This window comes from Astyanax mexicanus, chromosome 6 (assembly GCF_023375975.1).
Source record: "Astyanax mexicanus isolate ESR-SI-001 chromosome 6, AstMex3_surface, whole genome shotgun sequence".
Taxonomy (NCBI): Eukaryota; Metazoa; Chordata; class Actinopteri; order Characiformes; family Acestrorhamphidae; genus Astyanax; species Astyanax mexicanus.
In genome coordinates, this window is record NC_064413.1 from 15,046,304 (window position 1) to 15,107,251 (window position 60,948).

The 60,948-nt window shown below is 39.0% G+C and overlaps 1 protein-coding gene across 1 annotated transcript; it reads right to left on the reverse strand.

The window, feature by feature from the left end:
• Positions 1-18,202: 18,202 nt before the first annotated feature.
• On the reverse strand, positions 18,203-59,768 carry LOC103030695 (secretagogin). Its single transcript, XM_007256827.4, has 11 exons — positions 59,575-59,768; positions 59,368-59,438; positions 50,810-50,902; positions 40,375-40,464; positions 40,197-40,253; positions 36,442-36,519; positions 30,773-30,828; positions 28,701-28,746; positions 28,539-28,598; positions 21,466-21,534; positions 18,203-21,204 (listed from the first exon to the last, which is right to left on the reverse strand). Exons 1-11 carry the CDS (start codon positions 59,642-59,644, stop codon positions 21,076-21,078), a joined length of 819 nt encoding a protein of 272 aa, XP_007256889.3. The 5' UTR covers positions 59,645-59,768; the 3' UTR covers positions 18,203-21,075.
• Positions 59,769-60,948: the final 1,180 nt, after the last annotated feature.

Sequence of the window (60,948 nt, forward strand, 5' to 3'; positions counted from 1 at the left end):
AAAACTTATTTTAAGTTGTTTTTTAATGTTGTCAGAGTAAACATATTAATGCAAATATAGAGGAACATTACCCTCACAGTGAAATAGTGTTTGTACATTTTATACAGTCTTCTTTTATGCGAGGGTGTAATTTTTGGAATTCCAATTAGTTTGAAATCTTTTTTTGTATATAGTACATTTTTATGGACCAAAATCTCAGTATTCTGATAAGATTTAGGTATAATAATAAATGGTAGTACTACTGCAACACCAGTATTCAGCAGAATGTAGCCCTGTTTTGTCGTGTGAAGGGTGTAATTTGCGACTCACAAAGAGACAGCACTGTCATGAAGATGATGTGCCGGATGCCTTCATGTATTGAGTAGAAGACACTCAGCATAGATAACCTGATTCCCTCAATCAGAGACAACTAAAGACGCAAACAGAAAAAAGCATATTTAATATGTTTAAAAGTAAAACTAATTAATAAAGATAATAGCTGACAACATAATAGCTTCATAATAATATTGCTGCATTACTTCGAATGAGTGGTCTTCAACTAAATACACTGAATCCAGTTTCTCGTCTTGAATTTTGTAATTAGTGTTAATGACCCCAGTTCAGTTAACTACTAGTGCTTACCTGGAACTGGAAATTAGATTAATAGTCCCGAGCTTAAGATGTTATGGAAAAGAAAAGGAAAAAAGATAAGCTGAGACCAGATACATCTCAGCATAACAAGATACGTAACTCTTTTGGGACAATTTAGGACTGTGGAGAGGCCAGTCCAGTACCAACACTTTCTTCTTCTGTTGTTTAACTCAGAATGTAGCTATCAGCTCAATGTTATTTAACAGCCAAACTCAGCAGGAAGCATTGGAGGGTGTTAGAGGGTGTACTAACTGTGTTCTAATATGAATTATTAGCGCAGGTTCACTCATGCAGCTTTGTCATGAAGCTGCCAGCACTCAGAGGGTGGGTAGATGGCGCTCTCTCCCCACACTCTCCTCACATAGGGTGATGTCTGCAGCACAGGGCATCTTGAGCTGATGCACTGGAACCGAGCAGCTGCGCTTTCCTCTGAGCACGCTGGCTGCTCGGCAATGCTGCATCAGCAGCAGATAACTTCAAGCCACTTTTGGACTGGACAGGGACATGGTTAACACAAGTCTACTGTTTTAGGTTTAAATTGAGATTCTAACTATATTACAAAGGTCAATCACCTGTTGATATCATATGTTGGAAATCACATCACAGTTTTTTTTTTTTTACCTCATTACTAGCACTCCATAAACTTTCTTGTTAATTATTTTAGCTTCATCATTGTGTCTATAGAATTTAAATTATTTACTGCGTAACCTTGTTACAGTAACTCATCTGTACCAGTACAATCTCATTGTAGTCTGTCCGCTGGACGTCCCCAGCATCATAGATGAGCATCGTCAGTTGTAATACACCCACCAGGATGGACAGTGTTAAGCATATGGCAGCCTTACTCATGTACAGCCGCAAACTTTCCAGTGGAACTGCAGTAGGAGCCAAAGGCTGCAGCCGCTCCATCGAAATATCCATCACTTGACTCTGCTGTGTGTAAATTAGGCAGGTCAGTACATTATACAGCAGACATTTATCAAAGCAGATTTACAAGAGTTTTTAAATCAGGAAATTCAGAGAGATCAAGAAATGACCTTACAGCATTAATATTAAGTTCCTGTTTCCATTCTGTAAAGATGTAAGTCGCCCTAAAAGGGTTTCTTTGGGTTTTATGTGCAACTATATGATAAGGACCCCCGAGTATGGTGTGTAACAGAAGACGTGAGCCAAACTTCCAAGTGCACAGTGATTATTTTCAAGAATTCACACAAAAAAGCATAAACAAAAACTGATACAAACAAAAGAAAACGGAAAGTATATACAAATATTTACAAGAGGGTAGCTGCGAGGCCAAACCTCCCCACTATTTCACTTTGTCACTCTCTACACAAACTACACGCTGCTACAAGCGGCTAGAAGACGAGGTATATAGACAAATGACAAAGCTTCGGTTCGCCTGAGAGAGTCCCAGCCGGCATTTACACATTATGCCCCGACCCGATCATACCAACAAAGCCCTTAATGGGAGGCCATCCATTAAACATAAAACAGACAAAAACAATTACACAAAAATAGTATTATTCAACATATTAACAGATCATTACAAAACAGGTAAGGGATCACTATTTTTTACACAAACATTAATTAGTTACTTTTCTTTTACAGGCAAACAAGAACCCCCAGACCCTCTGCCTCCCTACAAGTGGATCTGTCCTACCAGAAGAAGAAGCCCTGGTTCTCTTTGCCTCCCTTTTGCCTCTCTGACCCTTTACACAGCAGGGCTAAGAGGTAAGTACGTACAATAATGGTGATTGCTACCTTGCCACATCACACATTCCTAGTACACTATGGTATGTCACAGCTTTGGGAACAAGCAGATGATGAAGTTTTACTGTTACAGTACCTATCTTGACACCCAAAAAGAATCGCATTCAACACACAAATAATTTACACTTAACCACACACACACACATATGTTTTCATCATGTTTTTGGACTGTGGCGGAAACCCACACAGACATGGGAAGATCATGGAAACTCCACACAGATAGGGACTTGAACCGAGGACCCCAGTGCAGGGAGGCAAACAAATCCAAGATGGCTGCACTGCACATCAACAGTAGTAAAAGCAGTATTATCATACATATATACAGTTTATGTTTACTTGTTTCAGTAGTGTTTGGATGTGCTAAATATTTCATAATAACTTCGTAAGTGACCTTTTCCAATTGATTACTGTATATCTTTACAGTTAATTTACACAACACTTTATACACTTTCTGTAGAGCAATATAGAGATTTAAATATGTTTAACTGTAGATCTGCAACTGGTTATATTGTCAGGTAAGGTTGCAACATAGCAAGCTAACTGTCTTAGTAATAAACAAACAAATAAATATATGCAATATAACAACACACAAAACACATCTAGGCTTGTGTGTAAAGTGATCCTGACTGTTTTTTTGTATGTGATAGGCACCACAAAAATAAAAGTCTATGTGCGGCAAATTAGATAAAGTAGGAACTTACCAGGATCAGTGTTCGGTTTTAAACCAAGGCTGAGGTGTGTGTGTGTAGTTTTCTGTAAGTATTTGTATGTGTGTCTGAAGTGTTTTCCTGGAGCAGAGAATCTGTTATCTCGAGTTATATCAGTGTGAGGCACTTGGAAAAATAACTCTCCGATATTCTAATGTTTTGATGTTTAAGAGACAGTAGAACACTGGGCTGGTGCTCTTCTGTAGGTCAAACAGTGATCTTGGTTTAGGGGCTTTTAGGTGCTTTTTATGTACATTGACATGTCAAAAGTCATAGGACACAAGACTAGTCCTATGACTTTTGACATGTCAGAGTATTTTGCTATTTGTTGTTTAATGATCTTTCAAAAAAGAATATGAATCCCATCAAAAAATAGTTAATAAACACCTTGAAACAAAACAAAACCAAAAAAACACCAATACACTACAACACACTTATTGTTGCTTAACTTTTTGGTCCAGCACATTTTAAATCACTATATGATATTAAAGAAGATTTTAACCAAACCTACTTAACCTAAATGCCTCTGCCATCTCTAATCTTCAGCAGACTTCCGCTGTTAGGTTATAAATTCTCTAGCTGTCACTTTGTCTTTCAGTATGCATTTTCAGTTATCATAATTCCTCCACACATGTATATTGTTTTTGAATGCATTTTTCAAGGAAGGAATATAATTTGTAGCAGAATATAGTTTCAGATGTTTTGATAAAAAGAAATCGTACATTTTTTTTAAGAACCACTTTATTTTTCTCATATTTGTGGTTTGTGTTTTGATTTTATCACAAAGTGTCATCTCAAATGTGTAATAGGGGTGTATACACTTTCAAACATAACATTATGGCCATCTCCTTGTTTCTACACACATTATCCGCTAATCATATAGGAACGCTTTGTAGTTCTATCACTACAGACTGTAGTCTTTCTTTTTTTCTGTATCTACATACTTGATTATACTTTTTTATTATCCTTGCTCTTCAATGGTCAGGACCTTACAGAAACACCACAGAGCAGATATTATTTGGGTGTTGGGTCATTCTTAACATTGCAGTGACACTGCATTTAATCACTGTCCACTCTATCAGACACGCCCACCTAGATAGTCTTAGATATATAGATAGAAGTAAGGAGGTGGTCTTAACAAACTACAAAAAGTGTGTATGTTTGGAAATATAAATATCTTGTACTGTATATGCTGTGTCTTCAGTTGTCAGTCTCTCTCCAGTCTTGTCTCTAATAACAAGAGCTCCCTAAGCACTTTCATTAGCTCTTAAGCACTCAAGGAGACTCACGCTGAAAGCCAAACAGGCTGTTAGCTTATCAGCATAAATGAATTAGTCGCCCTTTGGGACGGTGGGATTAGCACATCACTTGATTCATGGAAACTCGCACAATATTGGACAGGATGTGACTATGCAACACTATTCACAATCTGGTACACCCAGTCTGTTCGTATATGTGCTGTTAGGTCTGAAGCAGATTTATCTAGCTCGAGCTACAATGAAGACTGAATAGCAGGTTACAAAAGACAGCAGGGAGAAAAAACACAGCATCTTGTATAAATTAGTGGTGTCATTCGATGTAAAATACATTTAAAACATTTTTTTGATTAATCATTATATTCTGTGTTCAATATGCTTATAGGCCATTCCACTGAATGGGTGACATTTGCTTGTTGTAAATTTTAACTTATTTTATTGTACCAAATTAAACTTATTTAACTATTGTACTGGTCTAACTCAGGCAGCTTTACTTAATTTATTAAAAGGTTTCTAAGCTGAAGATGCTTACAAATTCATGTGACTCTAATTCCTTGATTTTTTTTATCAAGAAAGTCTTTTTTTTTTTTTTTTAAAGAAATGGTTGACTGCATGTTCAAATAATTGATATTGATATTTATGATGAAATAATCACTCTTGTTATTGGCACTCATTCCTGTTACTGGAACTCATTCCTGTTACTGGACCTCACTCCTGTTACTGGAACTCGCTCATGTTACTTTTTATGGTTTGAGGAATGAAAGTAACAGGAGTGAGTTTTTAGCATAGAATTAGCAAAAACATGAAAAATAGCTTAATGGCACCTATGCTAATAGCATGAGGACACTAAGCACATTTCAGTAATTGTTCACAATTTTTATAAAAAACAAATACACAAATAAGATCTAAGAATTAATTTAGGTAACAGGAGTGAGTGTTAAGATTGACCTCCTCAGTCATAGTTTTAATAAGATCAAATATACAGAAAAACAAATGAGGGAACTTAATTATAGTCGCCCTATGATCTTCAGAAGAACTAACTGATGTAACTTCCTATTGTGGATGTGACTGGCTCAACAACAGCGTCCCGGACCACGCCGTTCAGCTGGAGCGGCTAACATGCTATCGGGCGGACCGCGCGCTAGCTGACGGAGGTAAGAGCCGCGGCGGCGGGCTCTGTGTTTACATCAGCGATGCTTGGTGTCGGAACGTTGTTGTGGTCTGTAAACACTGCTCACCGGTAGTGGAACTGATGATTATCAAATGCCGTCCGTTCTATCTACCGAGAGATTTCTCTTCCGTGCTGATCGCTGCTGTTTACATCCCTCTGACCTCCAACAACAGCGTGAGGAGTGAAGCACTGAATGAACTGTACCAGTACATCAGTGAACAGCAGACAGCGCACCCAGATGCTTTTCTCATTCTGGCTGGAGATTTCAACCATGCAGACCCAAAGAGTGTGTTTTCTGGACTTTTTAAACACATAGACTTTCCAACCAGGGGAAACAACATATTGGACCAGGTCTTTACTACACACAGAGGAGCCTACAGAGCCTCCCCCCTCCCCCACCTGGGAGCCTCTGATCACCTCACCATTATGCTAATGCCAGCTTACAGACCACTGGTTAAAGTCACCAAACCAGTTCTTAAGCAGGTACGAGTATGGCCAGAGGGTTCCTCAGAGGCACTTCAGGACTGTTTCAGCACAACAGACTGGAATATGTTCAGAGAGGCTGCCACCCACAACAACTCCACAGACATTCAGGAGTACACAGAAACTGTCTCTGCCTACATCACCAAGTGCACTGATGATGTAACCGACCTCAAGACAGTCACTGTTCGAGCGAATCAGAAACCATGGCTGACAGGAGAGGTCCACAAGCTCCTGAAGGCTAGAAATGCAGCCTTCAGAACAGGTGACCAGGCAGGCCTGAGGTCAGCCAGGGCCAACCTGTCCCGCGGGATCAGGAAAGCTAAGAGGCTGTACTCAAAGAAGATTTCCCAACACTTCAGTGACAGCAGAGACACACAGAACCTGTGGCAGGGTATCCAGTCTATCACAGGCTATAAACCACATCCACAGACCTGCGACAGCTACACATCTCTGCTGAACGACCTGAATGGGTTCTTCGCAAGGTTCGAGCCACTCAACAACACACCCGCCCAGAAATCCATCCTTCCTCCTGGTGACCAGGTGCTGACGCTGTCCCCAGACAGTGTGGGGAGAGCATTCAGCAGGATCAATGCTCGGAAAGCTCCTGGGCCTGACAACATTCCTGGCCGTGTGCTGAGAGACTGTGCCTGGGAACTCGCAGAGGTTTATACTGACATTTATAACACCTCTCTGAGTCAGGCGGTGGTTCCCACATGCTTCAAAGCCACCACCATCATCCCTGTCCCAAAGAAGGCATCGCCATCCTGTTTCAATGACTATCGTCCAGTTGCACTCACCCCCATCCTCATGAAGTGCTTCCAACGACTAGTCATGCATCACATCAAGTCTTTGCTCCCCCCCTCCCTGGACCCCTACCCGTTTGCTTATCGGTCAAATCGCTCGACCGATGATGCCATCTCCACTGTTCTCCACTCAGCCCTCACACACCTAGACAAGAAGAACACCTACGTCAGAATGCTGTTTGTTGACTTCAGCTCAGCATTCAACACAATCGTCCCCCAACAGCTCATACACAAACTGGACAGTCTGGGGCTGAGCACTTCACTGTGCAACTGGCTGTTAGACTTCCTGACTGGAAGACCACAGGCAGTGCGGGTTGGCAGCAGCACATCCAGCATCACCACACTGAACACAGGGGCTCCCCAAGGATGTGTGCTGAGCCCCCTTCTGTTCACTCTGCTGACCCACGATTGCACACCAGCACACACCTCCAACCTCTTCGTCAAGTTTGCGGATGACACGACGGTGGTGGGTCTCATCAGCAACAACGATGAGTCACACTACAGGAGCGAGGTGAGCCGCCTGGCCTCCTGGTGCAAACACAACAATCTCTCTCTGAACACAGAGAAGACCAAGGAGATTGTTGTGGACTTCAGGAGAACTCACACACTGCACACCCCTCTGTTCATCAACGGAACTGCTGTGGAGAGGGTGAGCAGCACCAAGTTCCTGGGTGTGCACGTCACAGAGGACCTCTCCTGGAGCACCAACTCAGCGTCACTGGCCAGGAAGGCAAATCAGCATCTCTACTTTCTCCACAAGCTGAGAAGAGCTGGAGCCCCCACCCCAATCATGACCACCTTCTACAGAGGGGCCATCGAGAGCATACTGACCAGCTGTTTCACCGTGTGGTACGGGGCCTGCACAGCATCCTGCTGCAGGACCCTCCAGCGCATCGTGAGAGTAGCTGAGAAGATTGTTGGCACCTCTCTCCCCTCCCTTCAGGACTTGTACAGCTCCCGCCTCACACGGAAAGCCCTCCGTCTGGCAGGAGATCCCTCTCACCCACTACACAGCTCCCACTCTTTTATATTATAATTATATATCTATTTTTACTTATTTACTTATATTTATATATCTATTCCTCCCCCACACCACTGCACCTTGTTTTTGTCTCATGTATGTCTATTTGTGTCCCTGCTGTATTGTACACATAGTGTCTCCCATTCTCCTTTATTATATCTATTATCTGTACTTGCTGTAAAATTGGGAAGAAGAGTAACGTAATTTCAATTCTCTGTATGTCCTGTACATATGCAGTATTGACAATAAAACGACTTGACTTGACTTGACTTGACTTGTAGAATGTTTTAGATGTACAATGTGTTACGGTAACAGGACTGAGTGAAACCCAGGGACACAAATAAAATATGTATTTTAACTTAAATATTATGGATTTATTATGAAAAAACTATTTTAAAAGCATAGATGTGATTTAAACTCTCAAAAGGATTTTAATAATTATATTTCATGGTAAAGTTTATAGAGTGGGGACCAATGCTATTTTTTCACTGTTCTATGTAGTTTTTATTTATGTACTTAATAACATATATTACTTTTACAATTGGCTTGTAAGCGCTTCGTCATTGGTAGGTTACCTGTATGTGACGGAGTAATACATGATGTAGAGCTTCGGTTACAGTGCATTACCAGCTGATAATGGCACTCATAAAGCGCTTCTCCGCCAATCACATTGCAGGGTCAAAAATAATTTTGGTATAATTTTTACTAAACTACCTGTGCACTTTTGAACTTCTCAGTGCCTCATTTTAAACGTCAATGCCCTCAGAATTGGACATTGATGTGTGGAGCTACTTTGAGCTTGTTAATGGTGTACAATGGTGTCTTCAGTAGTACTCGTTTTCATGTTTCACTACACCCAAAGTCCATTTCACACGAATTTTTCCTTTCAGAAACCATGTGATAGTGTAGTGTGGTGTAGTTTCAATGATTTTTACATTTGAATTGTTTAACTTGCATGGCAGAACCTTTAATAGAGGAATTGATCCACATCTACCACAGCACAGCATGCAGCTCAAACAGCAACACTTAAACAGTAACTTCTACTGATAAACGTGATTTTAACAAATAAAAGGGTGGATTACTAAAATGCAATCTACCATCTGACTCAGCTGTTACAATGCTGTGTATACATTGCTAAATAAAACCCCTCTGTGAAAATTGTGAATTTTGGATAAAAGCTTGTGCCAAACTTAAAAAAAAAAAAAAAAAGTTTCTAGATTAATTGCACATGTTACTGTTTTAATGTTGACAACACAAATACATACTTACAAATACATACAGTACAAATGCACTTGCAATACGAGTTGTTCAGGTTGTGAATGTTTCCAATAAAATGTCCAGTGGGTGTAAATTCCTGAATGGTAAAGACCACTGTGAGATATGATAAACGAAGGCCTTATTTCTGTGATAGCAGAGACTGGCACCAATCTCCCCACTATGTAGTGCCAGCACATGTCCACAAGATGTCCCTCATGTTGCACAGCATCCAGTGTGTAAAATCCCCAGTATCTCAGCTGTAGCCTTATTCACTTAGATCACCTCCAAACACAATTGCAAGCAGTGGCAAGTGCATATTTTCCTTTTTTGCCATTCAATAGGGCAACCCAAGTGATGCTTTTCAACCATGGGGACACAAAACATAGATTATTGTGTAGGTATTTATAGTGTTTTTTTTAACAGGTCTAGATTTGTAATACATAAAACTGTTATCTTATTGGTATCTACTTATTAAAATCGAGGGAAGCTTGATGGGTAAAAGTACACTGTAATAAATACATTTTTAATCTACTGCTACTACTGGGATAATGAAGTGCAGTGAAGTGTTCTGCCGTTTGTGGACAAGGGCTCTCACTGTGGCTTTAAAAATGCCTTTATAACCCTTTCCAGACTGATATATCTCATAGTTTATTTCTCATTTGTTCTTTGGGTATTGGCATGATGTTTAGCTTTTTAGCATCTTTTGTTCTACTACATTTTGTCAGGCCACTCATATTTAAGTGATTTCTTGATTGTAAACAGGTGTGGAAGGCCTGGGTGTAGCTAGAGAGATTAAACTCAGGTGTGACAAACCCCAGTTAAGTTACTTTTTTTTTTTTTTTTTTTTTTTTTTTTTTTTTTTATACACAGATTCATGTAGTTTTTTTTTTCTTCTCCCTTAATAATAAAAAGTGTTTACATGTGTTGCATTTGTTTGATGATCTGAAACATTTTAGAGTGAAGAACATGCAAAAAAAGAAGAAATAGTGAGGGGGGGGGGGGCAAAACTTTTTCACACCACTGTAGTAACTGTATTATTTCAGCTTCAATTCTTCTTTTTTTTTGTTTTTTTTGCTAATTTATACCGTTCTTTCAGAAGTACATTTGTGAGGTCAGACAATGTTTGGCCTTAAGGTTTTGTATCAGGTTGAAGTTGACTCTGCGTAGGTCAGTCAAGTACTTGTCCATCAGATTGCCAGAGAGGGATGCATGGTTTGTCACTCAACTGCTCTAGTCCAGTGATGCTGTGCTTTACACCACTGTATATACACTTTGCATTGCACTTGATGACATAACACTTGGATGGAGTTACTTTGCCTTAAAAAAACTCATTCCATGGAGCTCTCTGCGCATAAAGTTTGGTGCTCTGTAGCGAGTGACTGGAGAAAGTTGGCGACCTCTGCGCACTATGCATACGTTAAAACTGTTATTGAGGTTCCCACACACTTCCACTTTGTTATAATAGCACTGAAAGTTGACTGTGAAATATTTAGTAGTGAGGAAATTTCACGACTGGACTTGTTGCACAGGTGGAATCCTATCACTGTATCACGCTAGAGTTCCTGAGAGCGACCCAATCTTTCACTAATGTTTGTAAGAGCAGTCTGCATGCCTAGGCTCTTGGTTTTTGGATGGGAAAACCATTGGATGGGTGAGCAAATACTTTTTTGGCTATATCGTGTATATTGGTGCTTTATAATGCCTTCTGGGCCACTATTACTAAACTGTCTCAAACTGTAATTAAAAAAGACTTTATTTTAAAGTAAAACGAGCGCTGGATGTAAATCTACACAGATTTCTTTCCTGAATACTGTTTATTTGGGTGATTTAAGCACATTTGTTTATTTACAGTAAGCTTAGATTACTGAATTTCCAGCACGAAGGGTGGAGCATTAGCATTAGCGGCTAACTGCTCCAACAGTGCTAGCCGGTGTTAGCAGCAGGCTACAGGCCGATAATGCTCCCCTCTGAAATAGGATGTGAAAATTGGATGTGGGGCTGTATAGGGTTCTCCTACAGGTGAGAACACATAATGGAGTGCCTTGGTAGGATCTCCTCTAATGAAAAAGTGCTTGACAATTGAATTAAATATGATGTGGTACCCTATAGTTACCTCACAAAGTAATACATTGTATTTAAAGACAAATTAAACCTGCATCTGTTCCATGGATTTAGGTTTTCAGTTTTAGTCACACCCCCTAAAATGTGTAGGCTCAGGTTTTGCAGGTGCACTTCTGTTTTTTTTTTCCTGCCTTTCAAAAAGCCCAACATTGCCCAAACCATTGCAACTGATTGACCTTTCTAGCACAACTTCTGTGTGAGGTTGGATGGTCTTTAGCACCAGATTTAAGGAGACATTTTTTGGATCATATAAATAACTACAAGGATGGTCGAGTTACAGAGATATTAATAAATGCACTTGTGTGTTTAACTACTATTTTTCTTTGTAAAGGTGAAACTGGGTGATTTATTAGCAGATCACCATCAATTTAAAATAGGATACACGTACAGTATATGGACAGATGTCACAATTCCACTAGATATTGCAGTAAAGGTCTGCAGTGGGTTCACAGATGTAATTCGTCTCGTGCAGCAGAATTGGGTTTACCCCTCCATCCAGCAGACATATTGGAAAGCAAATTGCAAATTGCAAAACAATCTGTTGTTCCAATTCCCTCCAAAGTTTGTGAAGATGCCTGCTGATTCAATAATTCAATTTGGGTTTTTTTTCTGCACAGAGTGGATAAGTTATGCTGCTGTTTCTTTTCTTTTTTCCTCCTCAGCTGAACATGCCCACCTACAACACGCACTCACCTGCTGCCTTTTCCAATTAATCTGTACGTCCATCCATTATAGTCTGTGGTCGGTTTCTATGGATACGAGACCTTGAAGCTCTGAGTCATTCTTCTTTCCTCTTTTTGCTCTGGACCTTCACTTAAACTTCTATTAAAAGAACAACTCAGATCGAACATGATATTACTGTAGCTGCGTACAGGGTAATTGTGAATATGTAACATCATTGACCAAAGGAAACTTATATGTGGATCTCACCCACCTACAGTCCCTGGCATTCTCACTTTTACTAATGCTCAGTACCAAGATCACACCAAGTCGATAGGCATCGGGTATCCAGAAGGCCTTGTTTTATAGTGTGTGTGCAGTTTGATATGATGCCTGGATTCTGGTCTGAGAAACCCAACAGCAGCTCCAGCAGCTTGTATTGTTTAATATTTAATTTGATCATTAGTGACCAGTTTAACTGGGAATGAAACCGATGACAGGTTTATATTTGCACAGTACTGTAAACAGCTGTTGAATGGTTAGTGACAGTTGTTCGTTTAGTTAGTTGTTCTGTTGCTTCACAGTAGTGGATATAGTCAGTGATGATTTATAGAGCTTGCTGATGCATCAATATTAATGAACCTGAAAAAAAAATGTGAATAGGTTTTCTCATGCATACAAATACCTGTATTACAAAGGAAACAGCTGGGACGTGACTACACAAACACTTGTGTGTTTTCCTGACTGTTTTTCTGCGCTACACAATCCAGCCCCCTAACCCCATAACCTCAGGATCACTTTTATTCTTCACATACCTTATTTTTTGCACTATAAGGCGCACCTAAAATCCTTAAATTTTCCCCAAAAATCAACAGTGCACCTTTTAATTCAGCATGCCTTTTGTATGAATTTACCAGTCAGGTTGTAACGAGCAGTAAAGCCACTCTGCCAAATTGCAGCGTTATTCAGGAGTTTTAGTTTAATTCTCCAGCGCCAGGGCTGGAGTAGCATTAGCATTAGCCGCTTACCACGCTCGCTATTTCTCTGTTCAGAGGAGAGTATTATCGGCCTGTATCCTGCTCCTAACCCCGGCTAACACTGCTGGAGCGGTTAGCGACTAATGCTAATGATTCAGCCTTAGTACTGGAAAAAAATTAGGAATCTAAGCTCATTGTGAGTAAACAAAAGCGCTTTACTCACCCAAATAAACAGCTTGCAGGAGAAAAATCTGTGTAGATTTTAGTGCTGGGCGATTATGGCCTAAAAAAATTGGAATTATAGAATTTCGATTATTATATTTTTTTCCCCCTACTAAAATCAAACTACAGATGACAAAGAAATGGTTCAAAACTAGGTTTACGTGTAAAAAAAAAAAAAAAAAAAGGTGGTGTTTGGTCGCTGTGGGTTGAGTCGACTCACTGAGTGAATCAGTGATCCAAAACACTGTTTAAAAGCCCATGCGTTGGTCTGTGAGGCGCCGTTAACCAGGGTAGGATGGTTAAACACTTCAGAAATTAGTAGAGATTTCAGATTTTTTAAATTAAAAAAATTAAATGTCTGTATGTAAAATTGCGATTATTCAATTTTGAAAATTAAAACTGTAATTTGAATTCATTGAATTAATTTGTAAAAAATCACCCAGCACTAGTAGATTTACATCCAGTGGTCCAGTTTTTTACAGTTTTGTTTACCGTATTTTTCAGACTATAAGGCGCACCGTATTATAAGACGCACTATCAAAGAACGCCTATTTTCTGCTATTTTTCCATACATAGGGCGCATCGCATTATAAGGCGCGTTAAGTGACACTAGAAAGGGTGCCTATATCAAAGTGAACAGGGGTGGCGCCATGTTTCCCTTCCCCCACCGGGGGTGGTCGCTTGCCGGTGGAGCGTCTCAGTATACAAATCTAGCTCTTTCAAAGTCAAACGAGTGCTGGATATTAATCTACACAGATTCCTCTCCTGAAAACTGTTTATTTGGGTGAGTAACGTGCTTCAGTTTATTTACAGTAAGCTTAGATTTCCAGATGTCCACTAAGGCTTGCTGCACCAGCGTTAGCATAGCTATCCGCTAGCACGCTAGCTAGTCACCTAAACTAGTAAAGTTAACCCAAACTTAAACGACAGCGTTACACTGAGTAATCCTGCGTGTTCTGGTAAGACAGTGAGATATTAGCTAGCGATTCGTCCCCCGTAGCTTGTTTTAACACGGTAAACAAGCAGATTACAGGCTGATAAAACTCACCTCTGAGAGAGTTAGCGCTTAGCATCTAGCTAATGCTAGCCAGGCAAAGCAGCACAGACTTACAGGCCGATAACTCACCTCTGAACGGTGAACGCTTAGCGATTAGCATCTAACTCTAATAATACTGCTCCAGCAGTATTAAAAGTGCTAAATTTAGAAAATACTGATCTCTGAACAGTGAAAAAGCTAGCTAGCTAAGAGGTTAGCATCTAGCTAATGCTATTGCTGCTTCAGCCTCGGAGCGGCACGGCTCTGCACGGAGTGTGTGTTTACTGCTCCTTACACCTGACGGGTAAAATTTAGATAATACTGATCTCTGAACAGTGAATAAGCTAGCTAATGCTATTTGCTGCTCCAGCCTCGGAGCTGCACGGTTCTGGACTCTGTATAGCACTGAAACTCTGTATAACGCTGCACGGAGTGTGTGTTTACTGCTCCTTACAACCTGACGAGTAAAATTTAGATAATACTGATCTCAGTGAATAAGCTAGCTAGCTTAGCGGTTAGCATCTAGCTAATGCTATTGCTGCTCAGCCTCGGAGCTGCACGGCTCTGGACTCTGTATAGCACTGAAACTCTCTATAACGCTGCACGGGGTGTGTGTTTACTGCTCCTTACAACCTGACGAGTAAAATCCATACAAAAGGCGCACCGTATTATAAGACGCACTGTCAATTTTTGTGAAAATTAAAAGTTTTTAAGTGCGCCTTATAGTCCGAAAAATACGGTAGCTGGTTTGTGTTCTTAGGCAGTTGCTTTGATGATGCTAAATGGTTGCTAGCCTGCTGCTATGGTGTTGCTAGGTAGTTGCTAGATGGTTGCTATTTATTTATTTTAAGTTGCTCTGGCAATAGAACTAGATTCTTGGTAGTGTTGAGATTTTCTGCTCAATCCCAACCCGATGCCCAATCCGAACTTGGCCGGGTCAGACCAAGATTTTCCACTACTTTCCTCGGGCCCTGTGGGATCAAGAAAATGCTCTGTAATAGACCTACGCTTTTTTACTGCTATTTTTTATTTTAATAAAGCTATGACGTGACAATCGCAATATAGAAATAATAGGCCTAGGCTTCTTCTTTGTTTTGCTGTCCTTTTATAAAATTCTGAACAGATTTCGGATTTTAAAGCTCTACCTCTTAAATCCTAAATCAAGTTTGGATAGAATGTACACAGGCTCAGTTAGAATCGGGTTCACTTTTTGGGCTTGATCCAAGCTCTACTGCTTGCTATGGAAAGAGGTTGGTTTCTACGATGTTGCTATGGTGTTCCAAGTGATTGCTGAGTTTTTCCAGCTGTGTATCAAGTGGTTGCTAGGTGATGTTAAAAATAAACAGGAGTGAATGGGAGCGATGAGGGCTGAAAATCATCAAACGGATGAGTGCAGGTCTGTATGATTGCACACTAATTCTGTGGCTTGGGAGTGAGCACTAATCAATACAAGTGAATCGAAGAAACGGAGGATGTAAAAACTACAAAAAGATGAGTGCTGGTCAGTATGGCTGTGGGCTAGAGCTTGGGGGCCTGGCCTGAATTAGTACATGAATATAAAGAGAGTAAATTTGGATGAAAACAAAATGACAAATGAGTGTGGGCCTGCCCTGAGATAGTATTGTATTTATTTGCACTATAAGGTGGTGCACCTAAAATCCTTTAATTTTCCCCAAAACGACAATGTACCTTATATTCTGGTGCACCTTATATATGAATTCTGCCAGTCAGGTTGTAAGGAGCAGTAAAGCTACTCCACTGAAATGCAATGCTATAAAAAACTTTCGGCGAACTAGGTGTTGCAGCATTAGCATTAGCCGCTAACCTCAGTGCTAGCTCTTGCATCATTCAGAGGCGAGTATATTGGACTGTAGTCTGCTTGTTTACTGTGTTAAAAACAAGATACGTGGGACGACCCACTAGCTGATAGCGCCCAGGATTACCAGAACGCACTCTATTGGCCGGCATTTTTGTCCCTCTTAGACAAAATATTGGAAATCTAACCTTACTGTAAGTAAATGAAAGCGCTTTACTTACCCATACGGTTACCAACCGTCCCTTGAAATCCGTATTCGTCCCGTATTTGGGCAGTAAAATACGCGTTACGTATTGAATTGATCCGGGACGCGATTTGTCCCGTATTTTTGAGGTGAGTTATTAAGGCGGGTGGTTTGTTTCAGAAACACCGCTGCGGCGCTGCCCCTCCTCCGCTGGAGAACAGCCACTCCTTCTAAACAGAGTCTGTGACTCTCATTGGTCATGACACAGAGACTCACAGCCAATCAGAAGTGCAGCCTCTGTTCAGGCGTGGCTGTTTTCTGAGCGGAGGGGGGAGCGGAGCCCTGTTTTCCTGTTTTTTAAAACATCTCATAATCTCTCCTTCTCATCTGAGTTTAATAGAGTTATTTCTCATCATATCTACACCTGGTTTGGTAAACTGGTAAATCAGGTGAGCTTCTGACGGAACTGAACATAATATACACATGCTGGCTGAGGAGCATCCAGGAGAAATCTGGAATCTCTACACTTTGTTCTTCAGCTCGGATCACAAGATACAACATACTTAGTTAAAAATGTGAATTCCTTGTCATGTTTTACTGTATTTATGTTTATTTGCATCTGTCTAAATCATATGTGGTGCTTTTTCCCGGTAAAACACTCATATTTCTGAGATAAATGGATTAGTGTAATTTACTTTGGTGCCTAAAACGTTAGCACAGTACTGTATATTATACATGTGGTTTGAATTAATCTAATGCTAAAAGTGTCTGCCAAAACATATTTTTTCAACAAACATAGCATACTGTTTCATGGTTTGGAGTTATATTAAAAAAATTATAGACTAATATATATATATATATATATATATATATATATATATATATATATATATATATATATATATATATATATATATAAAATCATAGTGACCCCCCCCCCACCCCTTTGTCCCGTCCCTTATTTCATTTTCTAAAAGTTGGCAACCCTACTTACCCAAATGAACAATTTTAAGGAAAGAAATCTGTGTAGATTAACATCCAGCGCTTCTTTGACTTTGAAAGATTTTTTTTAAAGAAATACAGTTTGTTACTTAGGCACTTCCCCCAGCTTTCCCATTTGAAGGAAAACATGGTGACACCTTTGCTCCCTTCGGCTTCCTTATAAGTGTTGCTTAAAGAACGTAATAATCTGGTGCGCCTTATGTATGAAAATATACCAGAAAATAGGCGTCCATTGATGGTACACCTTATAATCCGATGCACTTTATAATCCGAAATTATGTTCATGTACGTTCACTTGTGCTCCTCATTCATTCTTAATAGAATTTTTAAAAATTGCTACGTTTATGTGGCAACCATGTGTCCAGACAAAATGCTGTACACAAGCTCAGATCACACAATCAGACCAAACATTCTGCAGACAAGTTGCACTGCAAATATTCAGAATGCAGAAAAATACTAATTAAAAAAAACAGTATACTTCCACATTGCCAAGGAAACCATAACAACTAATTTCTCAATGGCTGATATATGGTTATTTGTTAAAAAGGCTTGTTTTCATTCATCCTGCAGACATTTGGTCGCTACAAAGAGCTTTAAACACACACACACACACACACACACACAGAACATGGTCAAGCTTTGTGATCTGTTTGCTTTGGGGCAGGTGCTTCTCTCTGTGAGCACTAAAGGCCACATGAACATACTGTAAACATCCTCACAGTAACAAAACCCACCTTTTGTCAGTCTGACAGGTGGTGCAGAGTGGCTTACTCACACACACACACACACACACCAGCCCTCCCCATTAGGGCCATGGATATATCCTATCAGCAATGCGTGGTTTCCCCATCTCACTTAGCTAATATGCACTAATATGCTGTGGTTTCCAGGCACTGGAATAAAGATAACGCATAATTAGTGGAAAGGCCTGTCTGGAAGGGTGTGTTTTCCTCCATCACTGGTTTGACCTGAGGCTTCATAAACACCGGGAATTTGCTGGGTTCAGCCCTTTAAGTTAAGTTAATCTTTCACCTACAGAAAACAAAATACATGAAATCTTGCTTGGTTTAGTCAAACAAATAGACAAACGTGTTACCTTATTTATTAGTTATCGTTATATCAAAATCATGCCAGACAGTGTTCCATGCAGCAGAAAGATAGGTTCATACAGTCAGACCCATAATTACTGGGATTGTATCACAGTTTATGTCCATTGAAGAAGTCAATAATTCATTGAGAGCTTTAATGAATAGCCTAGACCTGTACAGGTTTCACACTTGGGATTAACTCCAAAACATCTATCTTCTTTATTTTTCATGAAATTACCAAGGATCGAGCCACAGCTGGCCAAAATCTGCTTAGCAGTGAACATTTCAAATACTTTTAAACCTATGCAGATACTATGTTGTTGTTGTTAAACCCCTTACTTTAAAGCTTACACTCTACACTTTATTCACACCTTGATTGATTGATTTTTAATAAATTGATAAATTCACTGCAGTGTGATGGACAGACCGAAATTACAAAAAATGTGTCACTGTCCAAATAGTTATGGACCGGACTATATGTTCATCTTACATATTAAATATATAAAACATTAAAAATATTAAAAACAATTCACTGTTAAGTTTGGCAAATTCATTACAGGATAGTTCAATTTAGGAAATTCAATATGGGCTCATCCACACAGTAAAGGAACAGTTTATTATGACAGTAGTTAAAAAGTCATACTTATACAGTTTCCCCTCTTTACACATCTTTAGATGATCAGTAAAGACTTGTAAAGTTTTACACTGAGTTATGAGGCTAATGCAGCTAATAAGAAATATAAGCTTACACCAAATAGTCTTAGATCCCCCTCGAGACACCAACACAGCTCTGACCCATAACGGCATAAACTGCACGATACATCCACGTTAGTGTAACAGTAGCTCTTCTGTGGGATTAAATTAGATGGGCTTGCCTCGCTTCCCACACACATGAATAGTTTCTCAACCTCTTAGGCTAGAGGTATACTTGCTTTTTGGCTGTTTTGGTTTGCATATTTCATAGAGATATACATTGTGGCATGCCTGAAGTTTGTGAAAGAGCTCAGTTTGTGACACTCCACATGTTTTGTGAAAATGTTTTGTGGATAGGTGACACTAATATTGACCTATTTCTGCAATGCATGTAAGGCAATGCATATCTTTTGTAAGCAGGTCAGGCCATGGTGTAGCAAGCATTTAGGGGTGAATTCCCAAGTTTATCAAAAAACTACAGGATAATGTGAGAATGTCTGTATGTCAGCTGAAATTCTGTAGAAGTTGGATGATGCAACAGGACGGTAACCCAAACAATACAACATGAGAAATACTAAATCTGCCTTTTGGAGTGGCAAAGTCAGAGCCAAGATCTCTGGTGCTATGGACTGGCTTGAACAGAGTCATACAGCTGAGGCTTCCAAGGAATATGACCGAGTTATAGCAGTTTTTGTCAGGAAGAATAGACAAACATTCCTACTGCATGATGTGCAGGTCTGATCCACAGCTACAGGAACAGCCTGGTTGAGGTTATTGTTGGAAGGGGCAGGGCCAGGCGGGTGGGTGTGGTTGTATTGATATTGATTCCAAGGGTTCACTTACTTTTCCCACTACTATTGTAAGTGTTGAATAAGTGTGTTCAATGAACCCCTGCAAGCTCATAATTTATTTTTTGTTATTATTGTGGGTACATTATGTGTCAATACCCTTGACTTGGACGAAGAGCTGAAAACATTTTAAACAATTTATGCCGAAAACTGTTAAAATCTTAAAGTATTCACATACTTTTTCATGCCACTGTATATCTCACCCCATTCTAACCAGATTATTAATGCTAATTAATTCCCTCATTAGTATTAGCATCCATCTCCTGTGTTTTTATCTATAAAAATGTGTAGATTTTTATATGCATTTTGCAGTATGCTAGTTGGTATATGCTAAACCTTTTAGCTACATTAGCCTTAAACCCTATAGTTTCTCAGGGGACTTCTGTAAAAAAATTCACACTTCTTCTTATTGATAAAACTCTTGCATCCAGACTGCAATTAAAACAAAAGAAAAAAAGCAGCATTTTTTTTTGGAAATGCAATGTCATGTGATATCAGGTTTTGCACATAGAGCATTATTGTGGCACTCTAAAAGACACTGGAGCAAAGAAGAGACACTGCCTCCTATTTTCACTTTTCATCAACAATTTGAAAATACAGTTTACAACTAAAGTGTGGGAGTCCGTATGGAAATGCGTCTGTGAGATGTGTCTATTTCCACTCGCCGTTGTGTTTACGTGGATCTCTGTGGAAACATGGACCCAAAGTGTAATAAAGAGTAAACGATGCGTGGCAGTGGACAAATAGCTATTTTGTTAAATGCGAGGTGATGAAACTCAGAGATGTGAGTCCGTACGGGACTAAAATTACCGGACAATGACAGAATTCAGTATTCAGAAGGTAATTCAGCCTGTAAGTTTCTCAGAGGAAGTCTAAGAAAAACACGTACATGGTTGTTCTGGGTGGGAATAAAATGACAGAGGACCCTCCCGTAAAAGAGAAAATTACCCAAGACCCCCTGAGAAACTAATCCCATCCGGATAGGGCTGTAGCTCCAGTGTAAACTTAAAAAAGACTCCTTTAGTCATTAAACATGTCTCAACTGCTTTAGGGTTAAACTGTGAATTGCATGTTTCTTGCTAAACTATTGCTTTGAGCATAATCAGTCCAAAAATCTAAACTATGTAAAGTAAATCTGCTCAGTCTTGTAATAAACACTAGATTTGAGCTAAACCCTGAAAAGATACAGCCTAGTTTTACCTCAAGCTACAATACAATCAAATAATGTTTATTATTCATGTATTTATTTACATACAGTCTTTTACTTTTCATATCTTATGTTTTTGTACCATTAACATGTTCATACATTCTGCAAGAATCAATAAGTGGATTATGGCTTGAGCTTCATCCCTAGACAGAGGGCCAGTTCATTCTTCTGGATCTTTCCATCCTTGTTGATGTCGCAATGGCGCAACAGCACCTTACGGAACTGATCCAGTTCTGATCCACTGATGCTCGGCTGAGAGAGAGAGAGAGAAAAAATATATAGGAAGGAGTTAAATTTAAAAACGAAAGCAAATTCTGGTGAGCGTCTCAGTAGAACAGCTGCACTGCTGTTTATTATTCACACACAGAGCACATTAGCATTAGCACCACTGGATTAGTGTAAATATATCCGGCAACCTTGCCAGGCTTATCTGATGTTCAAATTCACTCTTTTAATGATTAACTCACTGTTTGGGTTGCAAAAGGTCAAACCTGTAAGGCAGTGTCCACTCACCCTGACCAGCTCCATCATATCTTTAACAAAGCCGTCCACCTCTGGTCCCTCCAGAGCTCCAGTCTTACTCTGGAAGAGAAATCACCTCTTTATATGACTATATGATAAATGATTATGTGTACATATGTGTGAAGCATTACAATTTAACAATGATAAGTCACATTTATCACTAGTGATTACAATATAATGGTGTCATTTTTTTGTATTGTTGTATTATTATGGGCAGACTGCTGTCCCAGTCCTGCTCCACAGACAGACTCCGAAAGCCTTTTGTTCCTCAGGCCATAAGACTTTTCAACTCATCTCAGCACAGCAAACTAAAGACTCTGTGACACTTTTTCACCCTGGCAACTCTGGCCACACCATGGACACACCCTCGGCTATAACACTATTTTTTATAGTTCTACCCTATTTTGCACTAGTAGTTCATTCACTAGTTCATCCATCTACTGTTTACGTATCTTTTGCACTGCTGAATTTAAATCCTTATATAACTGTTTATTTGCACTTTCTGTATGGCTGACATCAGTTATCCTCACTTTATGCACATCAACTGGTGTTCACGGTCTATTGTTCAACTGCACTACCTCCATTCTACATTACACACACACTAAAGACTGTATTTTTACATTGTACATTCTATTTTTTTATTTGATTGTATTTATATGTATCTTTATCTTTATATTTTATATATTTTATTTTGTAACTTTGTGTATTCAATTTGTAACTTTGTGTATTATACCTGCTGCTGGATGTCTAGAATTTCCCCTCGGGGATCAATAAAGTATCTATCTATCTATCTTATGATAATGTGTTATGTATGTTTATGTGGGACTAACATATCTACAAACAGACCTAAAGAAGTTAAAAGTGCAGAATCAAACCAGTCAATACAAAATAAGTATTTGTAAATGCATTATACATTGTAAGCATTCTTAAGTAAGGGTTGTTTAATTTGTAAGAATAATGGAACCTATTAGCACAATAACATAAAAATGAAGCAATTTACAAGAGGTTTTCCTCGTAAATCAGGAACATTTATAAACAGCTACTCACTGTAGCTGTGCCTATAAAATTAAAAACTTGCAGCCCATTAGTAAAAGTCCTAGCTGCAAAAACTTCAGAAGAATATAGCGTTGTTGATACTGGAGAGCTGCCCTTCACCTCCAAACACTGTAGTTATTGTTAACTGTTAATGCGCATGCGTGTTCCACGAGGGGGGGTCGTTCTGTGAGAGAGCGAGGTAATGGCGGTTGTGTGAATATGGAGAAGTAAAGTTTGGAGTTCGTTTAAAACGCGTGTTGTCTTTGTTCACTAACATTGGTAGCAGAGGATGGCGGCACACAGCTACAAAGTGCCGTCTCCGTTTGATGAAAACAAGTCGGATTATGAAAGTTGGAAGAATGAAATCAAGATCTGGAAGCTAGTTACTGAGCTGGACCAGAGGAAACAGGCGCTAGCAGTAACCCTGTCTCTCACTGGAAAAGCGAGGACTATAGCACTGGAAATATCCGCGGAGGATTTGAACAAAGACAATGGATTAACAACGCTTTTGCAGAAATTGGACACGGTGTACTTGAAAGAGGAGAAAGACCGTCAGTACGATGCTTATACGGAGTTCGACAACATCAGAAGAGATAGCAACGTTACCATGATGGATTACATTGTTGAATTTGAACGGGTATACAACAAAATGAGTAAGTTGAAAATGAAACTACCCGATGCTGTTCTCGCATTTAAATTACTTGATACTGCTGGACTTACAGTTAAAGACAAACAATTAGCGCTTACCGCTTGCTCTGATGTAACATTCAGTAGCATGAAATCAGCCTTGAAAAGGATATTTGGCGATAATTCACCGCCAGCTGGTGCTAGTGCATCAGTTGATCCTGACTGTGCGTACTTCACAAGATTTACTGGAAAAAAGGACAAGTCAAGCTCTCAAAGTCAAACTCCTGTGCCACCTGGGTCAAACCCATTAGACAAATATGGAAGAAGATCCCGTTGTGCTATCTGTCAGAGTACTTACCACTGGGCAAAGGACTGTCCTCACAAAACTGAACAGGCAAGATTAACAGAAAGTGTTGAGAGCCACACAGAAGATATTGATGAGTGTCACATAACTTTGTTCTCAAAAGAAACATTGTCTGAAGCAGAGATATTCATGGTAGAGGCTTTAGGATCAGCTGTAATTGACACTGCCTGCACCAGAACAGTTTGTGGAGAAAAATGGTTTGACAACTATGTTAATGGACTGAAGCAGAGCGAGCTGGAGACCCAAACCAGTGCCAAAGCGTTCCGATTTGGAGATGGTAGACTTGTTCGTTCCACAAAACGTGTGACAATTCCAGCTGTGATCGGTCAGACTAAATGCTATATAGAAACAGAAGTTGTGCCAGTCGACATTCCCTTGCTTTTGAGCAAAACATCACTAAAAAGAGCAGGTGCTGTCCTGGACATTGAGAATGATAAAGCCACAATGTTCAGGCAGCCAGTGAAACTTGAGCTGACCTCCTCAGGTCACTATTGTGTTAACATAAAAGCAAACGATAATTCAGCAGAGAATGATATCCAGAGTAACAAAGAAGTTCTGACTGTAACTGAAAATATGACAAGACAAGAAAAACAGAAAGTTCTGTTAAAACTACACAGACAATTTGGACATGCATCCGTAGAAAAGCTAAAAAAATTGCTGGACTGCGCAGGCAACCATGATGATGACTGCCTTACAATTCTCAAAAACATTGTAAGCAAATGTGACACATGCATACGATACAGCAAGTCAAAGCCAAAGCCTGCAGTGGGCTTACCCATGGCCTCAACCTACAATGAGACAGTGGCTGTGGACTTGCATGAGTTGGAACCAGGGGTATGGTATCTCCATGTCATTGATCACTTCACACGTTTCAGTGCAGGGAGTATTGTGACAACCAAGAAACCTAAAGACATCGTGAAGCATCTCATCCACTGTTGGATAAGCGTGCATGGACCCCCATATAGACTGTTTAGCGACAACGGTGGTGAATTTAACAATGAAGACATGAGAGATATGGCTGAAAAATTTAACATTGAGCTAAAAACCACGGCAGCATATAGCCCATGGAGCAATGGCCTCTTGGAAAGACATAATCACACCCTGACCGACATACTGTTGAAAGTGAAAAAGGAAAATGAATGCAGCTGGTCAGTGGCTCTAGATTGGGCCTTGATGGCAAAGAACTCATTACACAATGTGCATGGCTACAGTCCATACCAACTGGTGTTTGGACAAAATCCCAACATGCCATCAGTTTTAACTGATAAGCCACCAGCACTTGAAAGCCCTACGATGAATGCCTGGATGGCTCAGCATATTACAACTTTGCATGCGGCACGCCGAGCATTCACAGAAGCGGAGTGCTCTGAAAGAATCAAACGAGCCCTTCGCAAACAACTGCGAGCCAATGATGATCGATACGAAACTGGGGACAAAGTATACTACAAACGAGCTGACTGCCCACAGTGGAAAGGTCCAGGGGTGGTCATCGGCCAAGATGGTGTGGTAGTCTTTGTAAGGCACGGGGGCACATATGTTCGTGTGCATCATACAAGACTGAGAAAGACTGATACCCAACATACAGTGCTAGAAGATATGGACATTCAGCAAGAGGTGACTGACAAACAAACGTTGCCGGATTCTGAACTTAACCACGAAGATGATGATACTGATAGTGGGGAAGAGACCAATACACATGACCTGCCTGAATCAGAAAATCATGCTGTAGCCGCTCCACTTGCTCATGAAAACAGACCAAATGCTGACACAGTAAACACTGAAACATTCACAAAACATGGAGAATTGCGACTAAAAGCTGGACAAACAGTGACATATACAGATAGAGAAAGTGGACAAACATTAACAGGAACCATTCTAAGTCGTGCAGGGAAGGCCACTGGAAAACACAGAAATTGGTACAATGTAAAATTCAGTGGATCTGGGGACCTTGCTGGTTCCACAGGCTCAGTAAATCTGGGTGAAATGGACAATGTTCAAACTGTACCAGCAGAGCACACTGTCTTATGTGAGGAAAGCAGTACAGAGGAGACTCTGATGGTTGATGACGATATTTTTGATGCTGCAAAACAAGCAGAGTTATGCAATTGGAAGAAGAATGATGTCTTTGAGGAAGTGAAAGATGAAGGACAGAAATGCATCACCACAAGGTGGGTGTGTACACTGAAGGAAACCACTGATGGTGTCGCACCTAAAGCTAGACTAGTCGCCAGAGGTTTTGAGGAAATGCATATTCAAGAACTCCCAAAAGATTCCCCAACATGTGCTTCAGAGTCATTAAGAATGATCATGGCTGTCATATGTCAAAAGAAATGGCAATTAAATTCTATGGATATAAAAGCAGCTTTTTTGCAAGGCAAAGAATTGGCTCGAAACATCTACATACGCCCACCACCAGAGGCTCAGAGCCAAGGCGTTCTATGGAGACTGAAAAAGTGTGTCTATGGACTAGCAGATGCCTCTCTTTATTGGTATAATAAAGTGAAGGACACAATGCATAATTTAGGAGCAGTCATGTCGCAAGTTGATCCAGCAGTCTTCTACTGGTTAGATGACTCCTCCAACGTCATGGGAGTACTCGGCTGTCATGTGGATGATTTTATCTGGGGAGGTTCTGAAAGATTCGCCACAAAAATCATACCACAGTTAAAAGCAGCTTTTCAAGTTGGACGGGAAGAACACAACACCTTCAGCTATATTGGAATGGAGTTCTCCTCTCTTAATGACACAGTACAGGTACAGCAGAGCATGTACATCAAGAACCTCCAGCCCATTCCAGTGAACCCGGCTAGAGCTGCTGAGCGAGATGCTCCCCTAACAAATCAAGAAATTGACATGCTTAGATCAAAAATTGGTCAAATATTGTGGGTAGCAAGACAAACAAGGCCAGATGCAATGTGTGATGTATCCATCTTAGCATCCAGTATGAAAGCTCCTACTGTTCAAAATCTGCACTCTGTAAACAAACTGATCCAGAAACTCAAATCTGATGAAGTGACCTTGAAATTCCAGCACCTAGGCAAAGACAGTTCCTTACAGCTTGTCGTGTTCAGTGATTCATCAATGGGCAACCTTCCTGATGGTGGCACTCAGGGTGGTCATCTAATCATGCTCATGGGAGAGAATGGAAGATTCTCACCTATATGCTGGCAGTCGAAAAGAATAAGAAGAGTGGTGAGAAGTACTCTTGCAGGGGAGACACTGGCCCTCGCAGATGGCATTGATAATGCAATATTTCTGGCCACACTCTACTCAGAACTTACTGTAGGTGACTGCAAGCACAGAGGCTTACCCATAATATGTATAACTGACAATCACTCACTCCTGGATGCTGTAAAGTCAACCAAACCAGTTACAGAGAAGAGACTACGGCTTGAAATTAGCAATATCAAGGAGCTCATACAGTCCGGAGTCATTCGACACATCATGTGGTCAGCGACCAAAGACCAGCTTGCTGACTGCATGACAAAGAAAGGAACGTCAGCTCTACTCCTCCTAAAGGCCTTCAGCGAAGGTGTATGGCACCTCAAGGAATAAGAGAACAAGACAGACGTTTAATGGACTAAAAACATTTTTAAGGCAGTTTTTTTTCCTTTGGACAGTATTACACTTGAGTTTTTTTTTTTTTTTTTAAAAAGGGGGAGTTTGTTAACTGTTAATGCGCATGCGTGTTCCACGAGGGGGGGTCGTTCTGTGAGAGAGCGAGGTAATGGCGGTTGTGTGAATACGGAGAAGTAAAGTTTGGAGTTCGTTTAAAACGCGTGTTGTCTTTGTTCACTAACAGTTATGGGAGTATTTGTGAACACAGTCAGATACTTGAATTTAGGAGTTATATATAGAGTAATTATTCTTCAGACAACTTTTTTTCTTCTATTCCTTCTATTTTATTACAAGTATCTGAACTTTTTACTCCTTACATTTTAACAATATCTTCGTTACTCCCATTTTATTTCTACCTTCTTACATTCCGGCTTCTCATCATTCAGCAAAAAAACTAAACAGATAAATCACCGATAAATCAAGCATTTTTATAGTGTCTATACTTCTACCTGAGGAATGAATGTAAAAAAAAACTTTGCATAAAGTTGCATGCCTGGTTGTATAAAAGTGTTTTTTGTCCCCTTAAGATTGTCCTTTACGATCCCTTAAAGATAAGTGTGTTGCAGAAAAATAACATGCCTTAAGTGTTATCTAAGGGCTTTTTTAAAGGAAATAGTCATAACCCCTTAAATGTTACCTTAAGTATTGAATTGACCTTAAGTGTTACCTAAAGCCTCTTAACCGCCTTATCTCTTAGAATCATTAAAGGGACCCAAAACCATGCCAAAACTTAACATGCCAAAAAACCTGTGCTCTGGGTGAGGTGTTTTTTTATTTTTATTTTTTGTGGTAAAAAAGTGATGGTATGTGGTATTTTGCTTCGTGTGAGCAGTGTGCACGATGCTCGTGATCCACACAAGGTTGCATGACTGACTGTTGACTGTTGTCTGGGTTTAATTCTGTCAGTGGCGCATCTGTGTTTCCCATCGGCAACATAGAAACACACGAGAAATTTACCTGAACACAACTCACTTCCAGACCATCACACCCGCCAGCGTTATTATATTCCTAAACTCCAATGCTATTTAACGACATGTGCGCACGGCGTGAAAATAGACTGTTAATAGGGTGGAAGATGCAACGAGCATCGATGGCTATGCACCTTCCATGGGGTGTACGATAGGGCCCTTAATCTCAAATGCTATAACCAATTTATAAGAATTTTATCAGATTTTATCTTTGATTATTAAATACGTTTTTTAAGATGGGAGCCTGGTCTTATATGAATACAGATGACTGCTGGCAGTTTTCAAAGATGGCTGCCAAGTGAACAGACTTTGCTTTGCCAGGGGGATGAGAGTAATCTCCACGTTAGAAATGCATGTCTGTGTTTTTAAAAATACTGAAAGAGGAAATGTGACTGGTTAAGAGAGGGCAGGAAGGGGCTCGATTAGGCAATCTGTGCTGCCTGTCTACTTACCACATCGTAGTGTGCAAAGATTTTCTCAAAGTCACGCTTTCTCTCTAACAGAGTGTTGGCCTGGGAAACACAAACACACAGCACTTTTTTACGATGCCCATGTTTATCAGATTAGAGGATCTTTGACAGACATGCATTTCGAGAGATCAAACTGATACTGACATCCATCTTGAACTGCAGCAAGAAGTTCTCCTGTAAGGCCAGAATTCTGCAGAAGAGAGAACACAACACTGCAGTTAACATCACTGAAACTGGAACATGAGAGATAGAAGCAGCCATGAAAAAAGCAAAAAGTGCAATCAGTGTAAAAGCAGTACCAAATCTAGTAAACCGGGTTTAGTGCTGTTGGCACAGTTTAGCATCGGCCTGCTAATGGATCATAATGGACTGTATGAATTGTGTTGACAGCTCCATCTCGTTTTGTGGTCACTCCACTGATTGCAACTATATTTCACGAAAAGTGGAAGCCTCTCTCATGACTGTCATGATGTTTACCACAAAATACATACTAAAGCAAAAAACACGCACACTTGATCAAGCTGCAGTATGAGTCTGCAAAGCAAAAGCTGTAGCAAAGAACACGAACTGTAAAATGGATCCCCTAATAGATGCAGTTTGGTCTAGATGTGAAAAGTTTAAAAGGTACAGTGAAGCTTTCATAACAAAATTTGTCTTTTAGAGATAATGTTTGTATTTTGACAACTATAAAAGGCAGGATCAGCTAGACAGCAAGAGAGCAATTCATAATAATGACGAATGCTATTCTCTATTCTAAATAGCGGTTTATGAATATTTCTAATTTCCAATATAGAGTAGTGTTGTGCGATTAAACGATAATGATAATTATCGTGATATAACTTTCCCTCGATAAAAATGTAAGACACAGTTGATAAAACTTTGATATAACTTGTTCAGGGAATGTTTCTGAGACAACTCTGAACCAATTATGTTGCTGGAATAGAGTAAAGTCGGGTTAGGTTGACACTCATGGCTTAGAGCGTGGGCGGGGCAGCTCTGGTTCAAAACTTTGACAGCACTAAAGGAGTTTTCACACCTGTAGTTGGTTTCTCTGGTCCGGATCAGTTGATGAGTTCGTTAACTTGGAACATAAACCTAAACACACCAAAATGCGCACCAAAAAAACATGGGAGCAGGCTGTGTCCTCTGATTGGTCAGAGCTATAAATAGAAATATGCGAAAAAAAAAAAAAAAAAGCGAGAAGATTGTGTGTTCCAGTGCGAATATCTGTGCTTGAACACCGCAGCACACTGAAACACTGCACTTTTAAGCACCGTGTTTGGACGTGCAGCGCAGATGTACACATAGTAAATTGAGTCACGTGACTGTGAGCAGTGAACGCAGCACAGACCACGTGCGCATGGACACAGCGTTTATTCATAGCTGTGGTAACTGGCGTTATCTGGCTAATATATCAGATTAAACCGCGCCTTATCAGCAGTTTAACTTAAATAAATGAAGTATATTTAATAGCTGGGTCGAATCGAGACCGGATTACGTTCTCACCACAAGCAAACTTTATGGTGGTTTGGGACCAGTCCGAGACCACCTCCTCTAGCTGGTCTCGGTCCGGTTCTTTTGATCCTAACCCGAGTGTGATTACTGTTTTCACACCTGCTCAATCAAACCGCACTAAAGTTACAAACCGACCAGAGTTCGTTTTAACCAGACCAAACAGTGCTGGTGTGAAAACTTGTGTCTTTTGTTATCTTGCTTTGGTAAGCTGAGGACAACTGAGTGAATTTTATGTTCTCTTTTGTTTACATTGGAAAGTTGCTTGAAGATATTGTTTTAAAAAGAATTTACTTTATTTTGTATTAGAGATTTTATTGATTTGGAACTGACCAAAAAAATTTGTTCTCTGTTTACTTGGTTATTCTGTAACATTCGATCTTTTAATATACAGCATTTGAGTGTTTTATTTTTATTTATTTATACAGTTACGTAATGTTCCAATGTTCATTAAAAAGAAATCTTTAATTGTGACAGAAAGCAATTTGAGTTATATTGTAATACATATCGCTATAGACTGAAAACTATATTGTGATATGTTTTTTTTTTTCCATATCAGCCAGCCCTACTATAAAGCTTATACCTGCATATATGAGAGATAATAGGGGTAATGAATAGTGATTTCTATGTAGGCCTGTTTAGCACTACTACTACTAGTCAGAATACATTGTGTACAGAAATATAGTAGGTTCTGAAAATCATACCTTGCTAAATCATTCAGATCCAACCGTCCATCTTTATTCTTGTCAAATATATTCATCTGCAGAGCAATCAAACAAACAATCATAAAAACAGAAATCCAAAAGCTTATTTGAGTGATGCCATAAGATAATCACTTTTATCATATATCATATATATATGGTCAAATATGTGTTGTCATAAACAGTTAAATGGTATAAAGAAACTTTGCTTTATGTAAATGTTCTTTGCTAATCAGTTCAGATCTTAAAGCAACATTGTGCAGCATTTTTTTTTTTACTTTAAAATAACAAATTAAAAATCATTGTGATGCTTCACTGACTTATAATAGGGAGAAAAGTATCTCTATGATCGCTGCTCACTTTTGACTTTCTGCTAACTGCTTTATGTAACTGGTGAAACAGAAAGGAAAACACTTGTGAGTACTGTGTAATGCTCATTAACCACATTTGTCATATTTGTATTCTGTAATACAAATACTGCCTTAGTTCACATGCTTTTTCACTATAAGTGATGACTGTTTATCTTTCAAAAGGTCAGAAATGTACAGGGGTTGGACAATGAAACTGAAACACCTGATTTTAGACCACAATAATTCATTGTCCTGACGGACAGTTCTGTTGGAAACAGGAGAGTTGAGGTGCACATTGAATTCTACCGTGATTTGTTCAGCCGTGATTTTATGTTTTTTTGGATACAATCCGGGTTAGCACCCTTAACATCCTTTTCAGACAGCTTCCTATTGCATCCACAGTTAATCCTGTTGGATGTGGTTGGTCCTTCTTGGTGGTATGCTGACATTACCCTGGATACCGTGGCTTTTGATACATCACAAAGACTTGCTGTCTTGGTCACAGATGCTCCAGCAAGACGTGCACCAACAATTTGTCCTCTTTTGAACTCTGGTATGTCATCCATAATGTTGTGTACTTTGCAATATTTTGAGCAAAACTGTGATCTTACACTGCCCACTGAACCTTCACACTCTGCTCTTACTGGTGCAATGTGCAATTAATGAAGACTGGCCACCAGGCTGCTCCAATTTAGACATGAAACCTCCCACACTAAAATGACCGGTGTTTCAGTTTCATTGTCCAACCCCTGTATGTTAAAAGCGTGTCCTTAAAAAGGGCTGGGCTCATAGTGTGACATACTAACACAATGACATAAACTTCAGATGAAAAGTAAACTCAGTTTACATGTAAACCCTTATTAACATATTATTTTTACTATATTAAGCCTGTTAAGGCTTTAATATCTCTGGTTGTTACAAAACATCTCTCAGGGGTGAGGGTCTGTGATTGTGCAGCTTGAGGCCTGTGTGAGGGGCAGCAGGTGTATTAAGTGTCTGTCTGTAGACACTGGCTCTGGGGGATGGGACAGGGAGTGATCAGGTGCTGTCAGCTGCTACCCAATCTCACCCTGCGCTGCCCAATCCATTCTGCCTGAGATTGAGCCATCCTGAACTAAACAGGGTCAAATACAAGATCCCCTGGAGGCTTTGTTACTGTGCCCACACACACACACACAAGCTTATTCTGTGTGAGGAAACAAGGCGATTCTTGTGTAACTGTGTTAATTAGAAAGTGACTGTTTTTGTTGTTATGAATCTGTATGCAGTTAATTGCATTAGAAATGAAACAATTACAGTGAACATTAGGCTGCATTGATAGGATTTGCATATGTATTGGGTTAACTATTACCGTATTTTTCGGACTATAAGACGCACTATCAAAGAACGCCTATTTTCTGCTATTTTTCCATACATAGGGCGCATCGCATTATAAGGCGCGTTAAGTGACACTAGAAAGGGTGCCTATATCAAAGTGAACAGGGGTGGCGCCATGTTTCCCTTCCCCCACCGGGGGTGGTCGCTTGCCGGTGGAGCGTCTCAGTATACAAATCTAGCTCTTTCAAAGTCAAACGAGTGCTGGATATTAATCTACACAGATTCCTCTCCTGAAAACTGTTTTTTTGGGTGAGTAACGTGCTTCAGTTTATTTACAGTAAGCTTAGATTTCCAGATGTCCACTAAGGCTTGCTGCACCAGCGTTAGCATAGCTATCCGCTAGCACGCTAGCTAGTCACCTAAACTAGTAAAGTTAACCCAAACTTAAACGACAGCGTTACACTGAGTAATCCTGCGTGTTCTCGGAGCTGCACGGCTCTGGACTCTGTATAGCACTGAAACTCTGTATAACGCTGCACGGAGTGTGTGTTTACTGCTCCTTACAACCTGACGAGTAAAATTTAGATAATACTGATCTCAGTGAATAAGCTAGCTAGCTTAGCGGTTAGCATCTAGCTAATGCTATTGCTGCTCAGCCTCGGAGCTGCATGGCTCTGGACTCTGTATAGCACTGAAACTCTCTATAACGCTGCACGGAGTGTGTGTTTACTGCTCCTTACAACCTGACGAGTAAAATCCATACAAAAGGCGCACCGTATTATAAGACGCACTGTCAATTTTTGTGAAAATTAAAAGTTTTTAAGTGCGCCTTATAGTCCGAAAAATACGGTAAGTTAAATTATTAATGACTATTATATTAATAAAAGGTCTATTATACCCATTTCAGAAGCCTCTGAATACAGTGGAATGAAAAAGTTTGGGCACCCCTGATCATTTTCATGATTTTCTTTTATAAATCTTTAATTGTTCAGATCATTGTTCAAATTTATTTCAGTTAAATATATCATATAGCAGATGAACACAGTGATATTTGAGAAGTGAAATGAAGTTTATAGGATTTACAGAAGGTGTGCAGTAAATCTTTAAACTAAATTAGACAGGTGCATGAATTTGAGCACCCTTGTCTTTTTATTGATTTTAATACCTTTAGCTCTGATTATTGGAACACAAGCTCATTGACCCTTGACCTACATACACAGGTGAATCCAATTATGAGGAAGGGTTAAGGAACCAATTGCAAATGTTTCCTCTTCTTGCATCCTCTCTGAAGAGAGGAAACATGGGAGCCCTAAAACACAACTCTCAAATCACCTGAAAACAAAGATTGTTTGACATCATGGTTTAGAGGAAAAATACAAAAAGCTCATCTCAGAGATTTCAGCTGTCAGTTTCCACTGTGTGGAACATAGTGAGGAAATAGAAGACCACAAGCACAGTTTTAGTTAAAACCTGAAGTGCCAGGCCAGCTACCCACAGTAATATTAGGTGGTGGTTCATCATGCTGTGGGGCTGTGTGATCAGTGCAGGTACTGGTAATCTTGTTTGAGTTGAGGGTCACATGGATTTCAGTCAATATCAGCAGATTCTTAAAAACAATGTTTAAGAATCAGTGAGAAAGTTGAAGTTGCGCCGGGGCTGGATACTTCAACAAGACAACGACCCTAAACACTAAACACTGCTCTAAATCTTGTTATTTCTGCAGAAATCTGCAAAAATCTACTAAACATTGATGTCATTTTTTCTGTTGGGGTGCCCAAATTCTGCACCTGTCTAATTTAGTTTAAAGAATTATTGCACACTTTCTGTAAATCCTATAAACTTCATTTCACTTCTCAAATATCACTGTGTTCATCTGCTATATGATTATGTTTAACTGAAATTGGTGATCCGAACAACCAATGATTTATAAAGTAAAATCATGTGAATGATCAGGGGTGCCCAAACTTTTTCATACCACTGTAATGGACAGTTGTTTCTTGGGTTAGTGGGTGGGGGAGCCAAATTAGCGTTACATATATGTATGTTTTATCCTCTTTTTTTACATGGACATGGACTGATTAGAAAGCCCAGATATAATAGGCACAGTGAACCATTGTACCAACCCATGTATTACAGTGTTATTATAAGTAGAGGTCTGATCTTACATCACAATGATGTTAAATCAGCACTTTAGAGAGGGTCTGGTGGATAACTGCACTATTTTCTTTCTTTTTTTTTAAATACAACTCCAGCATGTTAGAGTCAAATCACCTGTGCAAAAAATGCAGTTATGTGTGAATTAATGGAGTATAGTGGATTAATGGTGCTGTCACCACCGAACAGAAAATAAATTGATTGAATTTGAATGATATAAATTGACTGGACGCACAATTTGACATCATATTCCTATTAATTTTTCACAATTGCGTCAGTGTCCAGTTACTTACAGACTGAAGAGTAGAAGCTGACAGATTAATTACTGATCTAAATGACTGGCCTTGAAATAAGTGCTCTGTAGTGAATTTAAAGTCCGCAGGATTTGAGTCATAAGCATTTCAAAGTAAGTATTCATTCAATAGCCATGTGACATACTTAAAATTCCAGTACAAAATGTAAATGTCAGTCACCAAGCAGCATATGATCTCCACTTGAAACCGCAGAAGGAACATTTCACCACAATGCTTTGCTATAAATGCAGCCTGTTAGTCATAGTGTGATTGCAGCACAGTGCAGTGGGTAGTGATCATGACTGGCAGAATCTGGCTAGCGATTCTTGTTACACTTTTGTGCTCAAATCCCTTTGGCCTATTAATTAACAGATACAGCCAAATTGGTCCACAAGTTTAAAATTATTATCAAAAATAAGTAAGAAATGTTGACTAAGGCAACTTGAAGCAACTTAAAGTAGATTTTTTCATAACTGGGTGAACGTGCCAAATCAGATTTTTTCAAATCATATCTGAGCCACTTTCATATGTGGTCCTCAATCGGTTAAGTTTTTGATCCATGGGCATGCAACATGAGTGTAAACGGTCAAATCAGAATTCATGCGTCGTTTTTGCTTTTACTCAAAAACGTGCTTCTCGTACTCACACATCTCTTGGTGCAGCTGTGCAGCAATAGCTGCAAAAACAGCAAAAGCAAACCGCCTGGTCTTTTTTCACCTCCTTGACCTGAGCACTTACTTCAGACCAGCTGTTTTCTCTCCACTACAGCAAAAGATGCTCCACATATGAGCTGCTAACACATCCATTTCCCTTTATAAAGCTACGAGTCATCCCTCAAATATGAGATTTTTTTGTCATTGGTGAAGAAGGTGGCGTTTATTCACGTATCAATGTGCGCATGTGAGAAGTTTAAGGGACAGTTTTGTTCTCATTACACACAGATACAAATCACTTACACTTGTAAATGTGAACCATCAAGATAGCCAAATCCGATCTGAGCAAAAAATCAGATTTGAGCAATGTGGAATGTAACGTGAATATGGCATTAAAACAAATGCCATATAATGAATTAAAAATATATGCAGGATGTGAGTCAGGAGCATTTCAGTATATAAGTGTTCATTCATTTAATGCCAGTACATTCCTTAAATGCCAGTAAAAAATGTAAATGTTCTACAATCAATAAATATAAATGTCAGTCACCAGGCAGCATTGTGATCCCCACTTGGAACCACAGCATAAACATAAACCTCACCAGGAAATGCTCTGCATGAATTCAGCCTGTTGTTTGGTGATTGTATGTTTGCAGCACTGCAGACAGAAGCTCTAAGAATGTGTTTAAACATCCTGACATTCAGGGAAATGAGAGATATTGGATTTTTCTGCTTTATTTTGGAGGCACCCCAATCTGAAAGTCCTCTTTGTTAAGCCTCTGATAGTGTAAGGCAGGCGACGTGCTCTCCAATGCTAATCTTATCCCACTAATTAGTTTTAGGAGCTTGATTTCCAGGAAACCATCGATTAATGACTTGCGTAAGAACAACATGAAAAATGTTACCATGGCATCCGTGTATTCTTCCAGTTTGCTGGAGGACACCTCTTTTTTGTGATGTTGAAACAAATCCTGAAGGAAACTCTGCAAGAAGAACAATGGGAAGGTCAAGAAAATCAAATAACAGACAGCCTGGGCTTATATGATGCAAAAAAACCACCCCTTGCATTAGTTCAGAATCTGTAAGTTTAAAGCCAATTAAAAATGCAGTGTTCCTTACATTGACTTTGACTTTTAATTTGATTGCAGACAGTATAAATCACATATATATCCTGTTTAGTCCACTCAACTTTATTTAATTCCTCCCGAATTTACACGGCCAATTACCCAACCCTCTCATTAGGACTCCCTCTGTAACTATTAATTCCCCAACAACAGGAGTGTAAAGACTAGAACATGCCTCCTCCAACACATGTAAAGTCAACCGCCGCCTCCGAGTAGCATCACAGCGCGCTCTGAGGAAAGCACAGCGACTCGATTCTGATACATCAGCTCACAGACGCCCTGTGCTGATCAACATCACCCTTTAGTAATGTAGGGAGAGAGATCATGGCCAGTTGTGCTCTCTCAGGGCTCTGGCAGCTGATGGCAAGCTACATGAACAGGCAATCTCCTGATCATAGTGGCAGTGCTTAGCCCACTGGACCACTCAAAGCCCCATTTAATTTTTTATATATATACATTCCTGCATTCCTTGTGACAGTACAGATGTTTCCACTATAATGTGGTCCCTTTTTTCACTTAGTAGACGTTTTAGCACTGGTAATTCCAAGCAATAACGTGCTTCATGTGTTATTTTGTCTCATTCATCATGCAAACATGTCTTAAGATGTGCAACAGTGAGGGGTTTTCGCTGTATTTTCCATTTCAAAATTATCTCACTTTATGTACTGGGGACAGGCCAGTTCAGTACACATACTTTGATTTTTTAAATGGTTCAACACAATGATTTGCAAAATATAGTGTACAGACATGTATAAAATATTATAGACCCAGACTTGAGTAAAAGTACTCTAGCAGAAAATGACTTGAAGTGTTCTTTAAGCATCAACCTTAAGTAGAAGTACTAAACTTTTTATGTACTTAAGTATTGCAAGTAGTTTATTCTAAAATGGACTACTCATGTACAGTACTGTGTTCTGTAGTTATTGCAGAAAGCAGTAGAAAGTTCTCAGAGTTAAAGACAGAACGGGAGCAGCGATGTCTGTCTTCTTATAAGAACAGGAGAATTGGAGAATGTGTAGAGAATTTTAAAATAGATAAATAAACACGATAATGACCCTGTATTGTTATGTTTGTAGGTAAAATGGGACAAAATAACCCTTGGAACATTTAATTGCTTTGTGTCTTCAGTACCCAAACATCTTTTTAATGCTGTGAGAAGGAATGGCAACATTAAAAAGTGGTAAATGTTTTTCTGGACCAACTTTTTTTAAATATGTTGCAGGCCTAAAATGCAGGAATGGATATATATACTGAGCAACAAATCGTGAAATATCTTGGGTTTAAAGTTAAAGTAAATGTGAGAAACACTGTGATGTATTTTATTTGCATTTTCCATACTGTCCATACTCTTTTAATTTGGGTTTATATCTACAGTTCACAAATGTGATGCCTGAAAGCAGCCAAACCCCCACATATCTCCGTCACTCAAGCAGCAAAGCCATTTAAATAGTGTATAAAGGTGAGTACTGAATGTACTGACTTTTCAATAGAAGCAGAAAGCTTAAGGCAGTCTGTAGCAGTTGAGATATGCTGAGAACTGGAAGAAGAATCATTGTTCATTTAAGGCAGTAAGAGTTTAAAACTGCCTCAAAGGACTTTGATTAACTTTTTTTGTAAGAACTCGTACAGAATCAGAAACACCAAGCTGTGACTAAGCATCAGCGGAAAAACTGAAAAATGATGAAAAGAAAGGCATAGCATATCCCTCCAGAGAGGAGCTAAAAATAACACCCAAAAGACCACTGAACTAATTCAACAGTTTCTGCCTGTACAAAGAACGAATACACTGGATTTCCATTGTACTACATCCAATCAGAAATCCCCACATCCACTGTCTGAATACTTTCTGAGCTCATCCCTTTCATAACTCCTCTTCATCAATCAAAAGTTTAGAGACACTTATGCAAGGAAACATCTTTTTCAGAGATGCATTTTTCAACAAGACAATGCAAAACCACATAATGCACACATTACAAAGGCATGGCTGTGTAAAAAAAGAGAGTATGGGTAATGGACTGGCCTGCCTGCAGTTCTGATCTGTTCCCAATATAGAAGGTCGTGATTTTTTTTAAATAAATAAAAAAAATGACAACAAATACGTCATGGTGCACACCTTAAGATGTGCCTGCAGGATAAATGGGATAAAAAACACCTGAAAAACACACTTAAATGCTTGATATTTTTAGTGCCAAAAATATCACTAAAAAACAAGTAACAAGATATAGTAGTAAAATACTGTATCTTTATTTTATTGGAGTATTATATATTTTTTTCTCCTACTTCCACTTTTACTTCTCTGCATATTTTCAGAGTTTAATACTTTTACTCCGATACATTTTAACATGCTGCATCATTACTCATTACCAGGGGCGTCCCCAGTCCTTTTTAGGGGCTCAGGAACAGAATAAATGGTATTTCATTGCTCAGTTGCGCTGAAAAATCTATACTGAGTTTTAAATAGCTTTCCAATTTTGGCTATTTAAATTAGACAGGATAACAAAGCTTCAGGAGGTATTTTTTAAAACAAATATTTAAAAAGTGTTTTTATCTTTTTATCTGCTGGAAAGATGTTTATAAAAGTAACACACCTGCCCCCTGTACATTATAGTTTGTGTCTGATTTGAATCTAAATAATTATATTTCTTCTAATATGACACACAGACCCCTCCTAGAAACTCAACATTTATTTACAATCAATACTTTTAGGGGAGGCGGTGTGGCTGGGTTGGACCTGTGCTCAACATTCCTAAACCTCTAAACCTAGAATCCTCCCTGTTTGTTAAAATTATAAAAATGTTAGGAATCATTCCAAACCCACATTATCACTAAAGCCAGAGCAGTAGATGCTCTACACTGTCACCGGGTTTGATTAAGCTGCTCTAGCTTTAGTTGGTTTTACAATAGTGATAGACCAACTAGTGACATTTTATGCTGAATTAAAAATATCCTGTGAAAATATCTTAACGGCTTACTGTTTAGCCTCTCTTTTGTGTAAGTTTTGTGTATGTTTAGTGAGTTTATTTAAGACTTAATGTACATAATTTTACTCTATTCTGTAAATTTCTGTTCTTGTTCTGTTGCTACAGCCAAAGAACTGTGAGTATCCTTTATACTAAATATTCAAAATAATATAAACAATCTGATATTCAAACTTCTGACTTATTTCTGTAATAACTACACAACACAATACTGTACTTTTACTTTTAGTACTTTAGTTAAAAATTTTACAGTAAACTACTTGCAATACTTAAGAACAAAAATGTTTAATACTTTAGTACTTTTACTTAAGTATGATGCGTAAAAAACACTTCAACTTCTTTTCAAGTCACTTTTTTAATAGAGTACTAGTCTGGATCTCTAGTACTTTATACATGTCTGCATCCAACACAAACCCGGCTGTATCAGATGAGCTTCAGTCTTTAATTGTGTATCAACATGATGGAGCTACTGGATAGAGGTTTCTATTTGTATAATGTGAATGATGAGTGTTTATATACAATCTAAAGTGACATATCTCATTAATGTTGCTGTGCTACCTTTAGCTCCACTGCTGAAATATATCCACTGCTGTCCGCATCATACTTCCTCCAGATCTATAAAGAAAAACAGTAAATTACTTAAATAAAAATACAAGACCCGAAACAGTGACATCTTTTAATCAGAAACATTAGGGAGAGTAGAGAGAAGGTGAGGAGTGAAAGAGTCAAACCTCACCTTCATAAACTCCACGCTGTTGTCCAGAGGAGCCTCCCTGCGGAACACCAGCAGAAAGTTCTCATCTTCTGGCAGGATCATATTAGCGAGCTAAAAGGCACACGTACACACACACACACAAAGGAAACAATATAAAGAACAATAAGGTCATAAAGGAATTAGAGCCACATGGCCAACTGCTTAGCTTCACTGAAATCAATTCAAGGTCCAGCCTGAGGCTGCATTGTTCCGTTGAGTGGTCTTCTGGCTAGCAATTTACTTGCCAGATTATTTATATATAGATTAAAAAGCCTCTTAAGGCTCTGAGAGCAAGATTGTCCAGGTCATGCTGAACCTAAGAGACATTTCACTCGGTTAACAAAAGACGGCCACATGGCAAGAATCCACTCCCCATTTCTAATTTGGTTTATAAATTGTAGTCAAGGGCAAAAATACAAGAAATCAGTAGGGAACCATAAGAGCCTTCTAGGCCTTTAGAGAAATACCTATGAGTAGAAAATACATGTATGTAATTTAAACTCTGTGAGGTTTTATTTAGGGATGCATAGATACCATATTTTTTTCCAGCTGAGTACGAGTACAAGTATGTGTATTATACTCATTGATACAGATAATGATACAGGGCATTATGTAGTGTTAGTGTAAAGTTTTGCAGTGCAATAGTTCATTTGGGGTTTTGGAGCTGAAAGGAGGGAGCATTTTTTTTATTTCAAGTTTAACTTGGAATTTGTACTTTTTTACTAGTATTTATTTTTTTACTGCATCCCCAACTTACCCTGTTGCATACTCTCTCTCTCTCTCTCTCTCTCTCTCTCTCTCTCTCTCACTCTCTCTTTTTCAAATCATATTTAAGTCACTTTTTATATGTGGTCCAGAATTCATGCGTCTTTTTGCTTTTATGCATGCGCTATATGCTTCTCTCTCGTACCCGTACTCGCATCTCTTGGTGCATCTCTGCAAAAACAGCAAAAGCAAACCGCCTGGCCTTTTTTTCTCTTCCTTGACCTGAGCATGTGCTTCAGACAAGCTCCACATATGAGCTGCAAATATATATTTCACCTTTATAAAGCTACAAGTCGTCTCTCAAATATGATTTTTTTTTTTTTTGCTGTTGGTGAAGAAGGCAGCGTTTATACTTGTATCAATGTGCACATGTGAGATGTTTCAGGGACAGATTCGTTTACATTATACACAGATACAGCTCACTTACATTTGTGAATGTGAACCGACAAGACAGGCAAATCCGATCTGAGCAAAAAATCTGATTTAAGCAATGTGGCTTGTAATGTGAATGTGGCCTAAAGCACTGAATCACTGAGCAAGACTGAGAACCAGGTGGAGAATGAACCTGCTGAGCGACCACAGGGACAGTAAGCAGGGGAATTTAATGGAGGAAGAAGTGATGAAGAACGCAAACAGCAGATCACATTTAGGCTCCTCACTGACCCTACTACAGTCTGCACTGGACAGCTGCTGTTTAAAGTTTCATTGGTGTCATTATTAATCAAAGCAGTGTGCAACTAATTAATGCACTAAATGTAGGTCTGTTTATCAGGCTTAATATATATTAGCTAACAGAAGTGCAGCATAATATCAAAACTATAACATGAGTCAATAGGCCCGTTTCAATGGGGCAAGCAAACCAAGGGATTTTTTTCTATTTGTTGCCTCAGCGCAAAATTATTCACAATTATGGAGGTTAATACCAATGTAAATTAGCCAAAATATTTGGAATAAAATAATAATAAGTACTTTTTATATTAAGTTATACCTAATTATTATCTTTTTAAAATATTGATTTTTTTTTTTCTTTTCCATGTGAAGTTCCCATTTCAGAAATGAGCAGAGGTGAAGTACACATACTTTGTTACATTACTAAAGTAGAAAATTAGGTTATCTATAGTTTAATTAATAGTAATTTTTATAGTAATTACTTTTTCCTTCTACTGCTTACATTTGTACACAATTATCTGTTCTTTCTAATCCTTACTTTTTAAAAATAGCTTTGACACTCTGTAACAAAGAGGACTGACCCTGTGGTAATGCAAATGAGTGTTTGGTAGTGAAAATCAGGATTAACCACACGAAGAAGAGCCCAAATACCTACAGGTCAGTTCCGCTACCAAAGTTATTTTATTAAATGACCATAACTGTTTTTTGTTTTCTTTTTTTGTGGAGAACTGCACAAAAGTAGTGCACTATAGGACTATAGGAAGTTTTGAAACCAATACTTTGATATTTTTTGACTTGAGGAAGTCATTTTAAACCCTAGTATCTATATTCTACCTGAGTAATAAATGTGAATACTTTTTCTCCTTTTGAGGTTCTGTTCCAGCTTTGATGGTAAAATATAAAATGATTTATTTATAAAGACTGTAAATTTGTTCTATAATGTATTTGAAAAATCCAAAAGTAATGCAAAGTAATCAGATTCTGTTTCTTAAGAACAGTAATCCTTGAGATTACCTTACAATTACATTTTTGAACATTTTACAATTTCACTTGGTTGCATAAAAAGCCAGGTGTGAACCATTTTGATCAGAAAATTGTTTAATAAGACTGGAAGCTACTGGTAGGTAGATATAGGAAGTAAGCATCAGGTTCCATACTGCATTTGTGGTAACGACACAGAGGGCAGATGTATTGTTTATTTTATAGAACTAACAGTTCCCCTTGCAGCTTATGAAAGAAAATTATAAAATATGCAGATTTGGTGGCTGGAATTGGAACTGGATTGGAATTAAGAGAACAAGCTGGGTCCTGCGTGTTACCCCGGTGTTTAGGTGCAAGATTGGACCATCTTTTATTGTCTTATTTCACTGATAACTTTCTATCTCAGACCACATTAAGAGGTGGTCATAACAGATTTTAACCACACCTGTGAGAGGGCTGTTATCCGTCAATGCAAACAATCATTGGCCTTTTAATGTTTTCTCATTTTATGATTATGATCTAATCCACAGCTGATAAGCTATGTTTCGAGTGGGAAACAAGGAGTGTGAAAATGCAGAATATTTAGACAGTGAAATAGTGTAAAATTATTAACAAGTCTGAGAAAACATCAACAAAAAAAAAACTTCAAGTAAATATCAAGTAAAACATAGAAGAATGGGCCTAGGGAACACTGCAGTATTTCAAGGCCAATATTCAGAAGCAATTGTAGCTCATATTCATTCATTAATTCATTTATAAACAGACAGCACCATTTAAAGTGATGAGCAAGCTCAATTAGTTTATTTATTTTTATTAATTTAATTTTTAATTAAAGTTTGTTATGAATAACAAGCAGCCCCCTTCAACCTTACATGAAAAGAAAATGCATTAAAACAGTAAATCACTTAATCAAATTAATTTCCAGCCCTAATTAATTCACTAAAAACTTTCTGTATCATACAGCAATTGGACCAGGGGTTATTTTGCAATGCTGCAGCTACAATAAAAAAATAAAAGAAAATTTTATGTATATTGGCATATAGATTGTGTATTCAGCAAGAGGTCTGAAATATGTATTGTTTCTGCTAAAATGCTAAATAAAAAAATAGATCCAACATGCCTTTTTGTGCTTAAATTATTGTCCAGCCCTAGTTCAGCCCCTACTATTCTATAAGGAGTGAAGTTTCTCTATACATGAAATTGTATGTCCAAACAATGATTAAACCTTAGATTTTTTTTATTTCACACTTCCATGATTTACTTTCTCCCTCCTCCTCAGTAATAGGCCACTAACCCCGAAAACGTTCACTTCATTCCACCACCTGCGCCTTTTCTTTAGACTGCTCTCCCACACGATGAGTCACTCGATTCCTATCAAACCATGTAGCTATATCCTTTCTTGTGTCAAGGACAATATGGAAATGAATGCTTGCAGTTGATGGCTTGGCACCAAAAGTCAAAGAGTGAGAGAAAGCAAGAAATGGATAGAGAAGGACATGGAAAGGCAAAGAGAGAGAGAGAAGGAGGGAGAGAGAGAGGCCTACATCACCCATTGGCCCTAATTACACTGCTTTCCATTAAGACTTGGACCAGACTCAACACTCTTGTTAACAAGATGTGAGTGGGACCAGCAGCCCATAACTCATAACCACAGCCAAGTCCACACTGCAGTGCCAGTTTACAACAGCCTCTTTCTGGAGAACTCCATTAATCCCCACTCTGTACAAATATCTGTGCTTTACTGTAACCCTTTTTGAAGCATTCGTGGAAGATGTACATCAATATATTTTTCCTTCAAGGTTAAAATACACTGTTCTTTAATTAGCCCTTTACTGCTGATCCAAAATAAAAGTATATCTGAATGGGTGTCAGTCATACCTGTATTGTATCACAGGCATCGTCAGAATTAGGGGTGTGCCATATCATATTGTACGCAATAATATCGCCAACAATTTTTGAATATTGTGAATAATATAACACCCTGAAATATCGTGCTGTATCACCCACCCCTAATTATCACATCAGGGCACTACTTTTTTACTGTTTTTAGCAAAAGAAAAATGTTAACTGTTCTCTACATTATATATCTACTAGTGACAGATTAAATCTGTTCAGTATCATTTATTTTACTTTAATCCTGGATATATGGAGATATATGATGTGCATTATTAGTATTATTAGTATCCTGACATTCTGAATCGTTGACTTCTGTTACGAAGGTGTTCCATATCATCTCATATATGCAATAATAAAATGTAATTTTCATTTTTTTGCACTAGTGTTTTCTTGAAATATGTTTTTTATTCAGTATTTTGTCATTTCGATAAAATTCCATAAATATTGTTATTGCAAAAATACATCTAATATTATAAATAATATTATACAAATATAATAAAAATATATAATATTGTGATATTATTTTAGGGCCATATCGCCCACCCCTAGTCAGAATACAAGATGCTGTACAGATACATTTTTGTTGTACTACAACATTGTCCCTTAAAAATTAAAAGTAGGGAAAACAACTGCAAAGGAATAAAGGAATGCAATATAGGAATAAATATACTAATATGTGGCCCTCAACTAAAGGTATTGAAGACATACCCTTGAGGGTGCCATCCAACTGACAAGAGAGAGATACTATGCCAGTAACAGTGTAATTCTTTTTTCTGGCAGTGTGTCGTGTCAGCACATTCTGCTGTAAGTAATGACTCATAAAATAACAGGCACTGCTAGTAATTATATGATGGGATTTCTCAGAGGAGCCATTTGGCAGCAGATATTATTAAAATAAGACCCATCATATATCATTACATAATTAGATGTAGAGTAAATGCATAATTTCCGAGCACAATTTCCATTTATTTGCTAAAATGAATCTTTTGTAATTGGTTAAATTAGGCACATAAATATAGCTGTGCTTAAAATGTGCAGAAGTGTTTTCTTTTATGAGAATTTCTTCACTTATTTTTACTTACAGTACCTAACAAAAGTAAGTACATCCCTCATATTTTTGTAAACGTTTTATATTTTATCTTTTCATGGGACAACACTGAAGATATGACACAATTTAATACAATGTAAAGTAGTCAGTGTACAGCTTGTGTAATAAGTGTAAATTTAATGTGTCCCTCAAAATAACTAAACACACAGCCATTAATATCTAAACCATGTCATTCTGTGTCTCAGTTTCAGGGTGTTTGCAATCTTCTTATTTTATAGGTCATCTTAGAGAAAAACAACAATTATTTTTCTCACATTTTTAGAAAGATTTATTTTGGTGTTAAATCCAGTGGCCAGTATGAGAGAACTAAACCCAAAACACTACATTTAACTCACCTGCTCTCCATTTAGACCTGGAGCCTTGTAACAATGAGTTAACATGACACAGAGAAAGGGAAATTTGTGCACAATCTGGACATTTTTAATTAAGGGTGTACTCACTTTTGTTTAGACATTAACGGTGTTAGTTATTTTGAGGGCACAGCAAATTTACACTGTTATACAAACTGTACACTGACTACTTTACATCACTTATCACATATCACATATCAAAGTGTTTTATCTTCAGTGTTTTGTTCCATGAGAATAAATTATAAAAGATTTACAAAAATGTGAAGTTATACTCACTTTTTTCTTTTTTTCCCCCATTTTTGTCCAATTACCCAACCCACTTATTAGGTCTCCCCCTATCACTAGTGATGCCCCAGCACCAGGAGGGTGAAGACTAACACATGCCTCCTCCTCCTCCGACACAGACGCCTTGTGCTGAGCAACATCACCCTTTGGAGTGATGTGGGGAAAAAGCACCATCTACCCACATAGAGAGAGCAAGGCCAATTGTGCTCTCTCAGGGCTCCATGGTGGATGGCAAGCTACATGAATAGGATTCGAACTGGCGATCTCCTGATCATAGTTAGCCCACTCAAAGCCCTGGGGGTAACCCACTTTAATAGAAACCCATCCTTAATTAGCTCGATCCCCCTGGCATATGATCACAGATTATACCCCAGCTATTGATGCACAGTTATTGTTCACCATCCTTCAGTCCTTCAGTACTGTGTTTTTGGCACTCTTATGCCAGGTTCACACTACACGATTTTGGGCCAGTTTTTCAGTAGCCAACAGTTTTTTGTTGATCGCCGACAAAAAAAACTGCTCAGAGGGAAATTGAGGATCACCCTGCCCTCGTAATGTCGCGTAGTGTGAACTACGCTCGGTCCCCGAGCCATCGCTGACTGATCGCCAACAAGTCACAGACGCCCGACAAATATTTAACATGTTTATTATCTGATTCAGTCGGCGACTAGAACTCAGGAGCAGCGGCTACATACAGCCAATGAGATCACAAAAAGAGAGAACCACGGGTCCAAAACACACCACACTACAATTCCCCCTGTTATATCAGTAAATGACTATTTAATTAAAAATAATTACAAACTAATTGTTCTGAATATTTCTTTAATTTGAGAAAGTTTTAGTTGATGTATTTTACTAAAAAAAAAAAAAAAACTTAGAACGGTTGCCTGTATATTTCAGTTTATCTAAAGAAAAACAAGTTTTACTCTGTACAGCACTAGCATTACTGCTACTGTGAGCTAATTGGTTGGTGAGCTGATCCTAAAGATACAACATGAAAAAAAAAATTGTCTGCAGTACTGAAACCTTTTATAAAGTTTTTTTATGGACATAAGTACATATATCAATATAAAACTGATCAGATTTTGCTCAGTTGCTTCATATGAACCCTCAACAACTGAAGAACTCAGGATTACAGCACAACCAGTTGAGTAGTGTGAACAGCACAAAGACTGAAGACTCGAAAAGTTGTGTAGTGTGAACCTGGCATAAGCTGGATAGTTTTCAAAGTGAGCCATTCTCAACCTAACAGAGAGTCTGACCAGCATCGCGCCCAGTAACATAACACTACCATGTCCGTGCTATTGCAGCAATGAGAATGGTCCGCCAATCAAATACTGTCTGTACTGTAAATAGTGAAGATAGAGCACATAAAGTATAAAGTGGTCAGTGGGAGTAAAGCAGGATGTTGGTTCCCCAAATTGCCCTAAACTGTCCATCTAGACTGTCCGTCTGGAAGCCACTGTCGCCTTTGTTTACAGTGATGTGGGTAATGAAATCGTATTGCTTTTAGTGATGAATACATGTTCTGTTTGGGGGAGCATCAATGGAATTTACAGTGTCACCAGACTCTGAACCAAAAAACATAATTCTTGAAAATTAACGGTGTGAAATCTGATGTTTTTGAAAATTTTCCTTCAAATATTAAGATATTTAAAATGCAGGTATTGAATTTTTAAACGGTTAATAGTCAAAATTTCAGGAAAAACAAAAATTCAGTTACAAAGTATTTAAAGTAAAAAGAAATCATGTAACAAAAATATATATATATATTTAGGATGAAAAAATTCAGGTTGTAAAAACCCATAAGTATCCCCAATACTGGTAAACGGGACACTAACAACTCTAAGAGCTGTGCAGTAAATCCTGCGGTCACATGTTACCTCCAACTAGCATTCTTTTCATCAGGGTAATGCTCATCCATAAACAGCAAGGGTTTTACAGATGTCTCCCCGGATTGCAACACTTTCTTGCCTGTTCCTTGCATGTTTGGCAGTCAGCTATTGCTTGCTTGGATGCTAGCTTTGTCAACTTATGGTTGTGCAGGATCTACAGGCCCATCTGCAACATATGTGAGCAAATGTGCCTCAGGATGCCCTATGGAACCTGTATTTCTCCTTACCCAAACGTGCCTCACATGGAACCCAGGATTGAGGCAGCCCAACAGGGTACTGGAGCCTCCGTTTATTTGTACAGTTTCCTCCAATATCTTTTAGGTCTAATATTGTATTGACTTATATTTATGATCATTACATTCTCACACAAAGTTTAATTTCCCTCCAACTACTCCTTTTTCATAAATGTTTTGGTCAGTGAGTGACTGTACACTAGACTTTCTTGTAAACGGGAGAGATTATATTAAATATGATGCAGGCGAAAGACTTTTAGCACTCAGTTCATAGCTGGAGGTGCTTCAGTGACAGCTACCACTTATTAGAACCACAATGTACACTTGATTGATTTTTTTTTCTTCTGTACAGATCTGTTGGGAAGCTTTCAAAGCTGATGCAATATATGATTCAGTGTACTTTTATTTAGCTGTTTCTTAGAAATGGGATATATAGTGTGCGGCTTTACAAAGTGGGTAATGTAAAAGCATCCTTTTCTTGTTCATTCATTCTTAGAAGCTGAACTCAACCTGTGGTTGGTAGATGATGCATGCAGGACTCCTTTCATAGCTCTGAAAAAAACATTGAACTAGATTTTGACCATTAGGTTTCTGTCAGCTGTGGAAATCAAAACTACCAGCACATATCACTACAAAGTGACATGGTTGGCCACTGTTAGGCTTTTACAATAAATATTGCCTGTTGGACACACATTAACTATTCCAACTATTGGAAATAATTACTATATCAATAACGGTGGGCGATTTAGCCCTAAAATAATATCACAATATTATTAGCAATGTTTGTTTGTTCATTTTAAGAATAAACTATCGCAACAAGATAAATGTTAGCTTTACTTCATGTAGGTATAATGGCAACAGCAAAAATAAAGAAATCTGTAAACATTTGTCTATTTTGTAAAGAGTAACTCAACTAAGACTAAGAAGATAAAAAAAAAATGCAAATGCAAATATGCAATGCATGCATATAAACTAGATTTGTAACCAAATTATACCAAAAACATACCCTTGAAGCTTCACAGTAAATAAGACTAAATACTAATTTTATCACAAAATGTATTTTGTAAATTATAATATTAGTGTGTCACAATATACTGTGTCTGTTATGATGTGGCACACCCCAAAGAGCAATCAAAGTAGACCAAGATAAATCTTAAGCCAATCATACACACTAACATGTGTTTCTCAGCAGAGTTAGAACACTGGCCAGCGTGCTCATGGCAAGGCAATGTAAATTATTGGAGTTTGCACAAGGCCTGGTAATGTATGATTTATGAGCAAGGGGTTACACATGCTGGGTGTGTGAGTAATGGATTCTGACAATTGACTGTTGTCTAGACTCAGTCAGTGGCGCATCTGTGTTTTTTGCCGCCAAGATAGCAACACCAGAAATGTACCTGAACACACCTCCCTTCCAGACCACCACGCCCATCAGTGTAGATTTATTCCTAACAGCATGAGTACAAGACGTGAAAATAGACTGTTGACGGGGTGTAAGGTAGCAAAGCGCATCGTGACGCGCCTTGCACAAGGTGTACGGAAGGGCCTTTTTTCTAAATGGTAACCAAAAAATACAAAAAGCGATAATTATTTTCACATATCTTAATTATTTAACAGCAGACATGAGTAATCTCATTCTCATACTGTCACCATGAGAAACTCTTTTTGGAACTTCTTGAAGCAAACAATGGGCATTTTGTTTGTCGCTCCTTATTAAGAATAAAATCAACCGCATTACTTGTGCTTAAATACAAATATTTTTCCTAAGCATAATGCTGGATGCATTTCATTGTTTAAAAGTTCTTTTTAAAAAAAATATCAGTATTAGGCTGGCAAAATTACATTTATATATAATTCTTATACTAGCTACTGCAGATAGTGGAGGCTGAGGAAGAGTTTCATGTGCAGCATCATATAAAATTCAGAGAGACCTATTGTATTTCCCAAAGAAAAATAAAAAGTGGATTTTAGCTGAATGAAACCTTTAAAATCTCAGTTAGGGGTGTGCTATATCATATCGTATGCAATAACATTTTTTTTTTAGTTTGTTGCAGTAGTGTCTTCTTGAAATATATTTTTATTCAGTGTTTTGTTATATTGCCAAGAGAATTGTTTACATAAAAATGCCATAAAATATTGTGATATTATTTTGGGGCCATATCGCCCACCCCTAGTTTAAATATAACTGTGGAATAGTTTAGCATAGTTGGAGAATGTAAAAGGAGAGGGTTGTACCTCCTGGATTTGTAGGCGGCCGTCAGCAGTGACATCGTAGGCGGACATAAACCTGGCCTTCAATTGCTGCACTTTCTCCTCTGTTACGTTATCCTGAAGAAGAAAGAGCAATTCAAGTCAGTTACCATGACCACTCACTCACACACTTTCTCTCGCACACTCTCTCTCTCTCTCTCTCTCTCTCTCTCTCTCTTCCACTCCCATCACACACTTTCATTTACACAACAGAAATGCATTCAGGTAGTAAACAGGTGCGTCAATGGGGTTTCCGTTTAAAGGAAGTGCCCTTTAAAATAAACGCATTTCCTCAAAATAAAATAACTAAAACAACAGTAATAAAAACATCATCTTGTAAAGTGTTGGCTTATTAAATAAAATGCAACAAAAATGATTCTCATGAAAACCATATAGAGTATAAGGTTCAAAATGATTTTGTGTTAAACAGCATAAAAACGTCTAATACGTGGTTTCTGTGTGAATTATTGACAATTTCCTGCTTCCAACAGATCAGTTCCAACTTCCAGATGAGATCAGGTCAAGAACTGACTGGTTACCTGCCTCCTAATATGTACATCCCAACTTTTCAACAAGATCAACTATATACACTTCAGCTTTCAGCGGTTATAACTTTATGGTATGTGTAAGACAGTAAATGTTTGAGCTCACAAATTGAATAAAAAACTGGACGGGCAGAAGTCCTTCCATATGTGAGCGCTTAGTTGGACACTTTATTAAAGTTTCCTGATGTAGAACGCACATCATCCGAATTTTATGGCAAGAGGGCACCCTAACAGGAACTCACCAGCCTACAGTGTACAGTACAATAGAGTGCAGTGCAGTGTGTGTTTTAGGAGAGCATTTCAGTTTCTGAATCAGTTTCTCTGATTTTGCTATTTATAAGTATATGTTTGAGTAAAATGAACATTGTTGTTTTATTCTATAAACTACAGACAACATTTCTCCCAAATTCCAAATACAAATATTGTCATTTACAGCATTTATTGGCAGAAAATGAGAAAAGTCTGAAATAACAAAAAGGTGCAGAGCTTTCAGACCTCAAATAACGCAAAGAAAACAAGATTAATTCATAATGTTTCAGACAATATTTAGTGGAATAACCCTGGATTTTAATCACAGTTTTCATGCATCTTGGCATGTTCTCCTCCCCAGTCTTACACACTGATTTTGGATATCTTTATGCCTTTACTCCTGGTGCAAAATTTGGTTTGATGGCTTGTGACCATCTATCTTCCTCTTAATTACATTCCAGAGGTTTTCAATTTGGTCTCTTATTTTTTTTCCAGAGCTGTATGTGTGGGGTCTGTCGTGTTAACCAGACATAACAGATTTTAGCTAATTTCTCTATCACCCTGAGAGCAACCTTCTCCTAAACAGATTTAGATTTTAACAGATTAACAAATTATTTACTCCATTTAAAACTGTTAGATTCCATTGCTGAGCGTAATGAACCAGTGTATAATAGTTGGAATTAATTAAGCTGTTCATTAATAAGTCACTTAAAGGCAATGCTCTAATGCCTGATGACTTATAAAGTGGTTAGGTAGAATCCATGTTGTCAAGCAAATATTTGAAGCATTAGAAATGCAAGCACTTGACCTTGCTTCTTATAATATGTATCATCATGCAAGTGCCATGGTATCTTTCAATATGTCTAACCTCGGTTTCCTGAAGACCTAAAGTGTGGCTTCCTGTGAAGAACCATGTTGAAGTTATGCATGGTTTTCAGTGCATGCAAAACCATGCAACAAGGCTGTTGGCAAGATGCTTTAAAATTTACATTTACATAAAAGAATTAGGACACCCTTTAATTCCTTTTCCTTCATGCACATATGTAATCATTTGGAGTTTATGAAAGTTCCATGTATGTGATATGCAATTAAATAATTATTGTGAATTGTGAATATTCTCATAACAATTTAGCAGTCTGTAAGCACTTCAGTAGGATAAAGAGCTGGGCTTTGATCATTCCAGAACTCTCCAGAATTCCTTGGTTAATTTACTATAATGTTTGTTATGTAATGTTTACTGTAATTTGGGTTATTGTCATGTTGCGTGGTCCACCTTGACTTCAGCTCGACTTTTTGGACACATGGTGTCAAGTTTTAGTCATGTAATTGTTTCACATGGCTAGATCTTTTCATATTTTCCTTAAGGTCAATCCCTCAGAGCTCCATAACTGGATATTGTCTGCTGTTATAACACAATTTAACTAATCTGCCCAATAGTCCTAACAAACCTATTAAAAAAGGAATTAAAATGTGTAATTAACCTTGACTGCTTCCCTGCAAGTACAATAAGTCTTTGCTGAGGTTTTCAATATTTAAACACCATAAAAAGGCAGAATCTATTTTAAAAGGAAACTAATAATGGGGTGTGTGAGGTCTTTACACAGCTCTACACGGTCACATCAGTTTTCTATGTTATTTACTACCAGCAGCATGGCACCAGATCAAGATTAATAATTTGCAAATGTAACGGGACAGATCATATATCATATTTAAAATAATTTAATCTCAGAAACTGGTGGCTGAATGATCAGGGTGGGTAAGTCCATTATCGGAATCACACTATAAATCACACTTCCTCCTTCAGAGCATCCTTACTGCAGGTTTCAGCTTCAACACAGGGATGTAACTGTTGCACTACTCGTCTCTACTTCCGGCGCCGACGCGAGTGGCTGCCTGTTCCAGTAGCTCCGTCTCTTTGTGTGTTTTTCTGAGTTTTTTTACGTTTATTTATCGTCTCTGTGCTACTACACACGTCTAGTGTGCATCTTATTTATATCCTAAGGATATTTTTGGTGTAAATATGCGGGGCAGCGAGGAATACCGTGTTTATTCCCGGGAAGAACTGCTAGCCCTCCGACCCGCGGGACGTGGGGGCATTGTCCACACAATACCGGATGATCTGAGGAGGAGGTACCGAGGTTGCAGGGCCGGCGCTATGCTAAAGGCTAAGCTAAAGGCTAAGAAGTCGGAGCAGCGCTGGAGGTACAAACCCTCAGTTCCGTCGGTGGTTATGGGGAATGTTAACTCACTGACCAACAAAACCGACGAGCTAGCCTGTCTGGTGAAGAATCAGAAGCTCTACAGGGAGTGTAGCATGCTGTGTTTCACAGAGACCTGGCTCACCCCCGACACGCCGGATGCTAACGTGCAGCTACCCGGCTTTTCTTCAGTGAGGGCGGATCGGGACCCGGTGCTTTGCGGGAAGCGGAAAGGTGGAGGAATCGCGCTGTTTATTAACAACAGATGGTGCAACCCTGGACATGTGTACGTGAAGGAGGTGATCTGCTGTCGGGATATTGAACTGTTAGCGGTGAGTCTCCGACCTTATTACATGCCGTGGGAGCTCTCTCACGTGATCCTCGTGTGTGTTTACATCCAGCCGAGAGCGGACGTGCAGGCGGCGTGTGACGTCATCCACTCCACCGTCGCAGCGCTGCAGACACAGCACCCTGACGCCTTCTATGTGATCACTGGTGACTTTAATCACGTAACGCTGGACTCTACCCTGCCTGCCTTTTTCCAGTTTGTGGACTGTCCCACCAGGAAAAACAGGACCATAGACTTGCTGTATGCTAATGTGAAGGATGCATACAGGGCTATTCCACTACCACCGCTGGGGAAATCAGATCACAATCTGGTGTTCCTGCAGCCTCAGTACAAACCACTGGTACTGAGGCAGCCCACTACCACACGCTCATTCAGAGTCTGGTCTCCTGAAGCAGAAGAAGCCCTAAGGGACTGCTATGACACCACTGACTGGAGCGTGCTGCTGCACCCACATGGTGAGGACATTGAGGGGGTGACTCACTGTGTTACGGACTACTTGAATTTCTGTATGGATGTTGCTGTTCCCACAAAGACTGTACGCTGCTTTCCAAACAACAAACCCTGGATTACCAGCTCCGTCAAGGACCTCCTCAACCAAAAGAAGAGGGCGTTCAAAGACGGAAACTTGGTAGAGCTGAAGCGCGTACAGGGGGAACTCAAGGTACGTCTTAAAGAGGCCAAGGAGTCTTACAGGAAGAAGGTGGAAAGAAAGCTGCAAGACAACAACATGAAGGAAGTCTGGGGTGCAATGAAAACCATCACTGGGTGCAAGAACAACAACGGCAACCCAGTAGATGGCGGTGTGGACAGAGCAAACCAGTTCAACAACTTTTACAACAGGTTTGACTGTCCTGCTCCTGCTGCCCCCTCCTCCTACCCTCCTGCAGCATCACCAACATCTTCTCCATCTCTACCATCATCACCACCATCTCCATCACCTTCAACTCCAACTCCACCATCTTCATCACCACCACCATTACCCTCACCTCCATCTTCATCAACATCATCACCGTCATCACCGTCATCATCATCACCACCACCCTCACCTCCTCCATCATCATCTTCATCACCATCAGCACAATCACCCTCACCTCCACCATCTTCATCAGCACCATCATCACCCTCACCTCCACCATCTTCATCATCACCACCATCAACACTATCAGCTGGCAGACAAATCATCTCCTCCAGTCCACAAACCTTTACTGCTGACCAGGTCAGGAGACAGCTGAGGAGACTTCACCCCAGGAAGGCAGCTGGCCCGGACAGAGTGTGCCCCAGAATGCTCAAGGCTTGTGCTGTTCAACTGGGTGAGCCCCTCCAACATGTTTTTAACCTGAGTCTGCGTATAGGGAGAGTTCCTGCCACGTGGAAGACAACCTGTCTCATTCCTGTTCCCAAGAAGGCACACCCGAAGGAGCTGAATGACTACAGGCCTGTTGCTTTGACATCTCATGTGATGAAGACCATGGAGCGACTGCTGCTGGACCAACTCAGACCTCAGGTCCACCATGCTGAGGACCCACTGCAGTTTGCGTACCGGGAAAAGGTGGGAGTGGAAGATGCCATCCTCTATCTCCTGCACAGAGCTCACTCTCATATGGACAAGGGGGGAGGTGCTGTGAGGGTCATGTTCTTCGACTTCTCCAGTGCCTTCAACACCATCCAGCCCCTACTACTGAGAGACAAGCTGATGGAGATGGAGGTGGATATGCACCTGGTCACCTGGATCACTGACTACCTTACTGGGAGACCACAACATGTCAGGATCAGGGACTGCTCCTCTGATACAGTGATCAGCAGCACAGGAGCACCACAGGGGACTGTTCTCTCTCCAGTCCTGTTCACACTGTACACATCAGACTTCAAATACCACTCGGAGTCATGCCACATGCAGAAGTTCTCTGACGACACTGCAATTGTGGGGTGTGTGCGTAATGATGATGAGAGGGAGTACAGAAGCCTGGTTGAGGAATTTGTGATGTGGTGCAAGATGAACCATCTGCAGCTGAACATCTCCAAAACCAAGGAGATGTGCATAGACTTCAGGAGGTCCAGGCCCTCTGCTCAGCGGCCAATCTCCATCGAGGGGGTCGACGTGGAGGTGGTCAAATCCTACAAATACCTTGGTGTGCACCTGGACGACAGGCTGGACTGGTCAGTGAACACTGACTCCCTCTACAGGAAGGCTCAGAGCAGACTGTACTTCCTCAGAAGGCTCAGGGCTTTCAACATCTGCCAGAAACTCCTCCTGATGTTCTACCAGTCTGTGGTAGCCAGCGTCCTCTTTTACGCTGTAGTGTGTTGGGGAGGCAGCATCAGCAAGAGGGATGCTGGACGACTGGACAGGCTGATGAGGAAAGCTGGTTCTGTGCTGGGATTAGAGCTGGAGTCCTTAACACCACTGGCAGAGAGGAGAGCCCTCAGTAAGCTGCTGAACATCATGGACAATGTTCACCACCCTCTGCACAGCACCATCACCAGGCAGAGGAGCTCATTCAGCGGCAGACTGCTGTCCCAGTCCTGCTCCACAGACAGACTCCGAAAGTCTTTTGTTCCTCAGGCCATAAGACTGTTCAACTCCTCTCAGCACAGCAAACTAAAGACTCTGTGAAACTTTTTCATTCCGGCCACTCTGGCCACACCATGGACACACCCCCAGCTATGGACACACTCTCAGACTTGCTGATGCCTAGAACACTTTTTATAGTTCTACCATATTTTGCACTAGTAGTTCATTCACTAGTTAATTCATCTACTGTTTACGTATCTTTTGCACTGTTTACGTATCTTTTGCACTGCTTAATTTAATTTAAATTATTATATAACTGTGTATTTGCACTTTCTGTTTGGCTGACATCAGTTATCCTCACATTATGCACATCAACTGGTGTTCACTGTCTATTGTGTTCAACTGCACTACCTCCATTCTCCATCTCCATTACACACACACACACACGAAGACTGTACATTTACACTGTATATTCTATTTCTTATTTGATTGTATTTATATGTATCTTTATATTTTATATTTTATCTTTTTTAACTTTGTGTATTGTGTAACCTGCTGCTGGATGCCAAGAATTTCCCCCCGGGGATCAATAAAGTATCTATCTATCTATCTATCTATCTATCTATCTATCTGTCTGTCTGTCTGTCTGTCTGTCTGTCTGTCTGTCTGTCTGTCTGTCTGTCTGTCTGTCTGTCTGTCTGTCTGTCTATCTGTCTCCATCACTAGTGAGCAGCCAGGAATGTTTCTTTCTTGGCTGAACTGAGTATAAAATTAAAAATATTGGATCATTATTATGAGATGCTCATCCTCAACAAGTTAATTTGGATATGTTTGGATAAGTGAACAAGAAAATGGTTTGAGGCATCCTAAATTAATTATTTATCAATTAAAGTTAATTAATGTATATGATACAGTGTTACTATTGAGCTATTCAAGCTATTTTAATCACCTTATCTGTCCAAGGGGATCAGTCATTAATCTACAATAATTAAATACATGAATCAGAAAGAAACAAAAAATAATAATTTAGTTATGTTTAATTTTCCCAAAAATCATTTTACATTACATTTTATAATCCAGTGCACCTTATGTATGAATTTTACCAGTCAGGTTGTAAAAAGCAGCAAAGCCACTCTGTTGAAGTACAGCGTTATACAGGGGTTTTAGTTAAATTCTCCAGCAGTATTAGCATTAGCTGCTAACTGCAGCGCCTTTCAGAGGTGAGTATAATCAGCCTGTAGCCTGCTGCTAACCCTAACTAGCCCTGCTGGAGCAGTATTAGCATTAGCCGCTAACTGCGCTAGGCGGTAGCTCTTTCGCTATTCAGAGGGGAGTATATCAGACTGTAGTCTGTGTGTTTACTTTGTTAAAACAAGCTACGTGGGATGAACCACTAGCTAATACTGCCCTGGCTTACCGGAACACTCAGGGTTCCTCAGTGTAGCTCTGTCAGGCGGCATTTACTAGCGCTAACTGCGGCTAGCTTGTGGTTAGCCTTTATACTAATGCTGCTCCACCCACCCTTCAGACACCCTGAAAATATAAGCTTACTGTAAATAAAAGAAAGCACATTACTCACTCAAATAAACAGGTTTCAGATTAACATTCAATGTTCCTAAAAAGACTTAAAAATATATATTTTTTTCAAAACTAACAGTTTTGTTTACCTAGCTTAGCTTTAGTTAACTGAGTTAGCCCCCTACCTAAACTACCACTCAGTGGCAAGACCTGCTAAATTATAAGGAAAACATGGCGACAGCCCCGTTCCCTACCTAGTGTCGCATAATGCGCCTTACGTATGAAAATAGTAAAGATCAATGAACGTCTATTTTTTATTTTGTCTTTTAGAATTGCCCCAGAATATAACCAATTCTTTTAAGCAGTAGTTTTTAAATATGGGGGATTTGGAGACCTGTCTGGTGAGAATGTGTAATTGCAGCGACTATGCAGAAAAGTACTTTTTAAATGATTTTGTGTTGTGGTGTGATCCCCTTGGCCACAGTTGCCAGATCCTCTTTCTGAGGCTGTGCTTGTGACCTAAGTATGTAAAAACGTGATGTGGCCAAAAAAAAAAAGAAGAAGAAAAAAATCTAAAACTTCCACCAAGACCTACCAGACCACTCTGTTTTTAGAATGGAAACATTAGATGTTCAGAGATGGTAGCACCAGCTCACTAATACAATTTACAAGAATATTCTGCCCCCTCCTCACTAGGGATGGACAATAATTCAATATTAAAATAGATTGTAATAGAAAATGACTCAATAAAAGGATATGACTTTTTATGAATGAATATTTTAGTATACATTATTAACAGCATCTATCACCCCCCCTTACTTTCATTACCGGAAGCATTACATGAGTTAACAAACTTAGTTTTCAGGAGTTTGCAGATACACCAGTGGACATTCTTGGTCCTTTTTCTGTTGGTTTTATATATTTTATATCAATAAAGAATTACTGTATATTGAATTGCCCTGAATGAAGGAATATATTGTGATATATAATTTGCCCATATTAAGCATACCATCCAGACTTTTTAATAAAAAAAAAAGTGTGGCATATTACTGGTTACCAAAAATGTAATCAATCGTATGCCACAGATCCACCACACAATTTAAAGAATTAAAATACATGAACACTCCTTTAATATAACCTTGTAATAGTAATTACATGTGCATGTCTCATACCCCTGGTCTCAGTTTGGTCATCATATGACGAAAGAAGGCGTCCAGCTCCTTCCCCTCAATGTAGCCGTTATCTGAAACACACAAAAACTCATTTCTCAGCTGCTGCACTCATTTATTATACTTATTACACCTGAACAAGTGGAGAAATCCTTTAACAGCTCAAGTGACTAACTCCTGCAGATTCATGTAAAGATCCACCAAACTCACCATCTGCATCAAAGTGTTGCCAGATCTGTAGAAAGCCCGCAGCGTCCAGGTTGTCCAGATCACAGTCCATTGCTGCAGGTCAGAAGGAGCTGAGAGCTGTGCTGTAGTGAGGGTGATAGTGAGTGAGAGGGTAAAGCTGGTGCAGCAGCTGTTCAGCAGCTTCAGGCAGAGACTGTGGAAGTGACTGGGTGCTGTTGCTGCACGGCTGCAACCAAAACTCCACCTCTTTTTGCTTTTCTGGTTTTTTTTTTTTTTCTGTTACAGTGAGAATGGACCTGGTTGAAAACAAAACCGTTTTCTTTACCAACAGAAAATACCAAGCTACAACCCAGAACTATTATTAATGCTTGATTTTTAAACATGTTTATATTTTGTAGGTTTTTTTGTGTTAATGTAAGATATGTTGCTTTCTTTTAAATAAATATCAGCAATATTGACTTAGGGGGGAAATGAAAAATGTTGCCTTCAGGTCACTATGGGTCTAGTCCATAGTGCTGTCAATGTTAATGTGGTAGCTTTAATACATTATTTATTTTTACACAAATAAATGTTTTTATTTCACTCTATATACAGAGCCTAATGAGATACAGCTCTGGAAAAATAAGAGAGCACTTAAAATGAGTTTCTTTGATTTTACCAAATTAAAAACCTCTGGAATATAATCAAGAGAAAGATGGATGATTACAAGCCATCAAACCAAGCTGAACTGCTTGAATTTTTGCACCAGTTATCCAAAAGCAGTGTGTAAGACTGGTGGAGGAGAACATGCCAAGTTGCATGAAACTGTGATTAAAAAACAGTGTTATTCCACCAAATATTGATTGCTGAACTCTTAAACCGTTATGAATATGATCTAGTTTTCTTTGAATTATTTGAGGTCTGAAAGCTCTGCATCTTTTTTGTTATTTCAGCAATTTCTTATTTTCTGCAAATAAATGCTCTAAATGACAATATTTTTATTTGGAATTTGGGAGAAATGTTGTCTGTAGTTTATAGAAAAAACAACAATGTTCATTTTGCTCAAACATTTACCTATAAATAGCAAAATCAGAGAAATTGTTTCAGAAACTAAAGTGGTTTCTTAATTTATTCCAGAGCTGTATTAGAGGTTAAATTAAGTTTAATTTTGTTCTGCTGAGTTCAGCTGGTAGATTACTTTTTATATATGTTGTAATATGGATAAAATATCATAACTAACTGACTACACATCCCTTGTTTTTTTTTTCCTGTATCTCTTCACACTTGCATACACACAGCTGCTGCTCCTATTATTTCTGTATAGATTCAGTTTCCTCCCTTACCTGAATGTATCCACCTGCTTATCTGTGAAAAGGTGTTGAAACTAAACCATGGTGGAGTTGCAAAGCTCTCTGT

What these genes read in the sequence shown, in the direction of transcription:
- LOC103030695 (XM_007256827.4), bottom strand. Translation starts at nt 59,644, where the DNA reads ATGGACTGTGATCTGGACAACCTGGACGCTGCGGGCTTTCTACAGATC. An exon ending in TGACCAAACTGAGACCAGGG is followed by an intron (nt 50,903 to 59,367) that starts GTATGAGACATG and finishes TTTCTTCTTCAG; the next exon opens with GATAACGTAACAGAGGAGAA. An exon ending in ACAGCGTGGAGTTTATGAAG is followed by an intron (nt 40,254 to 40,374) that starts GTGAGGTTTGAC and finishes TTTTCTTTATAG; the next exon opens with ATCTGGAGGAAGTATGATGC.